This window comes from Megascapheus bottae, chromosome 9 (genome assembly GCF_031878675.1).
Source record: "Megascapheus bottae isolate mThoBot1 chromosome 9, mThoBot2.hap1, whole genome shotgun sequence".
In the NCBI taxonomy this organism is placed as follows: Eukaryota; Metazoa; Chordata; class Mammalia; order Rodentia; family Geomyidae; genus Megascapheus; species Megascapheus bottae.
The window spans coordinates 22,717,982-22,790,070 of NC_143517.1; the positions used below are offsets into that span (position 1 = coordinate 22,717,982).

General features: G+C 36.6%; 1 protein-coding gene across 2 annotated transcripts; it reads left to right on the top strand.

The window, feature by feature from the left end:
- Positions 1-10,195: 10,195 nt before the first annotated feature.
- Crispld1 (cysteine rich secretory protein LCCL domain containing 1) lies at positions 10,196-50,127 on the top strand. Of its 2 annotated transcripts, XM_090338675.1 has the most exons (14): positions 10,196-10,515; positions 29,910-30,028; positions 30,303-30,435; positions 31,602-31,717; positions 32,792-32,892; positions 34,943-35,083; positions 35,462-35,522; positions 35,632-35,698; positions 35,885-36,015; positions 37,274-37,317; positions 37,408-37,480; positions 40,003-40,078; positions 45,301-45,431; positions 49,050-50,127. In XM_090338675.1, exons 1-14 carry the CDS (start codon positions 10,258-10,260, stop codon positions 49,099-49,101), a joined length of 1,503 nt encoding a protein of 500 aa, XP_090194801.1. In that variant the 5' UTR covers positions 10,196-10,257; the 3' UTR covers positions 49,102-50,127. The 2 variants fall into 2 exon arrangements, with proteins under 2 accessions (XP_090194801.1, XP_090194802.1); XM_090338676.1 differs by lacking the exons at positions 10,196-10,515; positions 29,910-30,028; positions 31,602-31,717 and having other exon boundaries at positions 30,368-30,435.
- Positions 50,128-72,089: the final 21,962 nt, after the last annotated feature.

Sequence of the window (72,089 nt, forward strand, 5' to 3'; positions counted from 1 at the left end):
CCCAAAATATGCTAGGCAGAGCATGAGACTCTATTTCAATAATAACCATTCAAAAATGACTAGAGGTATGGATCGGTAGCAGACACCTGCCTTCTAAGAATAAGGCCCTGATTTCAAACACCAGTACCACCTTGTCTTTTTACTTATATCTTTAAAAAACAAAAATAATGGAGTCAGTGAGAACTCCGATACATACATTAGTTTTGAGAAAAATGTGTATAATTAACTTATGTTTAGTTAACACCTTTGCTGTTAGTACTTATTCCACAGGGCTGGTATATTAAATATAATATTTATCAGAATTTAGAATTAGATGAAAGGAAAGAAGAGGGCACAGGACCATATGTCCAACTGGGAGAGATGTTACAATCTGAGCAAGAATTGGGACAAATGGTCCAATGAGAGGAATACTAAAAGTCCTGTTGAAATGCAAGAATGGGTACCAGAATTAAGGTGATAGCACAAACCATGGCAGCTGCAGATAAGACAGCATCTAGAACCAGAGTAAGTATATAATGTTTCACGTTCATTCAGGAATAGCAGTCATGTACACACATTTTCTCTTGTGTTTTTGTTGATAAAGTTGTAAGTGACCAAATCTTCCATTTTCTATTAGTTACATTTTAAAACTGTATTTTATTGCAGGGGTAACGTATAGAGGAGTTACAGTTACATTCATCAGGTAGTTTAGTGGGTATATTACTTCTTAAGCACTAACCCCCTGTCTCAAGTTTTTTTCCCACTTTCCCTCCTCCATCCCCTTCCAATCATCTTGGTTTTTCCCCTTCCCTTCCTTATTTCAAATAAACAAATAACTGTATATACAATATACTGGTTAACAATGTCAGATACAGTAACAACATGAGATAAACAATAAAGGGGGAAGAGAAAAGAAATAACTCCACATAGTACATTAAAAACAGAAATCACAAAGATAAACCACTTGTTTATTATGAACTCCACTTATCCTGGAGTTCATTTTGGTTAGCCTTATCCTAGAAGGACATATGTACATAGCTTTTGAGCTATCATGTTCCTCTGCTAGGAGAATCCTAGATGTGTACTAATTATTACAAATGAGGAACATTTTTTAATCAAAAGCATTTCTAAAATCTGTGTTAATTCGTGGGCTTCATCTTAGGAGGATAGTTAAAAGTAATATCATAAATAAAAACTTCCCTGTTTACTTCCATACTGCTTTTTACCCATGTTTGCCCCTCAACTTGCCTGATTAAATTTTTAAGTCTCTCTTCTTCATATCTAGTGTAATATTTTGCTTCATTTTCAAACTCTACATGTACATGTATAATTTCAATTTCTTAATTGAAATTTACCAAAGCTAGGAATTTTATTTCATTTTTGTTGCATATGATTCTTTAGAATTATACATTTGACTTCAACTTTTTTTGTGTGTGTAGCCTTGTGTTCATGGACTAGGCAATGACAGGAAAGCTTTCATCTCCCTTCTGTTGGAATGAAAGCCTGTCTCTGATTCATTCTGCAGATGAAAGGGTTGATACTTTCCCTATGACAATGCAACTCTTTCAATATCCCTTCCAGTCAAATCTGCTAGACAACCTCTCTAACCTAAGTGCCTTATGAAGCACTTCTGCAGATCTCGAAAGAAAAGTGATCAGCAAAGCATAAAGCATAGCTAGGCTTCTCATGCCACCCTAAATATATTTGGGGATTATTTCCCTAATATTAAGAGTTTCTAGCATTATCTGCTTCCCTGGATGATGCCCAGATGGGCAGGATTATATCAGTGAAAAACTCTTTAATCCTAACTGATTCCTGCTGTCATTTAAATCTGTAAAGGTAAACAGTAAGTATATGACAGACCTTACTATAGGCTGTAAAGAGATGTAAGAAATATAAGTTATAGATGAATAAAAACTACATAGTATGCATAGTAAAACATTATTACAACTTTTACTCTTCTCTCATTAGGAAATATTTTCCTATATATGTTTAGACAGGATATATTTTAAAGGATGAATAGTTAGAAATACATTGCATTCTGGGATTTTTTGTATGTGCATTTTTTTTTCCTTTCTGGTGTCAGTCTTCCTGCTTGAACTTAAGATGGCATTATCTTTGTTTGGCTTTTTCACTCAAGACAAGCACTATCCCTTGAGCTTCAGCTAAACTTCCAGGCATTTTGCTGGTTAGCTAGGGATAAGAATGTCATGGACTTTCCTAGGCAGTTGAGCCAGGACCCTCAGATCTCAGAGTGCTGACTAGTTACTAGGAATATACACAAGCTGGAAGCTCCTGATTGTCTTGCACACATTTTAAAAGAAAAGTTTAAATACACCAATTTTAAACTCAGTGAGTGGTTTGGGACCATACTCCTTAAGCTAGCAAACATTTAAAACCTGCTACAGGCAATGGGTGCAGAGTTATTATGGCGCTAGTTAATACAATGCCCCATATTTACTTTTAAAGTATTTTGAATTACCTATTTACTCTAGATCACATTTATGTCATAAATGTTTACTTCAATATAAGGTGTTTTCTTCAAAGGAAGTATCTCTGGGTACTGATCCTCCCTAGAATGTCATGTTTTGTTTCTTTCATATATTGGTGTGTGTATATATATATATATATATATATATCCTTTTCTGAAAAATATACAATAGTCTCCAACTCAAACTCATTCGTTCATTTAACATGCATTGTAAGTAATACAGAGGTCACATCAACATGATTTCTTCCCTTAAGGAGCATGTAGCATTGCTGGAGAAATATGACAAATACGTGAACAGCTTAATTTGTAAAAGATTTAGAGCAATTTGAAATATCAGTGAAAGGCTATTTCAAGCAGCAAGTGTTTGTGGAGAGGGATAATTTGGATCAAGACATCCAGGAAGGAAGGAATGTAAGAGATCTCAAAGCCGTGGAAATAATACCAAAAAGACAGAAAAGCACATTTAGAAATTACTAACCTCCCCCCCACCCCAGCATATGCCATAGGAGTTACAATACGATGGTACAAGGTGGTACAAAAAGAGCACGAAATGAATGCTTGCATTTATGATGAATTTAGTAAGGAAAGAACAAAGTTTTAGAGTATGATGAAGTGGATCTGCTGCAAATCTAAACATGAGCTTCGAAGTATTTGGCTTACTTTCCATCAAGAAGTAGCTTAACAAGTTCTGGGATTATAATATTAACATTATATTTTTAAAAATAATCAAAATAATTGCAATCATCTTAAATTCAAACAATGGTAATAGTTTTTCTCTTAATTCTGAAATTTGAAATTTACACAGAAAAGTTCGTGAAGAATTCCATAGTGATGCCTATTAGAAGTGTTCACTTTTTAAATAATCATTAAAATGTTATTTTTTTCTTTTATATGCATTTACACCAAATTAGTTTCAGATAGACAAAAATCTACGAGATAGCACGGCAGACTTTTCCTTCATGATCTTGGGATAGACAAACACTTCTCTGAGAGATTCCATACATCACTAATCAAAATAGATGACACAATGTACTTCATTTTTTATTTTATTTTTTTAAATATTTTTTGTAATTAATAAAAGGGTTACATGATATTTGCCAGATAGGAGGTGCATTAATTCACATACATTGATACCCTTTCACATGTCTTGGTCCCCATTTTCCTCCCCCAATTTCAAATAACCAAATACAAATACATCCAATATATCAGATAACAAAGTGAGATACTGTAACAATATGATATAACCAAGGGACAGCAAAAGAGATGAGAGATAACATAGTACATTAAGGACAACAGTCATTCATTATATGGCTTTTGTTTCAGTATCCTGGAGGTCCTTTCAATTAGCTTCATAATATATGGCCTTAGGTATCAAGGTTTTGCTCTATTGCAAATCTCTGCTAGGAGAGCCCAAGGTTTCTACTGATTATGACAAATGAGGGAAACTATTTAGCTTAAGTTCTTTGAGTCTGGCTAGACTCTACTCCCAAGCTCCTTGAGCTGATTCGAAACTTTGGAAAGGTAGCAGGCTATAAAATTAACCCTCAAAAATCAACTGCCTTCCTCTATGCCAACAGTGAGAGGAACGAGGCAACAATCAGGAAAGCAACTCCTTTCGCAATAGCCTGTACTTCATTTTTTAATGAAGACAAATGAATCTTGGGCATGCAAAACTTAGCCAGATGAATCTTGGATGTATGCAATAAAATAATTCCAATGCCAAGGGCAGACAATGAAATCATCTGCTCTAGTCTACCATTTGTGTAAAGATAAAAGTTGATATTAGAAATTAACTATCTTTGGAAAGAAAGGAGTCAGATTTTAGAGGGATGGTTATGTTCTATACATTTATCTATTTAATTATACAATACCATCTATACATTATCTAACTAACGTTGGATCACATAACATAGATCTAATAAACATTATTGATAGCATAGTATTTAAATATACTGTGTCTTATACATATTCATATATTTAAGAATATGTTTTAGATAAAAATGAAAACTGTATGCTATGGTAAGTGGAGCTGAATAATATTTCAGTTGTGAGGAGAAATTCCTGTCACATTATCAGAAATAGTAGACTATTTTTTTGTTTTAATTTTGTGTTAGTCATAGGACTTGAACTCAGGATCTAGGCTCTGTTCCTGAGCTTCTTTTGTTCAAGGGTAGGATTTGGTCACTTGAGCCACAGCTCCACTTCTGACTTTTTTATTTTTGGTAGATGATTGCAAATAAGAGCCACATGGACTTTCCTGCTCAGGCTGGCTTAGAACCACAATCCTCAGATCTTAGCCTCCTCAATATCTAGAATCACAGGCATGAATTATCAAGTACCAGATTAAAAATTATTTTTTATCATGTCTATAGCCAGGCACTTTTATTTAGAAGTTTAACAATGAAACTATATAATACTTTGATTAAAGCCCATCAGTTTATAAAAAACAAATACAGAGCCTCTAGGTAGTTATTGAACTCAACCATTAGTGAGTACTTTTATTTACATTATTTTAAATGCTTTCATATATTAACTTACCCTAATATACAAAATGATCAAATGAGAAGACTAGCTATAGTTCGTTCTTTTTTTGTGCCAGTCCTGGGGCTTGAGCTTAGGGCCTAAATACTGTCCTTGGATTTTCTCAAGGCTAGAATTCTTCCACTTGAGCCACAGCACGACTTCTGGCTTTTTCTATGTATGTGGTACCGAGGAATCAAACCTGGGTCTTCATGCATGCCAGGCAAGCACTCTCACCACTAGGCCAAACTCCTGGCCCTCATTCTTTATTTTTTTTTAAAGATATTTTGTGTGTGTGTTTTTATTAGCATTTAATCAATGTTTCTGCACATTGGAATAATCACATTCCTGTTACATGGGAATATTTGAAAAGCATATTATCTTGCTGTTATGTTTTTCCAGCTTTTTTTTAATTCTTTGCCATCTTGGGCTTGAGCTCAGGGCCCGAGCACTGTCCTTGCACTTTTTCAAGGCTAGAGTTCTACCACTTGAGCCTCAGCACCACTTCCGGCTTTATTTTCTATGAATGTGGTACGGAGGAATAGAACCGAGGTCTTTGTGCATGCTAGGCAAGCACTCTACCACTAGGCCAAACTCCTGGCCCCCTCATTCTTTATTTTTAATTTAAATTTTATTGTAAAAGTGATGGACAAAGTGATTACAGTTACATATGTAAGTGATGAGTGCATTTCCTTTGAACAGTGTTAGTCCCTCCTATTTCCTTCTTAAAAGCAAAGGTCTTAGGCTCCCAGATACCAAGTTATAGTACAATATCTAATCACATTTTAAAAATCTGAGTTACATATCTAAAAGTTCTATATTTTAAAAATCTGCACTACCTCTTCTAAAACATCAACCACTGAAATTTTGTTCTCATATGTTCTCTAGTGAAGGATAGACTTACCAACAATGTGGCCATAGATAAGGCATGAGATTAGAAAGCTAACATATTGAATGGGTGAATTTGTAGCCATGCATATATACTTCCTTCTGAAAGTTCAGGGATAGAGAAACACAAGCAAGTACATTTAAAATTAATTCATAACTAGGCATGCAAATAGAAAATATAACATAAACAGAAAAAAATGTATCTTTGTAGAAATATGTGTTGGAGTGCTGTGCTCCACAAGCAACTAAATAATGAAGTCAATGTAACTTACACAAGCATTGCTTAGTTTCTCCAATGACTGGTCCATAGCAAGAAGACTAGGACACTGTGCCTTTTATTCTGCCAAGGAGCTTGTTCAAACGTGTTCAGATTGTCTTTTCCTTGCCCCCATGACACATGCATCTGTAAACTTCACAAATAATCTTTTTTGTCGGTTGTGGGGCTTGAACCCTGAACATTTCAGCTCAAGGATAGCATAATACCATGTTGAGCCACTACATCACTTCTGGTTTTCTGGTGGTTAATTGGAGATAAGAGTCTCAAGGATTTTCATGCTGGCTTGCCAGAGTAGCTAGGATTACAGGCATGCGCCACCACACCCAGATACAAATGATCATTTTAGGAAACATTTTCTTTTCTCCCTCCCTCACTTCTTTTCTTTCTTTCTTTTCTTTGCTTTTTCTTTCCTCTCTCCCTTCCTTCTTCTCTTTCTCCTTCCTTCCTTCTTTCCTTCCTTCCTTCCTTCCTTCCTTCCTTCCTTCATTCCTTCCTTCCTTCCTCCCTTCCTCCCTTCCTCCCTTCCTTCCTCCCTTCTTTCTTTCCTTCATTTCTTTTCACATAAGAGAAAACTCTGGAAACCCCTGCCTTCTTCCCCAAGTAGATATCTTCCTTTCAGTAGCAAGCCTTGCCTCGCACGTTTATACCCAGTCACTCACTGGTAAGGTTAGTTTGTAAAGCCTGGATTGCACTAATCAGCATCTACCTCAGATGAGGCCACCTCCTCAGGATTAAATTGGAGGCTACAGGCTTGGAAGGAATAGGGGTGGAAGGCTGGTTTTTGGTCAGGGCAACCAACAGTATTTGCCACAAGAAAGTAGTAATGCTAAAAACAACCATGGCTTTACAAGTAACAGCCTCCACCACAAACCAGAGGGCCACTTTGACACAAAGTTTGTGTGAAGAAATTGCATTCTGTCTGAACACAGATTTCTCGAAAACAAATTAAAATTCTGAACAGTATCTTCTTTGAGTATTCAAAGAACATCGCTTTTGATTTTACCTTTCAAATATCAATCTGGATATATATCCAGATACATGTATCAAAAAAGATACATGTATTATTAAAATATTGACCAACATGGTGAGTCTTTATGTCATTCTTTGATAAATTAAAATATGAACAGCAGCACTACAATGATTGGAAGTGAATAAAAATATCAAGTCAAAAGAGGTGTATGTTTTTCTTTCTTGCTGGGAGAAAGGTTTAGGATCAAAATGTTAAGTTTTTGTTTCTTCAGTGTTAGATTTTATATGTTAGGTTTGTATATTGTGTAGAAAATTTGGAATTAAGATAGCAATAAAGTTAGCTTAATTTCCTTATTATCTCACTTCTTTGCAATTTAAATTGTCCTTGAAAATGTTTGATTCTTTTGACATTTTTTAATTCAATACTTATTATAGTTTTGATGCCACATAATAGTCAACAGTATATAAACATGTATTTCATTTATAGTAACATATGGATTATGAATTTTGATTATGAAGTTTGGTGGGGCCATCTTCTATCAATTTCAAAACGTGTACATATTTAACTGGAAAGTACATATTTAACTGTCTTGTCCTAAAGGTAAAATGAGATTGTGAAATTACACCTAAGAAAGTTTCATATGCACCAGAACTCTACAGCTTCTGATACACGTGGTCCTATGTATTGGCAAAAGTACGTGGACATCTCTGGTAAAAGGAATGGTATCAGCTGGGATGATTTGGGAATACTGTTAGAATTCCTCATAAACTACATTATGCCAGCATCCAGACATAAAAAAAAAATCTTCCATTAGATTTAGTACAGAAGTGAAGCAAAGGTAAATACTTGTTTTCTTTTCTGAAAAAAAAAAAGTACATAACACTGTGCCTGTGATACTACACTCTGTAGATTGACTCTTGACGAGTTTCAAATTAACCGGTTCCCTAGAGTCGATTACAGCACAGGCAACAGAACAAAATACCTTCTCTCTGCAAGATTTATGTCTATGGTAGCTGAGGTTTGGATGCCAATCACTCTGGCCCTACCAGGTTGAGGATAGCTTTTATATTAATTCCGTACGTATGTACAGCAAGGAATAAGAGTCCTTTTGCTGCACTCTTGTCGCTCTAGAAAACCCCCTTTTTTAGGTGGTTGTCATTAAGGTTTAATGGGGCAAAGGAACAACATCTAGATACCCGCACCCTGGAAGCCCATGGGGGCTTCACTCTGCATCTAGGCCCAAGTCCTCCTGAGTGTTTCCCAGACTGAGGTCGGGACCTTGCGCGCGTGGGCTTCCCCCAGCCCCAGCTCTCCGGCCACAGCTCCTTTTCTGCAAGACTGTCTAAGCGTTTTACCCGTCCGATGCGGTCAGAAAGAAGTTGGAAAGGCCGAGGCTGCCCAGGGGAAAGGGCAGTGGAGGGCTCCCTCTCCACACACCTCTCCCAGGTCAGCCCCAAAGCCCGCCCACAGAGCCCAGCGCCCAGCCGGGAGTAGCGGGGCTGGCGGCTCCAGGGCTCGGGGGAGAGCTGGCTTTGGGCCAGCGCGGGGTGGAGGGGGAGATGGGGTGGGCGAGGAGGGGCGCTGGTGTCACGTGCGCCCACGGACCGCAATAAATGGCAGCGAGCGCCCGGGAGCTGGGGAAGCGCTTGGCGCCGGGCTGTGCGCGCGGAGACAGCGCCCAGCGGGAGCCCGAGGTCGCCGCCGAGCCCAGTACGCGTCCCCGCCCCTCGCTCCGGCTAAGGCTCGGAGACGTCCCGGCGGCGCCCACCCGGCCGACTAGCGAGGAAGCTCCCTTTCCGCGCCAACTCCACCATCAGAGGGAGGAGCGCGGCCGGCCGCTCCGCGCAGGTTTGAAAGGAGTGGAGGAGGCGGCGGATCGCGATCCGCGGCGACCTGCGCCCTCCCAGCTCAGCGTGTGCAAATCCTCCCCGACCCCGGCTCCGAGCGGCGGGTGGAGGCTGCCCAGAGAGGCGGGCAGTCGGGCTGCGCACCGCTCTTCTCCCGGAGCCCCACGGTGGAGGAGGAGGTGAGAGCATTCCTGCAACGCGGCGCCCCGTCCGGCGGCCAGCCTGGGGCGAGCTCTCTCGCTGGGTTTACAATTCTACGCAAGGGGGAAGGGGAAATGCAGAGAATTGCTGGGATCTGGAGGAGTGGGGTGGGCTCCGGAAAGCTGCCAACCCCGGGCCGGAACCGGGGCTAGGGGTTTCCATCTGCGCCTAGCTCTGGTTTGGGGTAACCGAGGCAGTGCACTGTTGGCGACTGTGCGCGCGCACAGGATCTGGGGGTGTGGGGTGGGCCTCCGATGTTACCAGGGGCCGAGGGCCGGGGCTGGGGGTGCTCCGCTGACCTTCTCGCGTGCTGGCCACTGGTCACACACAAACTTTGAGGACAATGTTAAGAGTTCTCCACCCGATCGTGGAGGAGAGGAGCTTCCCCTAGGGGCCCGAACCCTCCTCGTGCCCAGGAGGACCTGTACCAATAGAGTTTTGTGCTGGGCAACATTCGTCCCCCCATTGCAGAATGTCGTGGACATTTTGAATGGCTGTCAACCAGAAATGAGACTCGAGGATGAAATAAATGCCTTCAACCCACAGCACAACCACCACAAAATACAAAACGTGTAGAGAACCACGGACCTCTAGGTGGAAACAGAGCATCCCGAGAGAGATATCTGTAATACATAGGTAGTCACTGAAAAGTTTCCTAATTCGAAAGTGATGCTCACACTTGAACTCTCTGGGCTACTTTAGCCATTTATTTCTTTGGCCTCAGGGGTATCTTGGAAAATATAGTTGTCTATTTTGTAGGAAATATATTATGAGCGTCCTCTGAATTTTTTTTTACAAAATATCCTATATTTTTTTAGTTTTTTTATTAACGAATTTATTAACATTGATTTTTAAAATTTTTAAAATTTTTTAAAGCACGTGGGTGGAAAGGTGGAGTTTTTTTCATTTATTGGGATTATGTGGAATAATGCTGGCAAGCCTCTTTTGTAGCTTGTTATTAGAGAATTCCGTCTGCTGATCATTTCGTCCTAATTAAGCACGTGACATGTCGTTGTAGCCCCAAAGAGTGGAAGAGCCTGAGCTGGAGAAGGTGCCAGGGAAACCCTAAGGTCATTCATTCACCATGAAGTGTACAGCGCGAGAGTGGCTCAGAGTAACCACAGTGCTATTCATGGCTCGAGCAATTGCAGCCATGGTCCTTCCCAATGCCACTTCGTTGGAGCAACTTTTGGAAAAGTACATGAATGAGGAGGGTGAGTGGTGGACGGCCAAGCAGAGAGGGAAAAGGGCCATCACAGACAATGACATGCAGAGCATCTTGGATCTTCATAATAAGTTACGGAGTCAGGTGTACCCAACAGCTTCTAATATGGAGTATATGGTAAGGATGGTTATCGAGTGGTATATACCAAAAACAATGTGCATTTATGCTTTCAGCCGCCCTAGTGACATGCCCGCATGCTCTCCTTCGATCCTTTACCATTTATTCTGCATGACATTTAAAACAAGACAAAACACAGGTTTTCTTACAGGGTGTCTCTTCTCTACACATATCTTTTGTGTTCCTTTTAAGAGCTCTTTTGAGTTTTTGAGTAGAATTAAATACCTTGAAATATGAGGTTCCTCGAAAATATTCTAAACCCTAACTTTATTGCGCTGATTATGTTGGTTTTGATTGGTTTAAAAATATCACTTAGAACATTTATGACCTAATGCTTAAGTGACAACCGTTGGCTCTGGAAAATTCAGTGACTAAGAATTTGGAGAAGTTTTTGGGACTTCTCTACTGAGCCTTTGTTTCTTACAAATTCATAAATGGTGTTGTGAAGCATGTATTACTTTAGGATATGTTTTGATAATGGATCCCCCTTCTCCATATTTATTACTTGTGAGTTTTAAAGTATAATGCTGATCCTGGGCAAAATATTACCTTTTAAAAACATTTGACTTATTCTTATTAATCTCCCACTTACTGAACATAAATTAGTAAGTCCAAGAAGGAAAATTACTTCTTTATGTTATTAGTTATACCTTACATATATAGAAAAATTTTAAAAATTCTGTTATATTACTTCCAATAATTAGGAATGAACTGCCTAGCCCTGCTAACAAATAGTAGTTGATGAAAGCAAAAGTTACTTAGTGAACATTAGAAATAATAACTCTCCCCTAGATACAATCAGTGAACATTAGAAATAATAACTCTCCCTTAGATACAATCAGTGTACAATCACTTTTACTGCATTTTGGTTTCTTTTTCTTTCTTGGCATTTACATTTATAAATGTATATTAGTAAATGCAAAAGTGTAATTAAGCATTTAAGTAACTTATGGAACATGGAATCATTCTAATTTTCTATCACTATGATAAAATACTGCATTCTGTGAATTTTACCTCTAAGAGAGAAGATAATAACCGAGAGAATTAGGCCCTGGATTGTCTGAATTAAGATCTGGCACTTACTCCTTCTAGCTGTGTGAGGCTGGGCTCTGATCAATACCTGTGTACTTTGCATCCTTGTATTCAGAACTGTTGTGAAGATTAGATGAAGGTGAAATAAACTGGATGAAGTTCACCTCCTCAGGAGACAAATTTCAAGGCCTCAATAAATGATATATATCAGCATAACAATTTTATGCCTTTTCATCCTGTCTAATATTTTTTAAAAAATCACTGTTCTTTTCAAACTCTTATGCACAGTAAATCTCTCATATGTTATATTTCTGCTTATTTATTTTAAATCCATGTCTAAAGTGAAAACTTCAATAACTTCTTCATCTGTGAACCTTCACACAGCTAATTTTGTCACTTTTACAAGCTAGTCTCACCCTAGGCTTAATCCATGTGGATAAGGCATTCAGTTGCTTTTCATTTAAAACAGGAAGAACTTGAGAGGTCAAACCCACGAAAGGAAATCTGAGGATATTTGTGTGTGGGATAAGCAATATGGAAATCATGAAAGAATGGTTCTCTTTGCACATCTGACTTCCAAAAAATAATGTAAAATAATAACTGCCTATTGTATGATGTCTGGACCAGGATGTTTATATGGGTTTCTTTTTAGTTTTATTGGCTTCATTCTCTCCTTGAAATGTAGATTCAGGAACTAGCCAGAGTTTGTGTTGTGTTACCCTTAGATACTGTTAGCACTGGAACTTAGCCTTGGCCCTTAACCAGACTGCAGAGCAGCTTTAGAGTCTCCTGTAATACAGGAAGACATTTTTTTTAGAACACATATTTGAGAAGGAAGTTTCATTTTTTATGCTACTTATTGGAAATACTGTTGAGCTGTGTAATTTACAGATATCTACATCTTTTAAGATGCAACTGATTCAAAGTTATTAAACACACACATGTGCCCTCACGCATGCGCGTGTGCACACATTCTGAGAAAACAAAAATACCCTGGCTCAATAGCTATTTTGTTTTTATTTTATTTTAAATTTGCAATACTCTTTGAAAAATGACCACTTGTGACCACTTATAGCCTATCTGTCATTTCATGTTACAGGTTTTAATAACTAATAGCCTTACTAGCAATTGGTGCTTATTACAGAGACAGCCAAACCCACCTCCATTCCTGCTTGTTTAACTTGACTCTAGGTAGCTGTGTGTTTTCTTGAAGAGCTGTGTCTTTTCTTACTGAGAAGAAAGAATAGCTAGCCTGGGAGATTTTCTAGTGAGCAAGTATACAGAATTTTTTTTGCTTTTGTCTATACCGAATGCCAAGGGAGCAGAGCTGAGTGGAATTTTTCCTGTAGTGAGCATTCATCATGGAGGACCAGAAGGTTTGTGCTGTTTCTTAAAGGTGCTCAGGGCCACACACTGTAGGTAGGAGGGCAGCACACACCCAGTGGAGGAAGAAGAGCAGGTGTATCATGTAGGCATGATAAGAATGGTTACAGAGAACTAGAGATGCACGAAGGTGATGAAAACCTACAATTGTGGCAGAATCAGAGAAAGAAAGAAATGAGTTGTTGGTGAGAGGACCCAGTCATCTTAAGAAGAGAGACTACCCAGGTAAATTGAAAAACTAGAACTTTTGGGCCACCTGGGCCACTCAGGAAGCTGTTGCTGTAAAAAGCAGTGGAGTGACTTCACAGCTAGGAAACAGCAGCTTCCTCTCTTATCTCTGCTGCTTACTGACATGTGAACTCTTTTTTTTTTTTTTGTCAGTCATGGGACTTGAACTCTGAGCCTGGCCACTGTCTCTGAGCCTGGCCACAATATCATGTTGAGCCACAGTACCACTTCCAGTTTTCTGGTGGTTAATTGGAGATCAGAGTCTCATGGGCTTTCGTGTTTGGGCTGGCCTTGAACCTCGATCCTCAGATCTCAGTCTCCTGAGTAGCTAAGATTGCAGGTATTGTGCATTGAATTGAGGTACTCATTTTTGCTTAGCATTTTCTCTTAAGGCTAGCACTCTATCACTTGAACCATAGCTCTACTTCCCATTTGTTTGCTAGTTACTTGGAGGTAAGTCTCTTGGATTTGTCTGCTCAGGCCACTTCTCACATTGATTCTCAGATCTGAGCCTCCTGAGTAGCTAGGATTACAGGAATGAGTCAGGGGTGTCCTGTTTGGACTGTGAACTCTTGGCCATTTTCTGTTATTCTGACCATTGTTTCTCTCATATGTAAAATTGGTGGAAAAATATAAGTGCAGAGGTTATGATGAAATCAAACATTAAATATTGTTGAATGGGTCTGCTTTCTTTGAGACCCATTGGCTTTCTTCCTCCCTCCAGGGCTTTACCAATTTTTTAAAATTTTAAATAGCATAGATTCATGACACTGGCCTGTATATCCATTGAGCAACCCTTTCTGTATTCTTTCTCTTATTTCCTCCTCTCCATGGAATCATCTCCATGTGATTTCATTGTATAATAACATCAAGCAGAAGATGTCATAAAGAAAACTGTAAATGCCTGATTCTATTCCTCTACCTTCACCTGCCTGCCTATCTGCTTTACAAAAATTTAAATATAGGATATCACCAAAACCAGAGATATTGTTGGAATTGAAAACACTTGAGAAACAGGCATAAGTGCATCAAATAATTATGAAGTTTTTCTGTATTAATTTTCATAGGATGTTAAAATGTGCCATATACTATAGATATACATAATGGATATTTACTTCTTGTTATAACTAATTATTGGGAGGGGAGAGGTATGATGTTTGAAATCAGAGACTTGTGCTTGCGATGTAGGTGTTGTACTGGTAAACCATACCTCTCATTTTGTACATTTTTAAAGATAGGTATCACTTTTTGTCTGGACTCTATGTGAACTGCAATCTCTATTTGACACTTCTCGCTATATCTGTGAAGACAGGCTCCTACCATTACATTCAGTTTCTTCCATCAAGATGGGGTGTACAACCTTTTTTTTGTCCTGGCTGGCTTAGAGCCACAATCTTCCATATCTCAGACTAGGTCACGTTAGTGGAAAGTACACCCAATTGTACCCAGCTTCTACTATAAAATTTTAATGTAGAATTCCTTAAAACATGATAAAATGACCTAAATTCAAATGATTTGCTTCCATGCACAATGTACCTATGTCTAGAATGCACTTTAGCAACCAAGGCACTTGACTTAAAAACAGCACCAAGTCCAATTATATAAACCACTTCCTACTATGACCACAATTTCTATGTCTCTGTTGGCACAAAGCTGGAGGATTGAACACTGTGCAATCTTATACTAAATCCACATATGAGAGATGATGTAGGAAAGATTTGGTCCAACATCTTTTCACATGTAAAACAAAATGCATTTGAATACCAGGCAGGAGTCGTGTGTCAACCAAAGACCCAGAGATTGGTGACACTTTCGGTCTGCAGTACACATTTGAAGCAGTTGATGGCTCGGCTCCAGTCTGTCACATCTTTCTGTGGCTGTGCTTAATATTGGAAACAGGTGGTTTTGGTTTATTTCTTCTGTTTCAGTATAACACATGATTCCAGAAACTAGACATTAGAAATCAAGATTGTTTAACAGAGAGATGCCGGTTAAGATTTGCAAAAATGATCTTTAGCTAGTGAGTTGTTCCATTTCCTAGCACTAAGTCCATACATAGTATCTATAATTTTTTGTCATCAGCAGCATATATTCAGAATGCAGATGAAGAGATGTTGGCTTCAGAGCTTATTTGTGTATACCTTAGTGTTTGCATATTACTTAACCAAAGTGTCTCAGAAATTTATTGCAGTTAAGTTTTTTTGTACCTCTTGACCTCTTGAGTCCTGTGGCAGTCGTTTTCTCTGAATATTGCTACTTGTGTAGTAATTTTCAAAAGCTAAGTATTTTTAACTTGTAAATACAGTATGTATATGCACTTAAAGATATATGAAATTCCTTGATTATTTTGTGAAATACCATTTAAACTTGTTACAGCCTCTCTCTCTCTCTCTCTCTCTCTCTCTCTCTCTCTCTCTCTCTCTCTCTCTCTCTCTCTCTCTCTCTCTCTCTCTCTCTCTCTCTCTCTTCTTTTTTGTTTGTTGTTGATTGTGGGGCTTGCCCCTAAGATCTTCAGCTCAAGGCTAGCACTCTATCCCTTTGAGCCACAGCACCACTTCCTGTTTTCTGGTGGTTAATTGAAAATAAGAGTCTTGGGGACTTTCATGCCCGAGCTAGTTTTGAACTGCAATCCTTAGATCTCAGCTTCCTAGGATTACAGGTGTTCAGCCAAATTTGAGCACTGGCCCTTTTGAACAGTAATCCTCAGATTTTGGCCTCCTGAGTAGTTAGGATTCTGGGCATGAGCCACTGGCTCTTGGCTGAATTTTTTTTAATAGTAAAGCTAATGGCACTTACCTGTATTTTCCTTTTGGAAGTTCCACTGTGAATGGGCGTAGTGGAAGAAGAAAGTCACATTGCAATCCAGTTTTATGGAATTTAGAGTTACTCCTGGAGTAACTCTCTGAAATCCTTAAATGTGGGCAATTTATCTAGGACTTTACAAAGACCAGGAAAGAGATGTGGTGATACTTTCTGTTATTCATTCCATCATTAAAGCATCCCTTGGGAGATTATATGCCTGGCCTTGCCTGGGGCTCATCAGTGACCATTGCACACATTCTCTCTTGCACTGAAAACATGAAGACAAGAAATGAGAATCAACAAATTAACCCAGATGGGTGAAGCTGTAAAACTGAAGTCACAGATTTAACTGGAAAAGAATCTATAGGTACTTGTAAAGACTTTCATTTTTATTTGGTGATAAGAAGTTTAATTGAGCATTTGAACAGAGGAGGACCTGAGGTTCTACTTAGGATTATTGTTGCTTTGTCAGAATGGACTTTAGCTGGTGAAAGTCAGGGCAAGTGTGTGGGCAGAGAGAAAAAAATTGCGATTATCCAAGTTGTGATGGCTAGACTAGTGACAGCCATGAAGGTGATGAGAAGTGGCAAGAGTGAATGTGACCTATTTATAATCCTGAAATTAACTTGAACAATTTGAGAAAGTTTTGTGGCAAGACTAATGAAATTGACCTTGACTAGCCAGTCTACCTGCAGACTTGGATTCCCTGAATTTGGTGCCATATCTAAGTCTAGTAAGCCTTAATTATAGACAAGGTTTTGAGAACTGGTGGCAATTCCATTTTGATTAACATATCTGTGGAGAGGATTCTAAGTTTTTTTTTAATCTTCCAGAATGATTGCAGAGGTGCTAGAAATGAGCAGTGACTTGATATTTAGCATAATCCCAGGAGATCAAATTTCAAACTCAAACTTCAAATATGAGGGTGGATATACCTGCTGTTTCCTGCCTGAATCTTCCCTCTACTTCCAAACTTATGTCATGTTCTTTAATAGAAGATGAGAGAGAATTTTAGCATAAGCCATAAAGCACATTTAGTTTTTGTTAAGATGCTCATTGTATTATCATGCAATGTATTATTTATTTCATTTTGAATTAGTACAGTTTTGGATGCAAGATATATCTGTATAATCTCCCCCCGCCACCCAGGATCCATGTTTTTTTTAAATACATAGGACACAAATCAACAAGTTTTGGAAAGGGAAAAGATAGAGCTCAATTTGGTTCATATTAAACTTACATACATATCCAAGTAATTTTGTCAATTATATAGTCATGTACCAATTTGATTTCTGTTGTTAACTTGGAATACAAATTTAGGGTTCATCTACATGTGGATGGTGAAAACTAGAGGGGATATGATATCTTCACAAGAAAGAGTATAAATAGAGATTGTTAAGGTGTGAGCCCTGGCTATTATTTTAAGTGAGAAATGGTATGGAGAATTAGGGAGAAATTCAGGAGAGAATGGAGATCAGAAAGCCAATCAATAAAAGAGTATTAACTCCATTTACAAAACTGCTTATAAAACCTGAGTGAAATAAGATTATGACAGTTACAATGCATTTAAAAATAAGGAAGTCAGTGGAGATTGGATAAAAAACAGTTGGGATAGAATTAAAATGGTCTAAAACAGATTGAAGGAAAAAAAAAACACCTGGAGATCTCTTCACTCATTTATTCATTAAACATGCAACAGCTTCTCCAGTAGTACCCATGTTAGCTACAGGTTAGAAGTTAGCTTTTAAACATAGCTTTAAAAGTTTAAAGTTAGCTTTAGAAGAAATAAATTAGTTAATAAATAATTCAAGAAATAATTCAACATATCTAAAAATTAACTTTCAATGAGAAAACACAATTTTATCATGTTTTTTTTTCAGTGGCCTTATATTGAATGCCTTTATAAGAAATTAGGAGTACTTTTTTGGTGTGGGGGAGAGGTCATGGGGCTTGAACTCTGGCCTGGGTACTGTCCCTGAGCTCTTCAGCTCAAGGCTACCACCCTACCCTGGAGCCACAGCCCCACTTCCCATTTTCTAGTGATTAATTGGAGAGAAGAGTCTCTTGGCTTTGTATTGCTTTGTATTTCCCCAGGCTGGCTTTGAACAATGATCCTCAGGCCTCAGCCTCTTGTGTAGCCAGGATTACAGACATGAGCCACACTCCTGGCAGGAGTATTTTTTATAATCAAGTATAATCACAGCTAAGGCTAATCGTTCAAGGACATTCTCTCTTTGCTATTGCTCAGGTTGTGTTCTTGCACTTTTTTTTTTAATTTGTGCAATTCAATAACTGCCAATAACTGTCTGGAGTTGTTATTACAAGGGTGCCTAAGTAGTAATTATTTCCACATTTTCTTGAATGTAAGTTGACTTTATGAGTTTTAGAAGTCCTGGTAAGTCTTTTAGAATTTGTTAAAGTATTTGCATTGGTAAATTACAAAGTCTTAATGTGAGGATAAGTTTGGACTTTTATGAAGGCCAGGGTTTCTCAATGGTAAATGAAGTAAAAATATGGCCGACTTATAAGCATGGGCCAGATTTGTCTCATTGCAACCTTACAGAAAAAAAGAACATTTGATTCTATTGAGCCAAATGAAAAGCCACTGGACAACTTTGGGCATGCACTGATATAAAATTGTTTCTGGTGCCATTGAATTAGTCTGACTGAGGGGTATGGCCGAAAGAAGTGAGCTGAGTTAGAAAGCTATCACAGTATTTTCCTGAGTGAGAAATGATGGTAGCTTAGGACTAATGTGATACTGGTAAAAATGGAGAGAAGTGGGAGTTTGGGTGAATATTTTGATAATTCTGAATCATCTTGTTGACAACTTTAAAGGATAGGGTGAATGCTCAGGGGGAATCTGAAATGTCCTTAGGTGTGTGTAATCCTGTTGGTGAGGTGTGAAGCATATGCTAAGGCAGGAAGAAGGGCAGGAGAGAGGAAGTGGGAAATCAGTGGTGTCTTTTTAGGCAGTCTTAGTTTGAGGTGGCTTCCAATCCTCAGTTACACTTGCTGGTCATTACGAGGTTGAATTTAAAAGTGTAGATACTATATAGCTACTAGTAGGAACTCTGCTAAGTAAACTAGTGAGCATCTCTCAAGGAGAAGATTTTTATGGGCCAGAACTTAAATAGATTGAGTGCAGCTCTAGCAGCTAGACAGAAAGGAGTAGTCAGAGCAAGAGGTTGGAAGAGAAGATAGGAGTCTGATGTCCCAAAACCCAGAGAAGAGAGATCAATAATTAGCTCTTACATTTACAGTATTGCATGAAGCAGAGACAAGAAAGGCAAAAACAACAATGGTAGCCCTCATATAAAAACTAAGAGAGAGGAGAGGATGAATCTTTTCCTTCCATGTCTTTGTGAAGAGATCACAGAAATGAGAGAATGTTTTTTAGATTATGTTTATAGGTTCATGGGAATAAGTTGGTTGAGAAAACACATAGGAGGGAGGAAGTCATCTCATTTATCCCAGAAGGAAATTTGAGATGATTGGTATGGAAGCAAGTAGAATAGTGTAGTTGTGTATTTAATAAAGAAAAGAAAACTTTTATGTGCATGTTTCTACTCTTTTGAGTGAACTGTGTTGCAAAAACCTCAGCTGAGGATTGGATGAGCAAGAAGGAAGAGGATATGAGGGTAGAACATTATCAGACTGTTTACACTCAGATGTATGGGATTTTTTTTTTAGGATACTTCAAATTCACTTGTTTCATGATGCTCAACATATGGAAAACCTTTACCGTACTATGTCAAATAATTGTCAGAACCTTTGATTAAAAGTATCACTGCCTCCTCTAATTTGCCATTAGTCACCATTCTATCCAAATATTTTGCATGGCATCACTAATTTGATAGTTGAACACTTTGATCTAGGCAACTTCTGGAGATAAGAATGAGATAAGTGTTGAGATGGTAGCTAATAGAGATCAGGTTGCAAACGAATTAGACTATTTGAGGCTTACCTTGTGAACTGAATGCTACATCTAGGTTGTATAAGAACTTCAAGTGCTACATAAAATTTCATAGGAGCACAAAAAATTAAATTATGAAAGTATTGATCCAAATATGTAACTAGTAATAGTGGATTCCTAAACTGATCAAAGAACCTAATTTTTCAAAACATATTCTTATTTCAACTAGTTACCAGAACTAATAAAGTAAAGTGAATTATAGATATCTTACTGAGGGGATGACAATAGATATGCCTAATTGTTTCAAATTGTATGGAAGTCATAAAGAGTAAAGCAGAGGAGAGGAGAGTCTGCTTAGATCAAGTGTATTTGACATAGCATTGGAAGACTCTATAGTCACGGTGTGTGGTGAGGTATGGGGCTGAGCATTTGATGATGAAGACAATCAGAACATTGTTAAGTCTTCCCCCCATGATCGGTATGAGCTCATCCAAGCTGTTACTGTGAACATATTTTTTCAAATCACAAAAAGAGCTTTGTCAAGTGTTAATCATGGGAGACTTAAGCCTCTTAGCCTACTCATTGTTCTTTTCTGCATAACTATAAAGAAATTTTTCATGTGATAATAGTAGTACACTTTAATCTTTTAAGTGAGACTGTTAATACAAATTATAAACTTGGGTTTGTTAATGCTTAAAAGGATTCCTATATTTAAACTATATATTATGTACTATATAAATTTATATGTATGTGTGTGATATCAAAACCTGAAGTTTGTTAAAAGCCTTACTGGAAATATCAGCTTGGAAATTTAATGCTAACAAAACTTCCCCATTAGTTTATCAAGAGATGCAAGTTTATGTTAGTAACAAATTACTGCATTTGTTTTTATAATGAATATTGTCATACATTCATATTCTAAGAGCAATTACTTTTCATTAAAAATTTTTGTGACTGATTATCTTGATTTTTCAATGCTTAAAAATTTTGGATTTGAGTTTCTGCCTTATCCTGTGAATACCATCAGTGTTATAAATTAAAATGAAGAGTTAATGTGAGATGGTTAGCCAATAAAACTTTTAAGATATTTTATTCACAGATACTTCTTATAGGAAATAAACAAGGGTGCACCTGAAACAAAAAGAGGAAATTTCTGTATGTAAAGCAGGATAAGAATAAGGTGACTTATAAGAGATGGTGGGTAGCAGGGCTTTAACATGGATGCCACTATTTGGTGACAACTAAAACCAAGAAATATGATGTATAAGAAGACAGAGTCACCACAAAGAGGCAGGGAGGTAGGGAATCAGAGGGAATAATATATAAATTACCCCCTGACTTCCCATATCTTCCTCTGGCCAAATCCAACTTAAAGCCAGGGGCCTGAGAACCTGAGAACATTCAATGGGAGGAGCTGAATCTTTGGTAGCACTAAGCATGGCAGTAGGGGATGGGATAGCTATATGACAATAAATAAACTAAAACACTTAAATGTTCTTTTTCAGGTATTCAAACACAAGTATTTGAAAGGCACACACATATCTGCATACACTCATACACTAAAATATCAGGGTTCTCATTCTGCATGATAACCATAGTTTATGTTCAGGAAGATAATGCTAACAGTGTATCCTCATGTAATGCTGAAAAATCTGATTAAAAGGCTGCAATCACCAATCTGGCTTTGAGCTTTCTAGCTGTCAAAGAAAACTGAATACCATAGAGTAGCATGGTTCTCATTGATTGCAAATGCCATTTTCTCATTCTGGAACTTTAACATAATATTCTCAACGTAGTAAGAAGGAACTGATTTGTTTCAAAAGTACGTAAACATATAAAATGTACTTGTTCTTATATCTACCTTTTGTTTAAGGGAAAGGTTTAATGTTAAATTGTAGATGGTCAGCTTCTCCATGTTGGATAAAGTATATTAATCAGTTTGAGAAGTATTTTTTTGAATTCGTTTATCCATCATATTTTTAGTTGTGAAGCTAGAAATAACCAACATGAGTACATTTCAGAAACTTGTACCAGGGAGAAGCCAAATGTTTCTCATGAATACAATGGATCAGAAATACAAACGGACAGGTGCTAGAATTTGCTAATGAGCTTGCGTTCAACTTAGGAAGATCCTCCTGCCTGGTGTTAGTTATGCCATTAAAGTGTATTTCTCTCCTGAGCAAGTGAATAAAAATCTAAATTTTAACAGGATTCTGTCAGTTGGAAGGAAAATAGTTTACTAGTGGCCCATGTTGAAGGGTGAGATATAGATGCCCTGACAATGAGGATGTAATATTAGTCAGACATCTTGTAGAAAATGTAAGAGTTGTTCCAAATTAATGGCTACTACTTCATAATGACAATCTCTCTATAGCATGCATCTGTTATCATTTTTCATAATAAGACCCATGTAATATTGAAACAACCAGTTTAGTTGAAATCATCTTCTGAGTACATTTGCATATTATATTTCCTTTTTAGAAATTAATTTTAGTCTAATGAAACAGCATTTCTCCACATAGTTAGATTACTACCAGGTTGTATGAGTGGGTTTGAAAGCAGATGGTAAGTGAGGCTTGTCTTGTAGGCCCCACTTCTATAATTTCTAGAAGATCTTAATATGTGCATTGTCTTGAGGTACTGCTGCTTTCTCAGAAGCTGGCAGGGCCTGTGTGTCTGGTAGCATGAAGTATTTCCTTTGAAATTTGAGCTCCTGCCTTTTCCCTCTAACTACAAAGTCTTTTTAGCACAGGTGAAGCACACCAAAGTAATCTCCAAATCTTCAGGAATGCATTGCAAGTCTTTTCCACAGAGCTTTTCATACCTGCTGACTTAGTCACCAGAAGAGCAGACACCCTTTCACAGTTTGTTTATTTAGTTCTTTGGTGTCTGGGTGACAAGAAAATGGCTTAAACGATTGGATAAAAAGGAATTATATTTGGAATCGGGATAGGACACCTTCTAAACTGTCTAAGAGTGTTAGTTCCAGAGAATGATATATAATTGGAATGTTGTAGAGAGAAAATCATTTGAACGAATCATTTCATCAGATTTGTCATTATAATTTTTGATTTAAAAATGGGAGACCACAAGGGATTGGGAGGGATTTAAATTTGAAATAAAATGCACAACTAATAGACCTGTCTTTTCTAAAGTGATGACCACCCAAGAACACTCTTATAAAGATTTCTCAGAAAAAAAAGGTAACTATGCAAATGTTTGACTTTTATTAACCCCTGCTATGTTCATGAGCCAGCTGAACAATGCTGGCATTTCTTTCAGCTGTTCAGAAGACATACATGTGGAAATCTGTGCCTTTTTTCAGATTCCATTATATTTTCACGACTAAGCTGAAGAGAGGCCTGGTGCTATTTAACATTTTTAAGCTCTTCTTTCTTTTCATTTACCTGGGAAGCTTTATTGCTTTGTATTGTATTTATTAATATTGTAGGACATTAAAACTAATGACTGGGAAATAACTGTTCTTTAATCTAATAATTAGACTTAGAACCAGAACATCTGAAATCTATTTGGATATGTGATCTTGCACATCACAATTTTGTATTTGTGCCAGCCCTGGGGCTTGAACTCAGGGCCTGGGCACTGTCCTTGGACTTTCTCTACCACTTCAGCCACAGCACCATTTCTGGCTTTTTCTTTGTCTGTGGTACTGAGCAATCAAACCCAGGGCATGCCTGGCAAGCACTCTACCATTAGGCCACGCTCCTGCCCCCACAAAATGATTTTTGATTCCTACTTATCGTGTGTGTGTGTGTGTGTGTGTGTGTGTGTGTTTACACATGTGTACATATGTTGGTACTGGAGCCAGAGCTTGACTCTATCCCTTATTTTTTGCTCAGAGCTGATGCTTTGCCATTTGAGCCACAGCTCCATTTGCTGCTTTCTTGTTGTTAAATAGAGATAAGAGTTTCTGAGTTTTTCCTGCCTAGACTGGTGATAAACCATGGTCCTCAGATCTCTGCCTCCCGAATAGCTAGGAAATGTTCATTTCTATATTCTTTGTGACTAACATTGGACTTCTACTCTTTTTTACTGTGTTGCAGTAATGATCTTGAATCCATAAAGAGTAACAACTTTCAAACATGAATTTTGTAATTATGAAGATAAGAAAAGGGTAGAAATTTAGTAAAGTGAAAAAGACAGACCTGAAAATATTTAATCCTCTTTAAGATAGAAAATGATTTTCAGCTCCAAAATATAGAGAAAATTCCATTATTAAAGACTACATTTTTTCTCCTGACAAATAGTGATAGAAAGTATTATCTCTTCTAAGTCATTTTGGAATGACTTCCAGATGTTTATTTTACTGGACTAGGAAAACACATATTCAGATAGGGTATAAATTGTATATTAGTGTATTCACATATCACTGTCAGTTATATTTTCATGGATATCTAGATAACTGCATAATTTTGAACTACAGAAATACAGTGTTTTAGTATTGAATTCTTAATGGATTTATAGATCTATTTTTGCCCTTTCTCAACATTTAAATCTATTCATACACCCACACACAGGAAATGAGAAAGGCTTTATGTTGGATGGCTTAAGACAAGATATTCTTTGGAAACAAATATTGTTGGTAGTTTTCTTAATGACTTTTTTAATCATCTAACTTCACTGAGGACACTGCTATGCTGTAACGAAAACCAACTTACACATGTAGTTGGAAAGTAGAGATGCTTTCATTTCTGCATACTCCAAGTATTCATGTCTATGAAGAAATGGTAATTTTAGTGTAGGTTGTCTTTAAATTAGTGCTGGGTGAATAGTTTGTAGGGGGGCAGGAAGGGAGGGGGAGCCTTTGAGACCATCTTGATTTAATTACAAACCTGAATTTAAGAAGAAATGTATAGAAACCAACCAGCATTTAAGTAGGAAGGGTTTAGATTCTTGATGGTTGTAAAACCTGAAATATCATGGTTTAGAATAAAAATATACCCATGCTATGCTGTTTTCAGATTTTGATATTTCTTCCTTCAATTCCTTTTATTTTATTGTATATGTGATATATGTGTTTGTGTTTATGTGTGGTGTGTGAAAGACAGAGAGAGAGAGAGAGAGAGAGAGAGAGAGAGAGAGAGAGAGAGAGAGAGGGAGGGAGGGAGGGAGGGAGGGAGGGAGGGAGGGAGGGAGGGAGGGAGAGAGAGAGAGAGAGAGAGAGAGAGAGAGAGAGAGAGAGAGAGTTGGTACCATGATTTGAATGAATTCTTGAGTTCTTTCTTGTTCATCATTTGAACTATGCCTTTGACCCTGCCTTTATTTTTATTATTTGGTCCTGGAATATGAGCTTGAACTCAGGGCCTGGATGCTGTTTCTTATGTTTTTTGCTCAAGACTGGCATTCTATCACTTGAGCCACACTTTCACTTCTGGTGTTTTGCTGATTAACTGGAGATGAGAGTCTCATGAACTTTCTTGCTTGGGCTGGCTTTGAACTGAGATTTTCAGATTCAGCCTCTTAGTAGCTAAGACTACAGGTGTGAACCATTGTTGCTTTATTTTCTAGCCTGCTTCTTGCTAATTGAAGATGTAGTCTCAGGGACCTTTCTGCCCTGATTGGCTTTTAACTAAGATCATCCATGTCTTTGCCTCTTGAGCAGCTATAAGTGTGCACTACAATTGCCTGGTTGTATGTTGTAAAGACCTTTTTAATGTATAGTGTTGATTTTCACGTAAACACTGATGTTTGATTAGATTCTTTAAATAGCTACTTTAAATTGTCACTGATTAATATTAAATATTGATGGAGTTGTGGATTTAGTTTCATAACACTCCATTACCTTTGTCCTTAAAATAATATATGCTCTTAAAGTATCAGTTTTATAATTTAACCGTGCTTTCTTTTCTGTTTAAAATGGCTTACATGAAACTACTCGTCATATCTTAGAAGCAGTTTAGTATGCACTAAATAAATACATTCTAGTTCTCAAAGTGATCCTTCCGAGTTACCTTGGATCAACTCATAAATGCCAAGGCGTTTGAATATATTTTATGTTTAATTTCAATTTCTGAATGGATGATATGTAAACAGACTTTTGAAACATACAAATTTGTGAGTCTGGAGCTGGGTACATAACCTCTTCTTTTTTTTAAAGTCCTAACTTCAATTTGTGTGGAACACTGACATCTAAAAGTATAGACTCATATACAAACAAGAATGAATTGGCCTTTATCAGGGTCTTTAGGACTTTTCTTGGAGTTCCTTTGAGTGGTCTCAACTCAAGGTATCCTACACCTTGTGGGGCCTGGTCTATTACTTCTTGAGGATTTATACATAGCCAGGTCTTCTCCTTGGCTTGGGCATTCTCATCCATCTGCAACAGTTCCTGATCTCTGTGTGATTTCTCCACATAGCCCGTTCCTCTAGCTCTTCCCTGTGACTGGGTAGTTAGTTCAGGTTAGTTAAGATGTGTCTAGGAGAACCAGAGAGCCTAACCTAGCCTGAGAGGTCTCAGTCTCCTTCTGGGTATTAGAGCTGAGAAGCTATCTGCTTCAGAGTGAAATGGGAATTTTCTACCTCCTTTATAAGTATTTGAAAGCAATTTAATGCTTTCTAGGCATTCTTTTCCAGCCATCTAGGATCAGTATGCAATTTTCCTCTGGTTCCAGGTTTCCCTTTGAACCTGAGCTTATAGATTGGAAGCCTGCGGATAAGGATAGTTTTTCTGTATGACTTAAGACACCACATACACACATGCATACATGTGTGTGTGAGTGCATGTGGGCACACAGACCCACATCTGCCCTCCCAACCCCCCCCCCATATAACCTGACTTCCAGGAATGAAGGCAGAATTTTGTTTGTTTCTTAAGAACACCTACTTTCCAGGCAATATGCCTGAAAATTTGTTTACTTTGGAGGAGAGATTATTTATTTTGCTTCCTGGAAACAAAAGAAAAATCAGCATTTTGTCCATTTTCTGGGACAATGGCCAAGTCATTATTACCTAACTAAATTTTGTTGGAACGATGGCAACAATTTAAAGTACATATTTGTATAATAAATAAAATGCACTATTATAAAATTGAGTAAAAACTAGTGGAAATAATTAACAGCAGGCCGATGTTGATGAATAAAATGCTTGCCTGATAATTATTTATGTTAGCAGTATGTCTTGAAAAACTGATCACTCTGAATACTGCACATGACTGCAAAACAAAATAAAAATGTGATTTTTTTTCTAGATAAGAAAGATGCATTATCATAAGTATATGCCTTTTCACATTCTTGTATAAATTTTACTCTGTAAGTTTGAAAATCTTTAGTACCCTGCAAGGGAGAAGAGTGCTCATTTATGAGTAATTGTGTAGGGAAAGGAATTCCCCCGCTTATGTACATGTCGATGTGTGCATGCTTCCATTTCATTTCTTCCTTGTGTCTTTCCTTTCAGTCTATGGTCATGATTAAGTTCTAAGATCTAAATTCAAAGGAAACAAATATTTCATAAACCCTGTCTCAGCCTTTCTTAACTTCTGTCCTATCTCTCATCTCTAAACTGAGTGAAGTGGCCCATCCTTGTATCCTCTGCTTTTATAACTTGTGCCTGGTTTTGCCTCTCTATTGCTGACCTGAAGTTACATATAATAATTAGTCATTATTAGCAAGCCTCCTATTTCTTGACCTCTCACTTGCATTTGAGCTTATTGCCCATTTCTATTCCTGAATCTCTAGTCTCATCATTTATGTGTAATTAAATATCTTTTCTTTTAAGTGTTTTATCTTTCTGATCACATTCTTTTGTCTTCTTTTACTATCTTCATCCACAGTTGATAATTTTAGCATTCGAGCTTATTGCCCATTTCTATTCCTGAATCTCTAGTCTCATCATTTATGTGTAATTAAATATCTTTTCTTTTAAGTGTTTTATCTTTCTGATCACATTCTTTTGTCTTCTTTTACTATCTTCATCCACAGTTGATAATTTTAGCATTCGAGCTTATTGCCCATTTCTATTCCTGAATCTCTAGTCTCATCATTTATGTGTAATTAAATATCTTTTCTTTTAAGTGTTTTATCTTTCTGATCACATTCTTTTGTCTTCTTTTACTATCTTCATCCACAGTTGATAATTTTAGAACTCTTTTCCCCATTGCTCTTCTCATTCTGTATTACTTTCTATAGCTATTAATCTTGGGCAAATAATTGCAGAATTCATGACTTCAGAGTACATATTTTTCTTCTAAACTGCAATTATATATTCTCACTCATTCGTATGTTATATATGCTCTCTGAAGTTCTGCTAGGGAAACACAGAGGCACCCTTCCCTATGTTCTTTCTCTCCATTTGATCATCAAAGCAGTCTTTACCTTTACTTTCCCCCTACCATCTGCCTTTAGTCACCCATCAACCTGGAGTAACTGAAATGTATAAATATCATTTATCTATCCACTATCACTATCTCATAACTTTATTTGCTAACCCTTGTCTTCAAACTGTTTCTTGTTGTCTGAACATGGCCAGAATGCTGTAACAGATGTGCCAAGACTGAACCCAATTCTACCTGAATCTGTAATTTCACTACCACACTTAATATACTGCCTATTATTTCAAATTAATAAGTTACTAGACACAGAACTTCTGAAATTATTTTGATAACCATTGAAAATCTTTCCTTTATTTAAAAATAATCACTCACTGAATTTTTATAACAATACATTTTATGGAAATCAGATGTATTGTTAGTTCATGTGATCAACAAGTATTTATTCATCCCCTTATGTATATGATGAACACAGAACATTAGTCAAAGATACTAGCATGAGTTAAGTGACTGCTCCAGGCAACCCACAGTCTAATGAAAGAGACATGAGAATGAATATTGACCCATCTGTGAGATCAATGGGAGTTAAGCTAAGGAGCATAACAAACTTTTGAGAAGATAAACTAAGGAGTATAACAAACTTTTGAGAAGATAATAAAGAGACTGGCCTATGTAAAACTGGATTTTTTTTTTACTCAGTCCTTGGCTTGAGCTAAGGGCCTGAGCACTGTCCTTGGACTTTCTCAAGACTAGAGCTCTACCACTTGAGTCTCAGCACCACTTCCAGCTTTTTTGTATATATGTAGTACTAAGGAATCGAACCCAGGTCTTTGTGCATGCTAGGCAAGCACTCTACCACTAGGCAAGCACTGTACTGCTAGGCCAAACTCCACCCCTAAAACTGGATTTTGAAGAGAGTTGGAGTCTGCATGACAAAGTAGCTGGACAGGGATATTCATGCAGAAGAAATAAGCTCAGCGAGGAACAGCATGTTTAATGACAAGCAACAAACATTTTAGAGTTCTCGTGTATAGGGATTTACTGAATTCCTTAGAGGAGTCACAAAAAATATATTAGTGATCAGTTTTGTAATTCCTTTTTTTGGTTTTTACCTACCTCCCCCCTCTCTCTCTTTCTCCCTCCCTCCTTCCCCCTCTCTTTCAATCTCTCTGTCTTTCTCCTTTCCTTATTTTCCTTCCCTTTCCTTCCCTCCCTCCCTTCCTCCTTCCCTTTCTGTGTTCCTCCCTTCCTCCCTTGCTTTCCATCTTTGTTTTGTGTGTGTACTGGTCTTGTGACTTGAACTCATGGCTTGAGCACTGTCCCTGAGCTTTTGTTTTTTTACTCAAGGCTTGTGTCTTACCACTTGAATCATAACAATACTTTCAGATTTTTTGGTGACTTATTGGAGACAAGAGTCTCACAGTCTTTCCTGACCTGGCCAGTTTCAAGCCACAACCCTTAGATCTCAGTCACTTGAATAGTTAGGATTATAGGCTTGAGCCACTGGCACCCAGCTAATTTCAGTAACTCTAAACACTTGTACACATACAGTTGAGAAAAAGATGTCAAGGAGGTGACTCAGGAGGATTAAAATTTAAAAATCGAGATGACAGGTAATAAGAACCCAGATCATCTTGTTGACTATGCAAAGAAGGGAGAAACTCCAGTAATGCCCCCACGTTGTAGACAGATCCCGATTCTTCATTTGCATATTGGATGGTTATGCTCCGCCTTTGTTTTGCCCTGTAGACATGGGACGTGGAGTTGGAAAGGTCTGCAGAATCCTGGGCAGAAACTTGTTTGTGGGAACATGGACCCTCCAGCCTGCTGCCATCCATTGGACAGAATTTAGGAGCACACTGGGGAAGGTAGTTAAAAACACATTCTTCTTTTCTTGCTCAAAACAAAAAGTTTGCAGCCAAGTGCTTATCAGTTCATCACTGCCAAGTTTTCAAAGATTTGGTTCCTACATGTGATCCACAGTCACTGCACTTATTTTTAAGTTGGTGTTGTATTTATAATGACAGTGGATATAGATTCAAATTCCATCAATATGTTTCTTTCAAATGCCATCATTTAGTTTCCTTTGTTTGGTTTTAGATTTTCTCCAAGTTGTTCTTTGTATCTATTTTTCTCTTATAGATATAGGCCCCCAACATTTCATGTGCAAGCATGGTATGATGAAGTTAGAGATTTCAGTTACCCCTATGAACATGAATGCAATCCATACTGTCCGTTCAGATGCTCTGGTCCTGTGTGTACTCACTATACACAGGTATGTGTATTACATGTTACTCCTTTGGCCTGAGTTAGTGTAACTACAGAAGATTGTAGTTCCTGATTGTAGGTCATTCTTATGTGTCAAAGTGCTTATTAGAAGAACTTGTAAAAGTATTGATTGCTTGGAATGGGTTTGCCCATTCTTATAAATAAACACAATTATCACAAATGTGTGCAAAAATAATATTGCAATTATTTCATGAAATATGTCTTAATATGACCACTGTGCTTGTATGTAGAAAGTAGTTCATCTCCCGGGTTTTATTCTAATACTGTAAGTATACCTGATTTACCAATGATATGCAATACTTAACATGTTATCAGCATTTTTATATTTCGTATTCACATTTGTATGTGTTATATATGTTCTGAACTTTTGAGTAAACAGTGGAAGGTGAATTTGAGTAGACAAAGCTCTCCAAGGATGAGTTTTTGGAGCTTTTTCTGTCGATTATAGTGAGCACAGATGATGGTGCTGTACGCGTTTGTCTATGATAAGATTACAGTTAGCCTTAAATGACAATGTGAAAGAAATTTACACACTTAAAAACTTATTCCAGTGCCTTCTTTTACGATGCAAAATTATCTGTCTTAGTTGATTCTTCATAGAAATATTAATAAAACAGGACTTTTGAGCATTTTGATTGTGTGTGTGTGTGTGTGTGTGTGTGTGTGTGTGTGTGTGTGTGTGTGTTAGTCCTAAGGCTAGAACTTGGGGCCTACACACTATCCCTGATTTTTTTTTTTTTTTGCTCAAGGCTAGTACTCTATCACTTGAGCTACAGCTCCAATCCAGCTTTTTGGTGCTTTATTGGAGATGAGTCTCAAAGGCTTTCCTGCTTCTGCTGGCTTCTAACCATGATCCTCAGGTGTCAGCCTTCTGAGCAGTTTGGATTACAGGTGTGAGCCACTGGGACCCAGCTGAAAACGTTGATATTTTTATTTCACGTTAAGCTATTCACCTGTAGAATTTTTTAAATTGAATTAATTACAACTCAAAATCTTAGGAAAAATGCCTCTTTAAATATTGTCTTTTTTCATTTTAAACGGTTAAGTATTGGTCTATCAATTTCAGTGTTTTGTTTGTTTTCTTCCCTGATATGTTGTTCTCTTATTTTGTCTCAGTCTGTTTTCTCTGATTCTTTCTTTTCTATAATGTAGGTGGTGTGGGCAACAAGTAGCAGAATAGGATGTGCCATTAATTTGTGCCACAACATGAATATCTGGGGACAGATATGGCCCAAAGCTGTCTACCTGGTGTGCAATTATTCCCCAAAGTGAGTGGACTTTGAGATGTAAATGTATCCTCATAACATGTATATTCATCATTTTCAGTGTATGCTTAATATTTTTACGTAATGTATCTAACATAGCAGTGCCTAATTGCCTTGTGCACAAAATCAGTGCTTAGAAGAAATATGAAGACTGATACAATCTTTGTGAAGAATCTGTTTTCAGTTTAACTAATTGAGATATTTTATCTCATAAATTGTAATTCTGATGGGAGATGATCCACTGTAAATGAATCAAGAAATGTACTTTCATCTATACAAAGACCATTAGAGTAAAAAACATTCTATGTTTATCTGGATTCCAGTGGCTTATCCCTACAACAGTCCTTGCTACTCAGGAGAATGAGGTCTGGAGGATCCCAGTTCAAAGCCAGGCTGAGCAGGAAAGTCCACTAGGCTTCACTACAAAATAACTATCAAAAAGCAGAGCTGATGGCATGGTTCATATGGTAGCACTCCAGCTGAGTAAGCAAGCCAAGCAAGCAGGAGGACCTGTGTTCAAACACTGGTACCTCCAAAAAATTAGTTTTAGCTTCAAATTTAAATTTATGGTCTGCTTTTATTAACTCATGGAATAGAGGTGAATTTCCCATCCTAGAATTTAGTTTTCTATAGAAGTTTGATTTTAAAATTTTCAGCTGTGTATGTAGCAAATGTTTGGAATATTTTCTTTTCTTTCTTTCTTTTCTTTTTAAGCCAGTCTTAGGGCTTGAACTCAGGGCCTGGGCATTGTCTTTAAGTTTTTCTCAAGGCTAGAAGTCTATCACTTGAGCCACAGCACCACTTCTGGCTTTTTTCTGTGTATGTGATACAGAGGAGTCAAACCCAGGGCTTTGTGCATGCTGGGCAAGCACTCTACCACTAGGCCATGCTCCAGGCCCCAGGAATATTTCCGAAATCTGTTTTTGAATGTAATAATGCAAAATGCTCTGTACTATAAGACATAAATGTCTTAAACAGAACACACTAAGATCTTCCTGGGAAAAATCTCACTGTGGTGATACTTTGTAACCTCTGGTAATTCATGCCCTTTCTAATAGAATATACCATTTCTTTTAGGGGAAATTGGTGGGGCCATGCCCCTTACAAGCATGGAAGGCCCTGTTCTGCTTGCCCACCTAGTTTTGGAGGAGGCTGTAGAGAAAACCTGTGCTACAAGGGTGAGTACTCTTTTGTTAGAACATCCAGTTTGTTCTGCATTTTTAATGGAGCTGTGTACTAACTTCTTGAAGAAAATATAAAAACAGGCTTTGGGTCTATCACTTAGACATAGACTGCTTCTCAGGATCGAGATCTTCATTCAGTTTCACTACAGAAGAAATGAAGAGATGAAAAACCCAGTGCATACATAGTCATTGAATGGTTTCCAACACTGTATTTCATGTATTTTGAAGATGTCATTAAAATATATATGTATAATATATACAATATATAATATAAAATATATATATTAGCCAGGTACCTGTGGCTCACACCTGTAATCCTAGCTACTTAGGAGGCTGAGATTCAAGGATCCCACTTCAAAGCCAGCCCCAGCACTAAAGTCCGTGAAACTTATCTCCAATTAACCTCCTGAAAATGGGATATAATGCTGTGGCTCAAGTGGTAGAGCACTAGCCTTGAGATAAAGAGCTCAGGGCCAGAGCCCAGGTCCAGATTTCAACCCCCACAACCAGCAACAACAACAACAACAATATATATATATATATATATATATATATATATATATCCCTTAAAGTTTAAGTGATGATGAGTATGACAAAGCTTATTACACTAATGTATACTGGAAGGAATGTTTTGTGGTTACTTCAGAGAACCATTTCTATCCATTTCCTTTTTTGAATTTCCTCCAGGGTGACAATATATAGTCTTACTAGCCCTTTCGATATACTGTTGATTAGTTAGTTTCTAAGTATGACAAATTCAATACACACTGTTTTAAAAGTTAAAAAAAACCTTTCCATATGTCTTATGACCCATGTTCATTGAATTATATAATCAATTATATATCATTGCAAATGATAGAATTTTTCATGCTATTGTATAACAAACATTATATAATAGTATCATTAGATCATTATGAAATTAGTGCTCTCTACTGCTTTACATTGGTTAAAAAAAGTATATATCGTTTCTGTCTATAGTGAATAAAGATAAAATGCACACAACAAAGCTTTGAGAGAAGTCACACATGGTCATTCAAGTGACACTTCTGCCGCTTTGTACTTTTCTGCTGAATGATGACTAAATGAGGATTCACATTGACTGTGTTACAAAGCATTGGTTCTATGTTATCTATAAAGAGCAGGCAAGAAGCACTCACTTATGTCAGCCTGCGCTGTTTCATTCGCTCACTTTTGCAAGTATTTGCTGCATCTTTTCAGTGATAGTATTTTTCTCTATATGTGTGAATCAGCCACTTTCCTGCTCTTCACCAGTGATTACCATGTGTTACTTAAAGTTGGCTTTTCTCTGAATTCACACTTCCTTTTTCTCTAGGTTTTGAGCTCTTGGACAGGAAAATAAACCCTTTGCAAAAATGTGCCTCTGATGAGTCCTTGGTATGGACCAGACTGGAAAAGACAAATCTCAACCTTGAAATTATTCTGTATTTTATATTGTATAGAAGAGAGAGGGGCAGAGAGAGAGAGAGAAAGAGACAGACAGACAGACAGACAGACAGACAGACAGAGACAGACAGACAGCAAGACAGAGAGTGAAACATTTTCATGGAAATAAATATTGTAGGTATGCCAATCCTTCTTGAAGCTACATTTCTATTGTGCAGAGCTCTAACTGTGAATTTCCTGAAGATGCTAGAAATAGGAATCCATTGGAAAAGTCAAGTTCAAATTTCCTAAGCTCTGACTTTATTAGATCATGGTGTCAATTTCAGAGTGTTATCATGGAAATGAAACATGGAACTATCAGCATGTTATACTAGCAGAGTTTAGAAATGACTACATTTAATATCAGTGAGATCTCAGCATCAGTGAATGAAGTGTTCAAAGGCTTATGAATATATTTCATTTATCCGGGTGAAGTGCAGGAGACCAGCCAGAACTGGTGCCCCTACCCAACCCCCAGAAGTACTGATTTCCTTGTTTTCAATATTAAGCAGGTATAGAAAAGTAATTTTCTATACTTATTTAATCAGTTGTGCTCATATAAAATAAAATTCATATGTCTTAAATCCTTTGTCTCTAACAGAAGGATCAGATGGGTATTATCCAGCCAGAGAAGAGGAAACCAATGAAATTGAACGACAGCAGACACAAGTACATGACTCCCACGTCCGGACAAGATCAGACGATAGTAACAGAAATGAAGTCATAAGCACCCAGCAAATGTGTAAGACTGTTGCATATTTATATAGAGGACATATCCACCTTTATTATATCTAAAATGGAAAGAAGGGGGCCGGGAGTTTGACCTAGTGGTAGAGTGCTTGCCTATAGTGCACGAAGACCGGGTACAATTCCTCAATAGCACATACATAGACAAAAAGCTGGAGGTGGTGCTGGGGCTCGTGTGATAGAGCTCTAGCCTTGAGAGAGCCCAAGGACAGTGCTCAGGCCCTGAGTTCAAGCCCCAGGACTAGCAAAAAATGTTTTTAGAATAGAAAACTGTATGCCAGTATAATGGACATGATAAATCACAGGTGAATGTATGATAGGTGAGAATTTTACCTTATCAGAATTGTTTTTGGATTCTTTTTTGTCCCATTAGCCCAAATAGTGTCTTGTGAAGTAAGACTACGAGACCAGTGCAAAGGGACCACATGCAACAGGTAATGGTTCCTATTATTCATCAAGTTGGCTGGGGAAGTAGAAGACACATTTGAATTAAATATTGACATTTAGTGGACCTAAACTTTGTTCTCAATTTCTTTCACTTAGATATGAATGTCCTGCTGGATGTTTGGACAGCAAAGCCAAAGTAATTGGCAGTGTACATTATGAAATGGTAAGCGGCATAAGGGTACTTATCTGAGAGCAGAAACCCTGCCAGTTAATACCTGCATATAATTATACACACATTATTTTTCCCAGCAATCTTTATTTTAAAGTCATGTAAATAGTTATTATCTTACATAGAACTTGAGTGTTACATTATCTTTGTATCTCTTTCTTCTCACCCCCCGCCCCCCAGCAATCCAGCATCTGCAGAGCTGCAATTCACTATGGTATTATAGATAATGAAGGTGGCTGGGTAGATATCACTAGGCAAGGAAGGAAACATTATTTCATCAAATCCAATAGAAATGGTGTCCAAACAATTGGGTAAGTATTCAAATAGTCATTTTGGTCCGTTTTAAATGGTAAAAATGAGCTAACATAATTTTAGAAGACAATCTAGAATAATTTATATATGAAGAACAGAAGTAACAATCTTTTAGCCACATATATCCCATGGATTAAAAGGAAGAAAAAGAATATAAATTGAAAGTTGAATCCTTTTGCTTATAAAATGCATGGTAAAACTCTGAGTTTTCAAATGTGATGAAGAATGTATGGATTTATAGTTAGCTCAATGTAAAATGACGTATTTTTCATATATGTTAGAAGACACCCCAGATAAAATAAAATATGCATTCCCTGTTCTGATGAAAGAAATTGCTTATTTTGTATCACAGCAATTTTGTTAGCAAATGAAAGATAAACAGAGTAAAAGAGCATTTTGGAAAGGTCTCTAATCTATAGTGTTATATACCATTACTGAATAATAATTATTAGCTCTATACAACTGAACATTGAGTGCTATATTAAAAATTTGTTCTATTATTTACTATTTTCCCTCATAAACTTAATTTTGGGTTGTTTATTGTAGAAATGCTATTAAAATGTGGCATGTGCTACATTTTGTAGATTATATATTTTGCCCTTCAAACTATTATTTGGAGGAGGTCACATTACAGATAATGAATAGTAAGTACTGAATTTGAAGATGATATAAGTAAAAGACTCTTGCAATCTTAGACTTTGAATCAAGGGAAAATGAATTCAGAGAACATACCAGGTTAAAAACATCTTTGTCACCTTACCTCTGCCTTAAAATTTGGGTATAAATAAGCTAATTATAATTTTGATATTTGATAGTGTACTGAATTTTGCATTCCTGTTTTTTAAATAATGCATATATTGAGATGCTCTTTCATTTTCAGTAGACCTGTGACTTAGATACTAGAGTGAGCAAAAAATGCTCTCAAGATACTTTTTGTTTCATAGTAGGATTAAATAGCTTTGTTTTATGGAGACAGTTTTAATTTTGGTATAACACAAATACGTATTTATTATATGTCGAGCTTGTTAGTGATGATAAATTGTCTTTCAGTGTGAAAATGATATTGATGTGGTTCATAAACAAAGGGAAAGTGCATTTAGGATTAAATAGATTATATTTTCTTGCATCATTGCTATGTAACTGTTTAAATATAAATGATTAATAATGAAAGTATACACAGACATAGAAGTTTCAAGAATAGTCCTGATGATGATACTGATAAGAAAGGGATTGACACTTCTGTCTTTCTGTCCTCAGCAAATATCAGTCTGCTAATTCCTTCACAGTCTCTAAAGTAACAGGTTAGCATTTTTTTTCATCATTCTCTTATTGCTATATAATATGTTTTGGGTTGTTCACTTTCACATACTATTATATGTTTAATTCTTTAGTTCAGGCTATAACCTGTGAAACTACTGTGGAACAGCTTTGCCCATTTCATAAGCCCACTTCACACTGCCCGAGGTAGGTATGAATATGTGGTGTGTGTGTGTGTGTGTGTGTGTGTGTGTGTGTGTGTGTGTGTTTATGTGTGATCCTTTATCTGGTGATCTACATTTTTACCTGAACTCCTGGTATTTGTAGGGTTCAAAGCTCTGAATATTCTTAAACTGTAAAGCAAGGGGGGGAAAATTGTACAACCTATATTTCTGTGGGTCTGGCTTATTTCATTTAGTATATTTATTTTTCCAAGGCTTTCCCTTTAGTGGATAAATGGACCAAAAATATGGTATATATACACTATGAAATTCTATGCTTCCATTAGAAAGAATGACATTATGTCTCTTCTTATAAGGATGGGCACTATCTTATTGGATAAGGGCCTCACTCTTCAGGTCACCTTTAACTCTGATTACCCCCCTCAAGGCCCTACTTCCAAATCCATTCATATTCAACCAATGTACTTTGGAGTGACAAAAACATGGAAACTATAATGAGTTCTTCCAGCCAAAATTGAAATGGTAAAACTCTTATTTTCTAACATTATTATCCAGTTTCCAATTAGATTAATCAAATTAATCCAACTGTAGTTGGAAAGTTAAAATACTCATATCTCCATTTTAAAGAATTATAATGACGTTTACCAGCTATAACATAATGAAAAAAGGGGCTACATTGGTTTTGGCCAAGCTGAAGTGAAACTATTATGTGATAGTCCTGCACCTTAATTTGTACACAGGAAGGTATCATGTTCCTACATATTCAGTCTTATTCTCCACCACTTCTTTTATAAATGCAAGCATTCACATGACTTCTAGAAACCATCCACAGTATTTACAGGTATAATTGTAGCCTAATTTATTATGGCAGTTTATTTACTTTGGCAAGCCTTCATTACTTTCCCTTTTAAAATAAAATCAGAGGCTGGCATGAGTGGCTCACAGTGATAATCCTAGCTACTTAGTAGGCTGAAATCTGAGAAAAGCAGTTCAAAGATAGCCCATGAAGTGAAGACTATGAAACTCTTATCTCCAAATAACCACAAGAAAGTCAGAAGTGGAGCTATGGCTCAAGTAGAGAGTTAGCCTTGAGAGAAAAATAAAGGTCAGGAGTAGTGTCCAGACCCTGAGCTCAAGCTCCAGGATCAGCATAAAAACAAACACATTTCAAAAAATATTTTTATTGTACTTACTAGAAGGGTTACATTATGTTTTCCAGATTAAAAAAACAAATTTTAAAAATCAGTACTTCATTTAGAAAAATGAGAAAACAGAAGATATTAATATAAAAGTGCTTATTTTCTAACAGTAGGGAGTTTCTCCATTAAAATCATGAGATAAATGATTAGTTCCTTCACATGGGAATAGTGACCTGCTTCCTATTAAAAAAAAAAACAGTTTTTTTCTGACTATATGACAAATGATGATGTTACTTACATGACAGTTGATAACTAAGGAGCTAATCTGTCTTAGCATTTCATCTCTCTTCCAAAATTTAGGCAAAGTCTATTCTAGAGAGATGATTGGAGCAAATAAATGTTAAATTTTAACTATAGGAAAACATGAAGTGACCAGATTTACCTACACAGTAACATCCTTGAGGTGGTCAATTGTTGTCTGGACAACCCTAAACAAACTGCCTCAGTAATTTAACCTTGTAGAAAATATGTGTAGTGTATGTATGCTCAGTATGATATCATTTTGTGTGCCCGTGTGTTTTTGTCTCTTGTGTGTATTAATGGAAATCATATATGTATATGTATAGGCAAGTCTATTGAAAGTTCAGTGTGAAAAGGGTATCATTCATATGTTTAAGTATTTTTAGTCAAAGTGAGCAGGCCAAGTATAGATAAAAGAGTGTTTCATAGATCATTACCTATCTTTTCAATATTATGTGACAGGTGTTAAAAACAGAGATTAAATATGGACAAAAAATTCCTCAGAGCTTTCTTTTAAATAAACACAGCTTAGAATTGCTAATCTTTGACCATCTGTAAGCCAAGTGCCAAGAATGAATGAGGCATTGCAAAGCTCGATCCCAAGGCAGAACAGGTGGTTTTCTACCATAGGATGGGTGATGAGAATGGTTCTCACTAGCAAGTCATTTTCCAAACAAAGGTTACCTACCTCCTACAGATACTTTAAACAGTGTTTTTTTCTTATATAGCATCAACATTTGAACTCAGTTATTTTATGCATATTTGAGTGACTCTGACTAAGGTATACACACTGGAATATACAGAGGTATATGAATTTGTAGCGATAAGAGCAAAACTTTGAGGCAAGACAGATTTTAGAAGTTGTTTACTGACCTACACATATCAAGTGGTGAGTTCTCCTTTGAGCCCCAATTTAGAAAGCTTCCTGGCTAAATGAGCATGAGAAGAAAATGAAGCAATTGCGCCAAGGGCCAACCTTGTGTAATTGGCCTTGTTCAGAAAAGAAAATGTGAAAAAAGGAGTAGCAATGTTGATTTTGCTTTTCTTTATGACCATTTTGGAGAACGGTTGATATTATAAGATAACTTTGTACACAATTTTTTTTCAGAGTATACTGTCCTCGTAACTGTATGCAAGCAAATCCACATTATGCTCGTGTGATAGGATCCCGAATTTATTCTGATGTAAGTATCTTAACCTAAACAGTTCTTCACATTAATGTACATAAAAATATGTGTATGGTGGTGGCTCGTGTCTATAATCCTAGCTACTTAGGGGACTGAGATCTGAGGATAGCAGTTCAATGCCAGTCCAGACCAAAGAAACATCGCTGAGACTTTTATCTTTATCCCCAATTCAACAGTAAAATGCAAGAAGTTGAGGTATGCCAATCAGTAATGTGCCAACCTTGAGTAAAAAGCCAAGTGACAGTGTGAGGTCCTGGTTTCAAACCTAGTACCCCTCCCCCTACATATACATATGAATATCTATATAGGTGCCTTTATTTACATTCCTATGTGTTCTCAGAAGAGCTACTCATCCATTTATGAGAATATTTATATACGGATAGATGAGCATGAGTGTCCAATCATTTAGTATGAGTAGACTCTTCTGCTTACCTTCCCTATATCTCAGATGTTTGAAACAAATAGCCTGGGAACATTGCTTTCTTGGAAAGGAAAATGTAGTTTGCTTTCATTTTTTTTCTTTGTTTCTTCAGTATCTGAAGTATGAATGAGACAATTAAGAATTTGTCAAATGTGTAAACAATACCTTCACTTCCAAGGGAACATATGACAGATAGCATAGACTCAAAACCAGATAAATATCCTAAAATATATACAAAGGAAATAGCTTGATGGTATGTTGGCATTGATGACTTTAGTGGGCTTAGATGAGGAATATGAGTGGGAATGGCTTCAGAATGGATGAATGTACTTTGAGTTGGGTTTGAAGTGTCGATTGGCAAAGAGCATGAGAGAACATATTCTAGGTGGGCCAATTTCATTTGCAAGGAAATGGATGTGAGAGTTGTTCAGATTGCTTATTTAGCTGGTGCTATAACAGTTGAACCAAGCTTTTAGAACTGCTTTTTGCTGGTTATTTTGAAGGTGAAGTTTCTGGGTCTTTTCTTTCTGGTCTAGCTTAGAGTCACAGTCCTACCAGTCTTAGCTTTGTGAGTAACGAGGATTGCAGAAATGCGCCACCAGCACCAAGTTAGGTGGGAATGAAACATGAGAGTATTCTCTGTGTGCAAACTGAGGTTTTAACATTTCATGCCACAGACATGTAGAAACATTTACGACTCTATAGGCTAGAATGTTAAAAAAAAAGCAAGCAGAAATATTCTCTTGAAGATTATGGGAAATAAATGGAGTAAAGAAGTCTGAAATACTAATATCCCCACATTATTTCTCTTGCCACGTTCATTTAGGTATGGTTTGTTTTTGGTTTTTGTTTTGTTTTTCCAATTCAGCTTCATCTTTAAAAAATCTTTCTCCTCAAAAGACTAAACATAGAGCTCCCCTATGACCCAGCAATTCCACTACTTGGCATTTACCCAACCATCCAGAAACAAGGGCATACTAAATCCACTAGCACAACAATGTTCATTGAAGCACTATTTACCATAGCAAAGATATGGAACCAACCCAGATGTCCCTCAGTTGATGAGTGGATCAACAAGATGTGGTATTTATACACAATGAAATTCTATGTTGCTGTCAGAAAGAATGACATCCCCCCATTTGTAAGGAAATGGAAAGACTTAGAAAAAAATCATATTAAGTGAAGTAAGCCAGACTCAAAGGAACATAGGCTCAATGGTTTCCCTCATTTGCCATAATCTGTAGAAACCTTGGACTGTTCTAGCAGAGATTTGCAATAGAGCAAAACCTAGATACATAAGGCCATACAGTATGACGCTAAATGAAAGGACCTCTAGGATATAGAAACAAAAGCCATATAATGAGTGATTGTTGTCCTTAATGTACTATGCTGTCTCTCATCTCTTTTGCTGTCCCTTGGTTATCTCATATTGTTACAGTATTTCACTTTGTTATCTGATATATTAGATATATGTGTATTTGGTTATTTGAAATTGTTTAGGAAAGGGGGGAAAACAAGATGAAGGTGGGGGTAGGGGGGAGGGAAATGGGGACCAAGAGATGAGAAAGGGTATCAATGTATGTGAAGTAATGCACCTTCCATCTGGTGAATGTAATGTAACCCTTCTATTAATTACAATAAAAACATATGGAAAAAAATTCATCTGTAAAGAAAGCCAAAAAAAAATATTTCTCCAGTTACAAGGCTCTCCTGCTGAAGGTTTGTTTTTTTCTCATCTGCAGCTTTTATGTCTTGCTGGTAATGAATTTGCTAGACCTGACATTTGTGCAGATAGCCTTGTTTCAAATATATCTTTTTAAAAAATTGCTCTATCATAGTTATAGTCTTTATTTCTTAATTATGGCTGCTTCTCTGGGAGGCATATTGATGGTTCTCTTAATGCCAAGGTGAAATCTTTCTTCAGACCTTATTACTTGCTATTTTCCTCTTTACACTCAGGGTGTTATTAATTTTTAGTTATTAGACTTGAGCTCAGGCTTGAGCACTGCCCTTGGGCTTTCCTCAAGGCTAGAGCGCTACCACTTTAGTAACAACACCATTTCAGGCCTTTTCTATGTGTGCAGTACAGAAGAATCAAACCCCAGTTTTTGTGTATACTAGGCAAGCACTCTACCAAGTAAGCCAAACTCCTGACCCCTTATTAGGTGTTTTGATTGTTCCCCCGTTTCTATTATTGATTTGCAAGGTTCTTGCAGATAGCAGAAGGGTAATTCATTCATCACCTTTTCATCACTTACTTTGTCTCCCAACTGGTGAAGAAGACTGGCTTATTCCTGCCTAAACAGAACTCAGAACTCACAGTGGTATCAGTGCGAAGCCATTGTCATCCACACCAATATGTGTTGAAATAAAGAAAGAAATGGAAATGTGCATATCTGGACTCATCCAAGATTTCTAAGAAGTCCTTTCAACCACTGGAACTTTTCATTTTAGTCATTTCTGGCATAAGCCTTTCAAAATATCCTGTATATGTCTTTATTTTTCAGTAATCTCTTTCTAGAGTTAGGGCTTTGCTGGAACTTAGTTCCGAAGATTACTCACTGTATCTTTGCATTTAAATGAAGTGGGCAGGTGATAAGAAGTATTTGGGGGGGTCTTTGAGAGTTCAATGGGAAATATGAAAATTACTGAAACCATTAACAGCTCACTTTTTGACTTTTTCCAAAACAGAAGAGCTCTTCAATGACAGTTTTTTCCTCAGAGTGTGTCTTTCATTCTACATACAGAGTTAGACTTTGTGTATCTTGCTGCTTGAAATTTTCATTTATTCATAATTTCTCACCAATTGTGTCCAAAAAATTCCACTGTAGTCCCAGATCCATTCTACTTCATTTGCAATAAAGTATGGGCATAGAAAAACAAAATTCTGACCTTTGAACTTGATAGGAATGCAGGCTGATTACATAGCTGTAAGCAAATTCCCAGTGTTCTCTAAACAGAGTTTAAGTGCTGGGTCTTAGTGAATGTTATATCTAAGCACTTTTGTTGCCCAGGGGGAAAATAATGATAACAGAACAGGATAAATATTAAAATGTGTACAAATTTTTTTTAATTTCCAGCTGCTAGGAATCAAATTGAATATAATTATGATCTGTTTGGAACTTTCATACTGAATTCAACACCTCTTTCCAAGTAAGGACATAAGGCTTTGTAGCATAGAAAAGAGAATGAAAAGGATTAAACAGCTTGGCCTTCAGGCTCTGTGAGCTAATAAATACTGACTGATGGCACAGAGTTCAGAGCACAGTGAGAAAGCAAGGTCATGTGAGACACACTTATGTGGACTTTCAAGGACAGTAAATCCTCACATGTTCATAGAGATAAGAAGATAACTGTGCAGGGCAGTAGTGAAAGACCAGACTACGGCATGTAGATAGGGGGTGAATAGCTCTTCAGTCACAGAGTTCAAGTATTTCCTGTATAGGATTTCCTTAGACCATTGTCAAACTTTGGTAGACTAGTTAGATCAAAGCCAAACTTAAAATCTAGGTCTTGACAGCCAAAATAAGTTATTTGATATTTGGAAGTTGGTAGTTAAAAAAAATTGTAAGTATTGGTCCTAATCATCAAATTTTATCCTCAATAAAAAAACTCCTTTTTGACTCTAATGTAGGATTTGTACAAGGTAAACATAGAACATTTCTAGTATTTCTGACAGAAGTTTTTTTTTTTTTTTGCCAGTCCTGGCCTTCGATTCAGGGTCTGAGCACTGTCCTTGGACTTTCTCAAGTCTAGAGCTCTACCACTTGAGACTCAGCACCACTTCCAGCTTTTTTTCTGTGTATGTGGTACCAAGGAATTGAACCTGGGTCTTGGTGCATGCTAGATAAGCACTCTACCACTAGGCCAAATTCCCGACCCTTCTGTCAGAACTTTTAAATATGGGTGATAAGCTTTAAATCTAGGTAGGTAGAAAATTATCATTATTCTTTAGAATTTCTTCTTAAGGTTTTTCCCTCCCCCTGGAAAGTTCTCAATCATTTGGGACATTTTTTGTTCTGTTTATTTTTGAGATAGAGTCTTATATTTACATCCAGTCAAGTCTGGACCATAATCATCTTCCTTTGCTTCCCACATAGCTGGCATAGCTGTTAAAACAGGCACTCTCCACCACACCCTGCTGTGTTTTGTTGTTTTATTGGGTGAGATGGAATCTCTCTAACATTTTGATTTGTCTAGTTTTAAACTTTATTTCTGTCTCCCAAGAGGTTATAGGCATATATGCTACTATAGCCAAATTACAGTTTCAATCAAATCTCTCTACATAGATTATATTATTTAAAAGAAAAAAAAACTCCCCACTTAAACTATTTTGCAGTGGAGGCCTAGAGATGTATAAAAGTATGGTTGAGTTATCCATAAACCAAAACTGAATATACATGAGGTACTTAGCGTCAATCTGTGAACATACATTGTACAGTAAATGAAACATTATACTGTAAACGTTAGACTACGCTCAAATTTGAGAATGACGAATAAGCACTTGAAGAGTTCAAAGGAACTCTTTGCTTTGACTATAAAAGCCTGCTATGTGGGTAAAATCTCAGATTTTCTAGGTTGTTTGGTAGAAGAGCCTAACCATGGAAATCATTCAGATTTGCCTTTAGACTGGTTCAGAAGTGACTTTGACTGTGGGAACATTGAACATCTTTTGACAGCTGCTTGCTGGCCATATAGACAGATGTCAGCAACCTCTGTCCAGCAGAAGAGCAGCTGGGCTAATGCAGCAGGTATTTTCTAATGATGGCATGTATTTTTTTTTCCCTTGCCTCCTCAGCTGTCCAGTATCTGCAGAGCAGCAGTCCATGCCGGAGTGGTTCGAAATCATGGTGGTTATGTGGATGTCATGCCTGTGGACAAAAGAAAGATGTACACAGCTTCTTTTCAGAATGGAATCTTCTCCGAAAGGTACAATGAAAGCAAACATGTTGTCTTCAGTACACCATCTGCCTTGTTACTCATGATCCCTCTGCAGTGACCCTTCATAGGATAGATTGTAAATGAAGTGGTTCAGCCAGTTTGTTACCTGTGCATACTCATCTAACAATTAGCCAGTCTTTCAGGGATAAGAGAAGCTGCAGTACCAGAGGGACCTGTCTCCTGCAAGCTTATGAAAATCAATGTGAACAATTGGATTAGGAGTCAGAACCACTCTTTTGTTAATGGATCTTATAATTGGGAAATTTCCTTATCCTCTGTTGGATTTTCTAAATTAGTTTTGATAGTTAATGCTTTCTAGATACCCTAGGCTCTGAATGTTTTTAATCCATTGATCTCACAAAGAATTCAGCAGAAATAATGGGTTTGATCTTGTCTACGACCAGATTTTGTGTGCGATTGGAAGCTGGACTTATGTCAGTGAACTCTTTTTGAGCCATCTTATGCTGATTTGTTCCCTAGTGCTAATTACTGTGGTGATTTGAGAATATTCATATGATTCAATTTATCAACTATTGATAAACACAGATAACTGAATCCTGAGTGGGTTTTTTTTGTCACTGGCATTTTTTTAAAGTAATACTAAGTTTCATTTTCTTGTGTATATTCAAAGAAATAAATGCTTAACTTTTAGGTATGTCCGGAATCCTTCAAAATTGCCACTGGAGGATTCATAAACCTAATAGTGTCCCTAATGAACTGTAATGGATGTGTCATGCTAGGTGTTTGGATTGCTCCCCATATAACTATCTGGATGCCATTATTATTATTATTATTATTATTATTATTATTATTATTATTATTTTGCCATTCCTGGGGCTTGAACTCAGGGCTTGAGCACTGTTCCTGAGCTTCTTTTTGCTCAAAGCTAGCCCTATATCACTATAGTCATAGTGTCACTTCTGGCTTTTTCTGTTTATGTGTTACTGAGGAACCGAACCAGGGCTTCTTCCATGCAAGGCAAGCGCTCTACAACTAAGCCACATTCCCAGCCCTGGATGCCATTTTTGTACAATGATCTGCGTTTAGTGACTGCTCATTGCCTCATGGCATGGACAAGGGACAAACAGTTACAGAATCCTAGGAATCCTTTCATAATCTAATTGCTGTGGTTTCACTTACCTGTCATACTTTGAATTTTATTTTAAAACCATAAAGTAATAGCCCACCAGAAAATAACAGTAATATTTTTGTTGTTTTTTATTAGTTGTACAAAAGGATTATAACTTCACATGCTGATTTAAGCGCAAAATGCTTCTTGATGACAGTCATCCTTTTCCTCATTTCCTCTCCACATTTATCCCATCCACCAATTCTTTCAAGTGTCCAAGTTCTAGTTTCACAAATGTACGTTGAGTATTATGCTCGTATTGGCTCACCATTCCAATTTCATTCTGCCACCCCCACTTCTTTTAGTCTCTTAATCTCCCCCCAAGTCAACCCCTGTTTCAGCTTTCTGGTATTTCATTTGTTGAACTGCTTGCTAAATTGTTCATAGAGTTTCAACCAAGCTCTCATTTTTATATATTCTTGAATATTCACTAGAAATATTTCAGACAAGGGCACTACTGAACTCTTTTTAACTATATTAACTCAATCTGTATAAAAGCTTTATAATGCTATTTCTCTAACTAATTTATATATGTGTTAAATGAGACCAAAACAGATTAAATCATTGGTGTCTTCAAAGTCATGGAACCTAATGAATCTGAGGCTATTTTTAGCAGCAGATCAGAGAGTTCAGAGATACATCTTTCCAGTATGTCATTTTGTGGGAAGAAGATATACACCAGACAGGGCTTCTTCCGACTAACTTCCTGCTTGTATGAAAAAGTTCACTGTGTGTGTGCTATGTTTGTGTCATGTATCACATTTGTGGTTTATTCATCCTCTCCTCTGTCTAAAATTTTCTTCCTTCTTTTATTGTGCAATAAGATAAAATTTTTTAAAAGTAATTATGCTTTGTCTTAGGTTCATTGAGTTAATCTTTAAATGTCATTTTTAATTAAAATAAAATTATGCAAAAGTAATTGATTAAAAGAAGTAATGATAAATGGCATAATCTGTCTGCTTTAAACAAAATGTTGGTCAATAGCCAAATAAAAAATGAGCAGTTTAGTAAATAATAAAGTGCATAGCTCTGCATTATTTTTAAAGATATGTTAAGAATTTTTATGTGTGTAACTATAAAATCTTTTAAAGTTTCAAAAAATTAAATAAATACAAAGATCTATATTCTGGATAAAAAGACAAATTCTTAGATATAAATTTTCCCAAAATTTATAAGTTTAATATGTTCCCAGTGAATGTATCATCAGATTTATTCTCTTAAAGCTAGAGCAGATTACAAACGTAATTTGTACAAATAGCTAAGAAAACATTGCAAGTAAACAATAATCAATATGATCAGCCCTGTTATTTTTTATTATTATCTTTAAGTGGTTACATGAAGGAGTTGCCATTTAACAAATCAGTTTATGAATACAATGTATCTTGATCAGCCTCACCCCTTTCAACATTCTTACACACCGCTCCCCTACCTACTCCTTCACTCTTCTGAATGGTGTAGGGTATACCTTGGGTTCTTGTCTGCAATTCCCCTTCTTCTCCTTGTTCATCCATCACCTGTTCCCTGTCCCCCATCCTACCCTTTTCAACTATTTGCTTTATAGTATTTTATTTTGGTAAACTTTCATTGTGGCTTTCTAAGTAATTACAATAATTGAGCTCTCCTTTGAATCTACAGTTTTCAGTTAAAACATTGCTTATTATACAACTCCATTATATGTGGCTGTGTATTATATTTAACTTGTTTTAGAAGTAACTCCAAATAGCATTGAGTTATGTTCCTCTCCTTCTCCTTTTCTACTTGCCCTATTCTTCAGTGTTAGTATATAAATGCTTAGGTCCTTCTAGAGTTGACAGTTAAATTTCCTAGATAACATTTTTGATTTTATCATTTTTATTGTTGGGATAATGTATAAAGGGGTTACAGTTATACTCATCAAGTAATGGGTACATTAATTCTTGAACCTTTTTGTCTCCCTCTTCACTAACAATTCAATTTTCTTGAAAGAAACAGTGGCTATTAATAATTGGTTTGTATGATGACAATATAATTCAGATTTTGTCAGACCTAGAAAAGAAACATAAGGTAGTACACTACAGTTTTCAGTAAATATTAGCCATTTTATTAGTTGCAGTTAACCTTTAAATATGTAAATCCACTGTCAACCAGAGTCTCAGGATCCTCTTAGAAAATAACAGCTACCTCTCCTGAAGTATATTTCATCTGAAGCAAAGAAGAACATCATGAAAACATGATCTAGAATCTGTGTAAATCCTAGACAGACTTTTCCTTTCATACATCTTAAATTTCTTTAGTAAACTTATAGTCCAGCTTACACCAACATATTAAGAATGATGTCATCCATGCTAGAGCTTTCCAACAACTATAAATTAGAATAGTTTAGGAAAGTTGACCATCTAGATTCACAGAACTGCTTTTTTGACTTTCATAAAAGAGCATGATTTATTTAAAGGATTATATGTACAGATGACATCGATGTTTTTTTTATTTTTTTGCAGTTTACAGAATCCTCCAGGAGGAAAGGCATTCAGAGTATTCGCTGTTGTGTGAAATGGAGAGCTTGCAAGGGGATTATAAAGACTGTTCCAAATGCCATATTTCTGAAGTTTGTATAAAACTGTAACATTACTGTACAAACGATACCAAGTGTTTTCAGCCCCTTAAAGGTATCAAATGCATATAAATCTTAATAGACAAAGTCTATAAACTACAACATGGGACATTAGCTTTGGGAAAAAAATGAATATGTAATGGTTTTAGAAATCCTGTGTTAAAATATTGCTATATTTTCTTAGCAGTTATTTCTATAGTTAATTACATAGTCACAATTGTTCTACATTTCAAATATTACATCATATGGTGCTTTGTATATGCCACTAATAAAAATGGATCTGAAAAGTGAATGTGAATGGCCCTTAGAAAATTATCTGGTGCACTAAAAGCAATCAGTTTTAAAGCTGAAAGAAACCTTTTCCCCAGTCCAATGCCATGGGGTTATCTACTCTAAATCTCAAATTGTTTTCTACTTAGTACCTGTACAGTGTTCCTCTTTTTTTTCAGTTTAGATATATACAATACTAAGTCCTGATATTGCACTTAATATTTTTATAAAATAATACTTTAATATTCAAGTAAAATTGTTAAAACTCTTTGGCTTCCTTGGAATGGCTTTAAATGTAAGTGGAATACAGTCAAAGTTGTGGTATGTAATATGACTAGTGGTTATGTAATAAACCTAGGGCTAAGCAATGGCAGCATACGTATTGTTAACATTGGAGTCACACTTTTTATCTTCTATCCTGGCACATACTCCTGCAGGCCAGGCAGTATAATAGCAAGAACAAAGACAGACCAATGTCTTGTCTCATCATTGCCACCAATTTTACTAATGGCAAATGGCCTTGTGTATAAATGTTACTCTATTATGGCACTCAGCGTGGTGATATATTTGTTTCTATGGAAAATGTATTATGCTTTGAGACTACCATTATGTAACTTGTTACTTTGGGTACTTTTTTTCCTGTTGGTGAATTTATTCATTCCCTGTAAACCTATTAAAATTAATCATGTTTCAAAGGAATATTTTCAGTTCCCTTTGCGTTGCTTGGAATCCATTTTAAGATTAATGAGCACTATTGATATAAATAAGTCTTCTAAATTTGGATTCTTGACTTCAGTGTAAACAACATATTTCACAAGTCATAAGTCTAGAGTCAGCTTAGGTATTTAAGTACTCTTTCATGGAAGGACAAGAGTCAAACATTTGAATATTTTTCATTAAGAGAAATAAAATAGGAAGAGATTTCATAAAGAAGAGAAATCTGCTTGTAATTGTTTTTTGCCAGTCTGGGGCTTGAACTCGGGGCCTGAGCACTGTCCTTGGGCTTTCTCAAGGCTAGAGCTCTACCACTTGAGGCACAGCACCACTTCCAGCTTTTTCTGTGTATGTGGTACTGAAGCTGGGTATTCATATATGCTAGGCAAGCACTCTACCACTAGGCCAAACTCTGGGTCTCACTACTTGCAATTTTTAAAGCTCAGCAAGATCATAGATACTTACAAAATAAATGAGCAGCTGTTTAGGAACAGAAGAAAGAGTTAAAGTACATCTTGGAATTGGGAAAGGCAAGAGAGCTGGCTTGTTTAAACTGAGAAGAAAAAACGTATATAGCTGAAAGAAAGCAACTTATGAATAAGAAAAAATGTCTTGATTTTTGGAAAGAATTGGCAAGCAATTTAAAACTGATACATTAAAAATTACGTAACTGAGGGCTAGTGACTCGTGTCTATAACCCTAGCTACTCAGGAAGATGAGATCTGAGGATTGTGGTTCAAAGCCTGTCTGGGCAGAAAAGTGCATGCAGTTCATGTCTCCAAACAATCACAAAAAAATGAAAAGAAAAATAAAGATGGAAATGTAACTGTGGCTCAAGTGGTGGAGCTCTGACCTTAGGCACAAAAGCTCAAGGACAGCACCCAGGCCCTAAGTTCAAGCTCAAGTCTGGCACAATAAAAAGAAAAAATGCAAACATTGAAACAGATTTTTCCAAAATTCACAGAGTGAGTGACTTTGTTTTTTTATTCCCCCTACCATGAACTCTGACAATTGTAAGATTTCTCAAATGGGGTCCTACGCTGGATCCTCACTATTAACCTCCTGCAGTATCATAGCATTTCTATCTGGAGCATCCCCATCCTCTGTCAGAGCAGCTTCAGTTTTGTCTTTGGAATTACTGTCTTCTTTGACTTTCTATTGCTTAAGAAAACCAGGTTCGACCATGAAAACAGTTAAGAATCTCGCTAGTCTTGATTATTTTGTTTCTTTATTTATGTTTTACACATGGGTTATTTCACTTTCTACCCTCACCTGTAAACATGAAACATGGGATTGCATGGAGATTTCTCTAAGAGCTAATTGGAACTTTATGTGCAATAAGGAGAACATGATATGTGTCATATGTAGTCAGTAGATTATAATTATTATTTTGGTCATTATTTAGCTGAGGAAAGCTATATTTCTATCATTATACTACAGATCATTTTAAAAAGCATTGTTATTAGCATGTATTAATAGTGAAGGGAGATTTGATTGTGACATTTCCATACATTTTTATAAGGTACCTTAATTATTCTCAGTCCCTCAACCTCCTTAACTTTCCTCTTCTTAAAACAAGTTGAGCTAGACACTGGTGGCTCACAAGAGGTAGCTTCTTGAGTGGGTGACTTCTCAGGATTGTAATTTGAAGCCATCCCACTCAGAAAAGTCTGTAAGAATATCTCCAATTAACCAGAAAAAAAAAATACCAACAAACAAAGCAAAACCAATACCACCAACAGCAAATACCTAGACTGGAAGGGTAACTCATGTTGTAGAGAGCCAGTCATGAGCTGTAAAATAGCTGGTCAAGAACTGGAGGTCCTGTTCAAGCCTTAGTACCCCCCCCCCCCACACACACACTTGTGTGCACGTGCGCACAAGTGTTATTCTACTTTCATACCCTGTGCTGATCCCTGTGATTATTCACTAAACATGAAGTTCTCCAGGAATTTCACTATAATCCTCATAAGAATTAAATGTCTACTCTTCGCTCATTAATTTTTGAATGATTTTTTTCTTGTTATATTTAGTTCCTTCAATTTAAGACTAAGTTCTTTGGGAATTATGACACTTTTACCTATTTATTTACCCATTTATTTATTTATAAGCATACTTATCTGAGTGACTATATTTTCCTTAATGGGTGGGCTAATATTATTGAATGAACATTCTAGCAAATTCTATTCTTGAGGATATAGATGAGTAATTCTGCACTTATCATAGTGAAAGGTGAACACTGAGATATGATTACAAGTAATAAAATGGCAGGCATCCTGGGTATGAACTTAAAGCTTAAAACAAAAAGAATAGTATTAAATAATGAGCTTCATAAGGGAGAAAAATATAAAAATAAATTTCTTTTGTAGTCTTTTGAGCAATTTGTATATTATCCTATCCACAGTTTTATTTAATATTGTATTTTAAAATCTCTCCTGCTCTTTATCATTTCTAACATGTTTTCAAAAGAAACCTTAGTTCTTCTAAATAATGTGTTGAACTAAGCCACAAAGTAAAGCAAACTGTCATTTTTTGCAAGCATACCAAACTTTAGATTTGAAGTTTAAGTGAATTTACTCCACAAAGAATTGCATTGTTTACACTGATTTTAAAATGTATCTGAGGTGATATTTCTACTGTGGTACCATAATATTCATGAGCTACAGCAATAATTAAGTGAAATAATCTGATCCTCTTTTGCTAATTTATTGGAATTAAGGTTAAATTATATCATTTTTGAGATTTTTAAAAAGGCACACTCCAGAACTCTGCTATTAAAGCTAAATATCTATTCTTTATCCCACTCTCCTCTACCCCCAATTCTTAGGTCACATTGCACAAAACAATCTGTGTAAAATAAATATGATAACTAAGCATCCTTAATGCCAGACAATTAAATTTTTGAAACTAAAAATTTCAATGATACCTAAAAATACTTCCTAAATAAATCCACAATAGTTGTTGATTCCATCTACATGAGGATAGAAAGCAGAGACCTATATAAGACCAATGGAGAAGTTCTGTGTTAAAAGGAGGTCTATATGGAAGAAAAAAGTAAGAATATGTTTAATGACTGAATTAATTTTAAAATACCTTAATAAATGCTAAAACTTAACCTGATTTAGTCCTGAAGATAAAACAATAAATTTTAAAAAAATCTATATGAGGGGCCAGGAGTTTGGCCTAGTGGTAGAGTGCTTGCCTAGCAAGCACAAAGATAAAGGTTCAATTCCTTGGTACCACAAGCATAGAAAAAGCCAGAAGTGGTACTTGTGGCTCAAGTGGTAGAGCTCTAGCCTTGGGAAAGAGCAAGTACAGCGCTCAGGCCTTGAGTTCAACCCCAGCACTGACAAAAAAAAAATCAGTATGAGAACATTATGGCTAGGAGAACTATATTAAAAATATCTAAACGAACACTGGCCTCTCCTGTAACTCTCAGTTTTAATTCATTCAGAAAATGCTGAGTTTCTTTAATCCACTGTGGACTGTGCTAATCACTGTAGAAATAAACAAAACTCCCAATAATTTAGAGAATAGTGATAAAGATTCAGACAAATATATAATCATCAAGCCATGGTGACTATAGAACTATATAATTGCAAAGAGAATATAGTATCATTAGAATAAAGAAAAGTGGGGCTTTTCTTGGTTTGGGAGGAGGTTATAATGAAGGTAGCTTTCCTGAGAAATTAAACAAATCATAAGCATGCATAGGAATAATAAAAGAAGGAAAAATCTATGCAGTAAAAATAAAAACTAAGAGTGTAAAAATATGTTATTGGAGTAATATTCTAGGAACAGCAACACAAAACTAAACAAAAAAAATGTCCTGATGTGTCTTGTGGGCAGAGAACAGAACAGAGGTACTTCATAATGATTCTGGACCTATTGGAGCCAAGAAAGCTCCCCCCAAATCTCTCAGATACAATGCACTACACTGGAGCTCCCAGATGTGCTCATTTGTCATCAGTGTGAGGTGACAATCTCACATCTGGCCAAAACTCAAACATCAGAGTTGAGACAGAGAAGCAGGAGTATTAAGTAAATTCTGTATTAATTATGTTCATATTCTATAGAATTGAAAGCCAAGAATTCTAAAACTCAAGATCTATAGAGTTCGACTCTTAAGTGATTGTTGTGAAAACAAGAACTGGATGGAGTTGGGCTGGGAGTTTGGCCTAGTGGTTAAAGTGCTTGCCTAGCATGCATAAACACCCGGGTTTGATTCCTTGGTACGACATACATAGAAAAAAGCCAGAAGTGGTGCTGAGGCTCAAGTGGTAGAGCTCTAGCCTTGAGAAAGTCCAAGGACATTGCTCAGGCCCTGAGCTCAAGCCCAGGACTGGCAAAAAAAAAAAAAAGAACTGGATGGAGGGTGATTGTATGTGAGGGAGGAGAGATGGCATGGTTTTAGAAACATGCTTGAAGCACCCCTACACATTTCATATATCATTTGATTTTCATAGCAAACCCCCAAGCCAGGATTACTTTCTCATTCTTATATACTAGAATACAGATTCTAAAATATTTAGAAACATTCAGGATGAATTTAAAAACTAAAATTTTACATCTCCATTTTACTGAATCCAAAAGCCCTTGCTCCTCCTATTAGATCTACTACTTTCATAGTAGACTCTGAATGACTGCATTATTTCCTCCCCAAACATGTTTTGAAATACTCATACAAAATTTTATAAACCTGACATATACTCTTAATTGCAAAATGCAGGAAAAATGTAGAAAAGGCATAGAGGGTTTGCCTTATTTGATTAAAGACAACTTTTTTTTAATTCAGAGAATATAGAGGATGAAGTTTGTGTGCTGTAGATGTTATTGAACTGCTCTTCCAGAAAAATAGATTGGACTGTTTTTCCTTTCCCACCTCTAGAATAAAAATAAAGAGAAGGACAAACTTGCTTCTAAATGAATGGATAGCTGGAATCATACTGAGGACTAACTAACTGCACTAGATGCCCTGTTCAGGCCTCACAAGAGAAAAGGCAGCAGTAAGGGAGAGGGCTTTCTTCTTTGTAAAAGAAAGTGATTGGAACTCTGTTTTTTGTTACTTTCAGTCAAGTGGATTCTCCATCTTCATTCTTTACATACCACCTTCCTCAGTCCTCCTGAGAGCCCCCTTGATCAACATTTCACCTCACCCAACAAAGCCTTTAAGACTTTAAGTTCCTCTAGATAATTGATAAGAGATTCCTGAGTTTTAAAACATCCGGTTCTTCAAATACATATGTGAAAGCATGAAGGGTCTTCCAACAAAAAGCACAAGTAAGGGACATACCATCAGCTTGCCAAAGAAGCTGCAGGTGTTTCAGAAAAGAGCACCTGTGAAAATATTTTCATTCATGCCCTGTAGAGGGGCTTTAGTAGATTTTTCTATGATGAAGAAATAATAGAACAGAAGTACCAGATATTGAAATAGATTAAGTGAGTTAAATCTCAGCCATTCCAGTTTAGGAAGGAAAAACCTGTGATGTGAAATAAAATAAATTCTTTGAGAGATATGGAGACATAACATAAAATTCTTGTTGAAGACAAAAATATAAAAAGTGTATAGCCATAGGAATAACATACTGTAAAATTAAGGCTCAGCTGACAAAATATTAAATTGCTGGTGAGACATTCTGTATTTCACATCAAGTTTGCCTTTTTCTATGTGGATAATCCATATATGAGTCATCGAAATTCTCTTAGACATAGCTTGCGTTCCTAAAATTCCATATAATAATTTCTTTTATCATTGAAAGAAAAATTTAAAAACATAGCTGAAATTACCTAGTACATTGAAAGAAAAATTTAAAAACATAGCTGAAATTACCTAGTACTTGTAAATACTAATTAAGTGGTGGTTGTATGTGTCTTACATATCTATAGCAAGAAAAACAGCCTTCATTTCAGACATTTTTATGAACTACATTTTATGTCGATTTTGTTGAAGCAAAATTTAGATACAAAAAAGTGTGCTTTCAGTTGCTTTATGCATCTCCTTATTTTCTTAGCATTTCTATAATAAAGTACCACTGGCTGAGTACCTTAAACAATCGAAAATCATTGTGTCTCATCTAGACACTGAATATTTATTCTGTGGATCCAAAAATATGGGAGTTCTTTCCATCTTCTACTATGTTCCACAGTTTCTTTTTTTTTTAGTTCTTTATAGCTTTCACCTTGGAAGTCTTTAATATCTCACCTAGAGTTTTTCAAACAAACTAGAGACTGTTATGAATGAAGTTGTTTTCCTTGATTTCTTTTTCAACAAATTCATTGTTGGTATATAGAAAATTACTGAATTGTGCGTTACACTGTGTATCTTACTATTTTAATGAAAATGTTTTTGGTGTCACATAAGACTCTCTGATATCAAAATAGGAATAGGTAGCAACTACATGAAAAGTACATAGCACAAGAAATACTGCTGTAGACTATTCACCATAGCAAAGATATGGAACCAACCTAGATGTCCCTCAGTTGATGAGTGGATCAACAAGTTGTGGTATTTGTACACAATGGAATTCTATGCTGCTGTCAGAAAGAATGACATCGCCCTATTTGTTAGGAAATGGAAAGACTTAGAAAAAATCATATTAAGTGAAGTAAGCCAGACTCAAAGGAACTTAGGCTCAATGGTTTCCCTCATTCGTCATAATCAGTAGAAACCTTGGGCTCTACTAGCAGAGATTTGCAATAAAGCAAAATCTTGATACATAAGGCCATATAGTATGAAGCTAATTGAAAGGACCTCCAGGATATTGAAACAAAAGCCATATAATGAATGATTGTTGTCCTTAATGTACTATGTTGTCTCTCATCTCCTTTGCTGTCCCTTGGTTATCTCATATTGGTATAGTATCTCACTTTGTTATCTGATATATTGAATTTATTTGTATTTGGATATTTGAAATTTGATAGGGAAGGGGGGAAAACCAAGACGGGTGGGGAGTGGGGGGGAGGGAAATGGGTACCAAGACCTGTGAAAGGGTATCAATGTATGTGAATTAATGCACCTTCTATCTGGCAAATATCATGTACATGTAACCCTTTTACTAATTACAATAAAAAAAGAAAAAAAAAGAAATACTGCTGTAGTAACAAAGCGGAAACGGGATAATCAATTTAAAATTCCTGCCTTTTGCATATGCGAAACTTAACAAGAGGGACAGGTACTAACACATGCATCCATTGGGAATTTCCTCAAGGGAGAATGCCATAAAGTGCTCTTATACAATCCTAGATAGCCCATGTCAGTCAGCATGGCTACTGAAGCAATCATGAGATCTGGTATGATGTATCATACTCTTTTATGGTAATAAAATTGGTTTTAAATAAATAGAAGTGTACAATAGAAAACTGATGAAAGCATAGTCTAGTCAAGTGACTACATAAGGTAGTAGCATAACATTTTCTCACGACTAGCAGGTAACAAGATCTGAATGCAAAATATACACCAAAGACTCCTGTGTTGAGCACTTGTTCCCAAGGTGGTAGGTATACTAATTTTGCTTATGGTGGAAACATAAGGAGATGTGATCTGCCTGGTAGAATTAGGTTACTATGGTTTATCCTTGCAAGGTATACCTTCCACTACAATTTCTGATATTGTCATCATTAGAAACCTCATCAGTATACCCTTCACCACACACATTCCTGCCTACATTCTGATCTTCAGAGCCCTTAGCCAGAATTTCTTCTTAAGCTCCACTTATAATATCGTAGTTTTTCTGTAGGCCATGACTCCAAACTTCTCCAACTTCCTCCTGCAAACCATTTACAAAGCTATGGCCAAGTCATTTCAGGTATACTATCAATCACTCCATTTCTTGGTATAGATTTTTCTTTTCTTTCTTTTCTGTTCATTCTTTCTCCTTCCTTCTTTTCTTTTTTTCTTCCTTCTATCTTAACTTTCTTGCTTTTCTTTCCTTTTTTCTTCTTTTCAGTTCTATCCTTTACTTTCTGTGCCTAGATAATAAACATGTGAGAAGAAATGGTTCATTTGGTCTCATAGTTTTGGAGGCTTTAGTCAATGTGAACAGGCACATCCATTGCTTTTAGGCCTCCGGTGGGAGTGTCTGAAGGCAATAGCAGTGAATGTGGGACAGAAAAAAAAAAGCTACTGACCTCTTGGCTCAGAACCAAAAAAGAGGAAGAGGAAGAGAAAGAGGCCAAGGTCTTACAATCCTCTGTGAGTCTTTTTCCTGCTTTAATAGCCTGAAAACAGCTCACTTGGCCCCACCTCTTCACAGATTAACCACCTTCCAATGATGCCATTCTGGGGATTAGCCTTTAACACGTGGGCCATTAGGAAACATTGAAAACATCACAGATAACAGAGTTTTAAGATAGGATTTGAAGATAGGACCCAGCAATTCCACTACTTGGCATTTACCCAACCATCCAGAATCTAGGGCATACTAAATCCATTAGCACAACAATGTTCATTGCAGCATTATTCACCATAGCAAAGATATGGAACCAACCCAGATGTCCCTCAGTTGATGAGTGGATCAACAAGTTGTGGTATTTGTACACAATGGAATTCTATGCTGCTGTCAGAAAAAACGACATCGACCCATTTGTTAGGAAATGGAAAGACTTAGAAAAAATCATATTAAGTGAAGTAAGCCAGACTCAAAGGAACTTAGGCTCAATGGTTTCCCTCATTTGTCATAATCAGTAGAAACCTTGGGCTCTACTAGCAGAGATCTGCAATAGAGCAAAACCTTGATACATAAGGCCATATAGTATGAAGCTAATTGAAAGGACCTCCAGGATATTGAAACAAAAGCCATATAACGAATGATTGTCCTTAATGTACTATGTTATCTCTCATCTCCTTTGCTGTCCCTTGGGTATCTCATATTGTTATAGTATCTCACTTTGTTATCTGATATATTGAATTTATTTGTATTTGGTTATTTGAAATTTGATAGGGAAGAGGGGAAAACAAAGTGGGGGGATAGGGGGGAGGGTAATGGGTACCAAGACCTGTGAAAGGGTATCAATGTATGTGAATTAATGCACCTTCTATCTGGCAAATATCATGTAACCCTTTTATTAATTACAATTTAAAAAAGAAAAAAATATATGGGAAAAAAGAAAAAAAAGAAATGTAATAATAAGATGTTAATAAATATTTAAATATGTAAATTAAGAAATCCTTTATGTGCTCATTTTATATAAGTAAACATGTTATCAGTAAACATGTTTTATTACATATTGCATTCTCTTTCCTTTTTTATATACAATTTGTTTTGTTTAAACATTTGTCTTATGTCAATGGGAGAAATAGAACAATCTTGAGAGGAAAGGAGTATTTTTTTTGTGGTGAAAAAAAAAGTCCAACCCACAGATAATTTCCACTGGTTCTAATGGCTCTTCCCCAGCTCTTTTGGTCAATATGGTGTTCTGCTCAACAGAAGCTTTCAGTGTAGCACTGCCAGAGAAAGTCAGGCTGGGCATGCAGAGCCAAAGGCTCCTTCACGTCCTCACACACTGAGTAAATCTTTGCTTACTGGCAGACGTGCCCACAGGTTGGAACACTTAGACTGGAAAGGAGAAACAGATATAAATGTAAAAACCTGAGTTTGGGTGAAAGAGAAATGGAAAAGTCCAGGAAAAAGAAATAAGGGCAAAGGAATTGAGTGTTCATTTCCTTAGAAATACTTTTAAAAGACTTTTAGAATGATGAATTGAAGTGAGAAATGCCCCTATATGATTTATCATCACCCAATTATTCTAAGATTTTTAGAACAAAGAAATACAAAGCTGTATAGATAAAAGTATTCACAGCATTGACTTAAAATATTAGTGTAAAGGTAGGTACAGGGGGGTTAGAGTTTACATACATAGAGTAACCCTTCCACAACTCCCCCTCTCCCCACCCAAGTTGCAAAGTTCATTTCCAACATAGTATACAGTGAGCATCATTGTTCAATTGGTTAACCCTTTGTTAAAAGTGACAAAGCAGACATCATAATTCAAGCCATGTTGAAGTTACTTCTCCTATTTCTAAAACTTAGTTCAGAAAAAGTAAATAAAAACACATAAATTGAAAAAATAAGAATTTAAATTTGTTTATTGAGAATAGTAATGGAATACAAAGTATATAAATATACTTTATAAAATAAAAAGTATAACTGAATTCCTAAGATCAATACTTTACCTAACATACTGAAATACTTTAATAAAAATAAAGTTTATGGAACATACAGTTTATTCCACATATATATAGCTAATTCTAGACCATTTTTTTCTTTTTTTTAATTTTATTTTATTTTCAGGGTGATGTGTAGAGGGGTTACAGATACATTCATAAAGTAGTGAGTACATTACTTCTTGAACATTGTAACCTCTTCTCATATTTTTCTCATACTCTCCCTCCCTAACCCCCTCTCAAGTCATAAAGTTCATTTCCAACATATTGTCTTGTGAATATTGCTGTTACTTGATTCATCCTTTGTCTTTTGTTTCATCGTCTTATTTTTCCCCTTCCCTGATTCAAATAAACAAACAAATGTATACGCAGTACACCAGGTACCAAAGTCAGCTACAGCAACAACAGGGGATAAACCATAAGGGAGAAAAATCAGAAGAGAAAAGAAATAACTTTACATAGTATGTTAAAAATGACTACAAGGATAAACCTCTTGTTTCCATATCTTGGAGTTGATTTTGCTTAGCCTCATCCTACTAGATCTTTTATTTAATATATATATATATATAGTATTATAGAATGTAAGCTGAGAAGAGAAATACTTAGATTCAAAACGAGTATGTCTTTGCAAGTAAATGTTTCCAGGAACAACATAGAAAATGACTATATTTCACATAATGCATATATCCTTACCTATAGTCATTTTAGGGAAACCTCTTCTATAGATAAAAAAATGTATAGATAATTGAAGTCATTTAAATGTAGAGCAACCATTCACAATGTCTTAAAATATCTAAAGATAACAGATAACTATTTATAACTGGAGAAATTCTCATCTAGTTTTCAATAATGATGCTAATAAGGAATAAAAAAGAAAATCTTCATAAACATGAATTGCTAAAAAGAAAGAGTTCAATAATTGGAAGAGTTGTATTTTTTCCCATGGGAAGGAGCAAACCAAGGACAATATGAGAATAATAACTTCAGAACATTAAGGCATAAAATAAAAGATAGTCATGATTTAGGTGACACAGAAGGTAAATAAGAATAATAGACCAATTATTAGGGAGCTAAATACCATAGTTTGAGACAAAGAGAAATAAATGCATTGCTACATTCTAATTGTAGGAAAAAATGGAATTGAAAAATAAATGAAGGAACCCAACTGAGGAAATTCCCCAGAAACCAGATATATAAGTACTGAAAATGTGGGGAGAAAATATTGAGAGATTGTAGTACTAAAACACGAATTACTTAAAGGGTATCAATGTATGGAAATTAATGCACCATCTATCTGGCAAATATCATGTAACCCTTCTATTAATTACAATAAAAATATATGGAAAAAAAGAATCTGAAGAAACTGAAAAAGTAAAAGACAACTACATAAAAAATAATAAAATTTCTCTCAATTGAAGAAGAGATGACAGGCAGTTGTAAGTATATAGGGAAGAAATAGGAAATAAGAGAAGTAAATTCATACTTAACTACAGTGAGATTTAAGAATATTAATGTATTTCTAGCGGCCAAGAGAAGACTTAAGAAAGAATGGGTTTCTGATGGGCATCTCGGCATTTCAGTAGTGCAACTGGCTGCAAATACTAAAGGAACAGAAATATCAAAGGGAAAGCATTTCTTAGGTGTTGAAAATAAAGAACTTAGACTTTTAGTATTTTTCAATCATGCAAGTTAAAACTAAATGTGGGAATATAGTAAAAATATCTTCAAATACTGATGTCAACATTTTGAACTTAGTGAGACAGATATGGAAAACATCCTTAGTTGTAGTACTTAAATGGGAGGAAAAACATTGGAGACAATTCTGAAAGAAATGAAGTCAGGTAAACTCACTTGACTCCAATTGCTGGGATTAGATAATATGTTTGCAAGTTCTAGAAACTAGAGATTGGAAGATGTATACCTTTATGGCACGGGCAATTATTCAGTATTAAAGGAGAGGGAGTGTTGGAATGTTTCGTGAAAGTTTGTCCTTAAGGGGAAGAGAATTCTAGTTCTGGTAAGGTAAAATAGACTCGTCGTTGGCTGTAATGTGACTATGAATTATAGATAGTATCTGACAAGTATACGAAACAAAGCAGGCTGTATAGGATCTCAACACTCAAGAGCTTGGGATTCCTTATCACCTCATACAGTTTAGACTGGTAGTGCAAAAGCCACTAACCAGAGATCACTCAGGAGTAAGGATTCTCAAACAGTTCCAAGAAAACCCTTTTTTCCTAACTAAAGTGGAGTTTAGCAAAGAGAAAAGTGGAGTTTAGCAAGAGAAAATGTTTTGGAGATTAGCTCCCCTATTCCAGCCAAATACTAACCTTTCAACATCTCCCACCCCTTCACTTAATGAGCTAAAGTTGGGATTCCACTCATCTGTCTCAGGATCTTGTCAGGACAATGGAGAAAACCTGACATCAGTAGGACAGAACAAGATGTCTTCCCTTACCCTCAGAGGAACCTATGGTTTTTATCTAGATGGCCACATAGTGGACTGAATCTCTCTAATACCACATGTGGGAGATACTGGCTAGCTGGTCTGCATTTCTCAACACTTATTAATTCACTAGGAAAGAGGAGAAAGCATTATGGACTGAGATGCTTTACGTGTGCTATCTCTTGCTGAGATGAAAAAGCAAATTGTGTCTTCTAGAAACCCCCTTTACTATAACAAGTCGGGAATGTCAAAGGTCAAAAAATGGAAAACATGTCAAACAAACACATTAAACATTAACATGAAATATTAAAATGAAGCCATAATGATTACCTTAGTAAACAACCTCTTGAACAATAATACTAGTATTCATTACAGCAAGAGAGAATGCATGAGAACTATTTTACACCAATAAAAGGGTCATTTTATGAAGAAAATATATTAGTTGTGATGTGTGTTCACCTAATATAAAGTTTCCAAATACACAAAGCAAAACCTGATTGAATCATGAAGAAAAACACAAGGGGTATCAATGTGTGAGAAGTAATGTACCTACTACCTGGCGAGTGTAACTGTAACCCCTCTATGCATTACCCCAACCCCCAAAAAATAAAAAGAAAAGAAAAAAAAAGAAAACCACAAAAATCTAAAATGGTGTTTGGCAAAGGATTGCATTCTTTCTCCATGATTAGAAACTAAGCAATTACATCAGTTCTCATGCTGCCCATTCTTCTAGAATAAGGAATGAAGAAATATAGACTACATCAGATGTGGGAAGGAATATGTGAACTAAGACTTTGTATATTTACAAGAATATATATCTCCCATCCAAGTACTAACCAGGCCCAACCCTGCTTCTGAGATCAGACGAGATCGGGCGCATTCAGGGTGGTATGGCCATAGACACTCATCCCATCAAAAGATGGGCCAAAGACTTAAAGAGAGTTTTCTCTGAAGAAGAAATAAGAATGGCCTATAGACACATGAAGAAATGCTTCACTGTTGGAGACCATTGTTTTCAGCCTCCTGAGGAAGTAAGATTATATGTTGGCACCTGGCAGCTCGCTAATGAGTCAGTACTTGCTGACCAGGAAGTTTCTTTGCATTCGTTGATTTATTTTTTCCATGCTTGTGAATAGAGTGGATTGCTAGATTTCTTCCAGGTTTGTTTACTGCTTTGCAGATGACCTTTACTGTGATTGGCTACTTAAGGGTATAAATAATGTGGGGTTTGCGCGGAGGAAAGAGAGAGGACAGAGAGAAGACGGAGAAGAGAGGGAAGACGAAGAAGGAAGAAAAGACGGAGAAGGGAGAGGAGACAGGAGAGAGGCAGAGGAGAAAGAAAAGAGAAATAAACGACCTTTGCTTGCAGCGATTTGAGTCTGTGATCATTCCCAGTACTACTCCAAAGTGATGTGTCGTTGCCGCAGGCAGCGACACTCAACATCTCTGGTCATAAAAGAAATGCAAATCAAAACAACTCAAGGATTCCACCCCATTCCAGTTAGAATGGCCAGGATCAAGAAAACTAGTAACAACAGATGCTGGAGGGGATGTGGCCAGGAGGGATCACTACTACACTGCTGGTGGGAGTGCAAACTCGTTCAACCACTATGAAAAGCATATGGCAGTTCCTCAAAAGGCTAAACATAGAGCTCTCCTATGACCCAGCAATTCCACTACTTGGCATCTACCCAACTGTCCAGAAACAAGGGCATACTAAACCCACTAGCACAACAATGTTCATTGAAGCACTATTTACTATAGCAAAGATATGAAACCATCCCAAATGTCCGTCAGTTGATGAGTGGATCAACAAGATGTGGAATTTATACACAATGAAATTCTATGCTGCTGTCAGAAAGAATGACATCATCCCACTTGTTAGGAAATGGAAAGACAGAAAAAATCATATTAAGTGAAGTAAGCCAGACTCAAAGGAACATAGGCTCAATGGTTTCCCTCATTTGTCATAATCAGTAGAAACCTTGGACTCTTCTAGCAGAGATTTGCAATAGAGCAAAACCTTGATACACAAGGCCATACAGTATGATGCTAAATGAAAGGACCTCCAAGATATAGTAACAAAAGTCATATAATGAGTGATTGTTGTCCTTAATGTAATATGTTATCTCTCATCTCTTTTGCTGTCCCTTGGTTATCTCATATTGTTACAGTATTTCACTTTGTTATCTGATATATTGGATATATGCATATTTGGTTATTTGAAATTGGATAGGAAAGGGGGGAAAACAAGATGAGTGTGGGGGTGCGGGGGAGGGAAATGGGGACCAAGAGATGAGAAAGGGTATCAATGTATGTGAAGTAATGCACCTTCCATCTGGCAAATGTAATGTAACCCTTCTATTACTTACAATAAAAAATATATGGAAAAAAGAATATATATCTCCTATGTAAAAATGCTATAAAATGAGTGCCTATTTTAGAGAGACTCTTAAAGGCTGAAGTAAACTTAGAGACACAGTCAGTGCCCCACATCACAGGGTCCTTCTTCAGGCAGAGTCCCATGTAGAACATGGGAGGAAAGAATGCAGTTACAGACTTTGATTCTTCACATTTTACCAGACAAATGACTCATTCTATTTCTTTCCCCATTTCATTAGCCAATTCTGCTAGCCAAGCTTATTTATAAGAATGTAAGGAAATTGAGTCCTTTGTAAAGGAAGAGTATTAGGTATTGATCAATATTAGCATACTCTACTTCACCATAGAAGTTATTGATAAAAATTACCCTTTTGCATAAAGAAAGGAAATTGCTCTGGGATTTGAGTTGAGAGTTTGGGCACAGAAAGCTAGTAAACTGGATTTATTTATTTACTTACTTACTTATTTAGTTAGGGCAGCGGAGGACATCTTTTAAATGCAGGATGCTCAAGCAAAGCCCTTCTAATTAAATACGGAGAACATTTCACTGATTACATCTAGTAGTCATTTTTGGCTGGTCCAATTATATAAACATCACTGATGGTGATGCTGTGATCTTCTAGAAATATTCCATCCATTTCATGAAATCTAATATTTCTGAGCCCAGACACTGGGGTTCATTTTAAATGGCTAAGTCTTTTAACATTGTTTACTTATCTTAGGCTGCAGTGAAGAAGGAAATTAGAACTTGATCAAATCTGGCTTCTTTCTGATTTTCAACTAGTGTATACTTCCCTTTCTCATTTCTCTTATGTCTTAAAATGTAATTGAAAAAAAATGTTTTTGTATAGAACATTTTAATAATTAGTCAAGTGATTTTCTGTTCTACTGGATAAAAGATGCTAATTTCATCATTTCTTTGTTTCAGTTTTACCAGTGCTTGCAAAGATTCTTTTTCCTATCTTTTGAATATCTTTAAATCACATTCATTTCCCAGTTTTCTGACTTTATTAACCTACATCTTTTTTATGAAGAAAATTCACAAACCCACTTTTAGAAGACTTACAGCTAGCAATTGTTTAACTACTGACTGTGCACAGTTTTGGGGATCCCCAAAAACTCTCTTTTAAGAAGTGTAGGTGGGGAGAAAACTTTGGCCAGAAACCTCTATGCAAAGCAATTTTTGCTTCCTGAAAAACTGTGGGTATTTGCAATTTCTGGTGTTTTCACTAGTTAAAAGAAAATACCAAAGTCATCCTCCTGTGGTTTTGTCTTTTTAACTTGAGTCCGAGTTTCCATTTTTCTAGGCAGCAGTTTCTTGTTCATTGGTACTTGACACTGGCAGGGAGGCTGGCTCCACAGAAAGTTTTGAATGAAACTGCTAGAGTATTAGATAACAAGAGGTTACTAATCTGATTCATGAGTGGACTGCTTAACCATTTACCTGATTCTCCTCATACCTAAGCCATCCACAATATCAGAAGTTTTCACAAGTCATAAATCTGTTCTACACTTCTTTGCTTTAAAAAAAAGTCTGTGGCTCCTCTTCCAACTAGAGAAGATGAGAAACATCTTACTGAAATGGGTTCTCCTCTCCATTGCATTCTATTCAAGCCATTAGTTATTGCTCAATTCTGCCCAGGTATATCTGCTTGAAGTCTCTTCCTTAAAAAAGTAAAAATATATCAACAGCTAAAAAAATTGAATCACTCCCAAACTAATCTCCAAAGAAACAACCATCCCACTAAAAGGTGGGCCAAAGACTTAGAGTCTTCTCTGAAGAAGAAATACCCCATCGTCCAGGAACAAGGACATACTAAATCCACTAGCACAACAATGTTCATTGCAGCACTGTTTACCACAGCAAAGATATGGAACCAACCCAGATGCCCCTCAATTGATGAGTGGATTAACAAGATGTGGTATTTGTACACAATGAAATTCTATGCTGCTGTCAGAAAGAACATCACCCCTTTTGTAAGGAAATGGAAAGACAGAAAAAATCATATTAATTGAAGTAAGCCAGACTCAAAGGAACATAGGCTCAATGGTTTCCCTCATTTGTCATAATCAGTAGAAACCTTGGGCTCTCCTAGAAGAGATTTACAATAGAACAAAACCTAGATACATAAGGCCATATTGTATGACGCTAAATGAAAAGACCTCCAAGATATAGTAACAAAAGTCATATGAGTGATTGTTGTCCTTAATGTACTATGTTATCTCTCATCTCTCTTGCTGTCCCTTAGTTATCTAATATTGTTACAGTTTTACCCTGTTATCTGATATATTGTGGGAGGGGGGAGAACAAGATGAGAGGTGGGAGTATGGGGAGGGAAATAGGGACCAAGACCTGAGAAAGGGTATCAATGTTTGTGAAGGAATGTACCCTCGATCTGGTGAATACAATATAACTTTTCTATTAATTACAATAAAAATATATGGGAAAATATATGAAATATATTAATCAACATCATTCTTTTACAATTATATGTAATTGGAATAAACTTGATTCAGACTTAAAATTCCAAATTTTGTTTCTTCATGTGTGAAGTGGGAAGAATGTGTTTTAGAATTTGGGGCTAAATAAATGTACATTCCAATTTTTTTTTGCCAGTCCTGGACCTTGAGCTCAGGGCCTGAGCCCTGTCCTTGGACTTTCTCAAGGCTAGAACTCTACCACTTGAGCCACAGCACCACTTCTGGCTTTTTTCTATGCATGTGGTACCAAAGAATTGAATTCGGGTTTTCGGTGCATGCTAGGCAAGCACTCTACCATTAGGCCAAACTCCCGGCCCCATAGGATCTCATTTTTTTATGATAACCTTGATATCAGTTTGGAGTTCTACTGAATGTTCCATCTCAGTTGTTAAGGCTGTGTTCTTGGTACACCATACTAGGAAAAATATTCAGTAAAATCACTTTCCTTGAGTTTCTGACAGGCAATATTTTAACATGTAGATATGCTAAGTAAGGGCCAGGAGCACGGCCTAGTGGTAGAGTGCTTGCCTAGCATGCACAAAACCCTAGGTTTGATTCCTCAGTACCACATAAAAAGCCAGAATTGATGCTGTGGCTCAAGGGGGGAGTGCTAGCCTTGAGAAAACCCAAGGACAGTGCTCAGACCCTGAGTTTAGGACCCAGGACTGGGGTCTTAAAAATATGCTAGGAAGTCTCCCAAGGTTTGGCTTAGTAGTAGAGTGCTTGCCTTGCATGCACGAAGACCCGGGTTTGATTACTCGGCACCACATCCATAGAAAAATGCTGGAAGTGGTGCTGAGGCTCAAGTGGTAGAGCTCTTGCCTGGAGAAAGTTCAAGGACAGTGCTCAGGCCCTGAGCTCAAGCCCAGGACTGGCAAAAATATATGCTAGGTAATATATTAACATGAGGATTTGTTTTATTGAGATGTCTGGTTTTTGTTTTAAATTGCTCTGGTCAATGAAGAAATGATCATCAATGCTGTTTTATAAAACCTGACATAAAGAAGGGCTCTTTCCAGTAAATACTGCAAAACAAATTCTTTCTAAAATGGTTTTAAAATGTTAGGTGAAAGTCATCTATCTAATTAGAAAATAACCATTTTAAAATGAACAAGTCAGTGAGCACCTGTCAAGCGGGTGCATCCTTGTATGTGTCATTCTTCTTATAACAGTGTAGATTGTGCTGCTGACATGCATTAGCTGTGTTGGAATCCCAGTAAATACATTAGAGTTCCTACCCTCTTTGTTCTCTTATTCTAATGATAGAAGACAAATAATGAATAAATTAACAAGGCACCTAAACTAAGTAAGAAGAAAAAAGTACTTAGGGAAAGTGTGTTATGTAAGTGTTCACAAACTTCATCTATCTATCTATCTATCTATCTATCTATCTATCTATCTATCTATCTATCTGCTTATCTATTCATCCATCTATCTACTTATCTAACCATCTGTCTGTCCATATCCATTCATCTGTTTGTCTATGTATCCATTGGTACAGGGGTCTGAATTCAGGGACTGAATGCTTACTAGACAGGGGCTGTACCAGTTAAGGCTCCCTCACCACCCTTTTTGTTTTATTTTACTTTTCAGAGAGGCTCCCCCACCCCTAGCCTGCCTAGACAGGAAGCCTCTACTTAAATGTCCTCTAATTGTTGTAATGGCAGGTGTATACCACCATATCCAACTTTTTGTAGTTTTGGAGAGGTTTCACTAACTATTTGCCAGGGCTTGCCTTGAACCATGATGTTCTTGATCTCCATGCTCAAAGAAACAGATTACAGGTGTGAGCCATCACCTTTGGCTGAAAAACCATTTTAAAATTGTATTTTATTGTCAGGATAATGCATAGAGGGGTTACAGTTACATTTTTCAGGTAATGGGTGCATTACTTCTTGAACAGTGATAGCCCTTCTCATGTTTTTATAAATGCAAATTCAACTGATTGCATTTTGATCCAAAGCTTGAGTTCCAGCAATTCAAGCCAAAGTTTAGATAACTTAATCGCTAATGATATTTCAACACAACATGGTTTGGGCCTAAATAGCCTAATATTGAATTTATACTAAGTGGCCCATTGGGCTTATCAAGAACCTGAAGGGAGCAGCCTTGATTTTGTGTTTCATGGCAGTGCTTAGAAGTTGAAGACAAGGAAGCAGCACGGACTGTCCCCTGTGTAGATCTGAATCCTCTTTTGTCAGGCTGGGGAGGGAAGCCCAGATGCCTCCAGGAGTTCCTCAGGGCACACGTCATCTGGGTTCTCTAATTTAATAGGGTGCAAATAGATCCTAAAATTAAAAACCCAGTCCTCTGTTTATTTCTTCTGTTTGGGAGGGAGTCAATAAGCTCCACAAAACATGAGGTCTGTGCTATGTTTCCAATGTCAGCTGCCTCTGTGGCCAACTTTTGCTGGCTATGAAAGGATTCTATTGACTTTTACCAACCAAAAACACAGGAGGCTGACTATCCAGGAACCCCACTTTATTTTCAGTTATGGCTTCTTCTGTTTCCATATTTAAAAACAAAAAGTCTTTCTTACTTCTGGTTTTCCCGTTGAAGGAGCTGTTCAGGTTTGCTAACAATTGTAGGCCTATACAGTGTTTCAACCCAAAAGGAAGCTCCAGTTTCTCCTATGAATGTAGACAGATGTCCTTTTTCTCTTCTTTCCTTTCCTGCCCCCAGGTCTATGCACAGAAATCACGTCATTCCTGAAATATGACCTCGCAAAGGTTCACTTAAGTCTGAAATAGCATATAGCATCAGGGAATATGACAGACTTCTTATGGGTTGTTCTAAAACCAGCAGGTAAAGGGGAAATATATGAAGAGTGAGAGCGAGAGAGAAAAAGAGAGAGAGAGAGAGAGAGAGAGAGAGAGAGAGAGAGAGAGAGAGAGAGAGAGAGAGAGAGAGAGAGAGAGGGAGGAGTGAGCAAGGAAGAGAGAGAACGAGTGCTATTGGAATGAGAAAAATCTATGTTTTCTAAACTAGGATTTGAAGAGAGAAATACCAATGATTTCAAAAAAATAGGCAAAGAAGAAACAGTCTCATTAATTGGCTGGATAAAGAGCATAAAATATTTACTTTTAAATTATGACAGGGAACATTAACTATATATAAATTAACCATATATATTTTTATACCTGTATTACATATAAAATACATAATACATATATATGTATCTGATTATATATGTATATAAATATATATAGTTAAGGTTTAATTTTTAAAAATCTTAGAATATGCTTTGATAATTTATATCTTGTTACAACAGTAGTTAAATTGAATTGTAACTTTTTTGAAAAAATTAAATATGAAGAAATCGGGTGCTCATGCCTACGATACTACCCAGGAGACTTGAATCTGAAAATGCAGTTCAAAAACATCCTGGGAAGATAAATTCGCAAGACTCCTATCTCTAAATTTGAATGCTGAAGTAGAATCATACTAAAATCCTTAATCATAATACTGATCTCAGAAGGCATTAAAATAAGCACAAACTGTACTCTCAGTCTTAGTAATGGAAGTCCTTAGCAATGGAAGCTCTAGTACATGCATACAATCATTTTCTTTATTTTAAACTACTGTATTTTTAAACTATTTTCTATCACAGACATTATTATTTTTTATTGTAAAATTAGAATGTTTAAAAAGTTTTTTTTTTCTAGCCAGGCATGGTGGCTCATGTCTGTAATCCTAGCTACTCAGGAGGCTAAGATCTGAGGATCAAGGTTCAAAGCCAGCACAGGCACTAAAGGACCTGAGACTCTTATCACCAATTAACCTCTAGAAAACAGGAAGTGGGGCTTGGTTCAAGGGGTAGGGCAGTATCCTGGAGCTGAAGAGCTCAGGGACAGCACCCAGGCCCAGAGTTCAAGCTCCTTACAGGCAAAGAAAAAAGTTTTTTTTCTATAATATGGGATAGAAAGCTAACAAGGAAAACCAATGAATCGTTTTAAGTATTACATTTAGTTTGGATATTGTTTTTTAATCTGTGTTGCCGTTGGCTTTGTTCACATGGGCCAACAAAGATAGGAGAAAAGTCACCTTCTGACTGAACATGGAAAGATTCCCCAGTTCTGGGGCTTGCACTCAGGGGCCTAGGCGCTGTTTCTGAGCCTCTTGGTGCTCAAGGCTAAAGTTCTACCACTTGAGCCACAGCGCTACTTCTGGCTTTTGGAGTGGTTAACTGGAGATCAGAATTTCACAGGAACTTTTCTTTGTCAGGGCTGGCTCAGATATCAATGTCTTAATTCATTGATTACAGGTGTGAGTCCACGGCGCAGGGCTAAGGCAGGAACTTTTTGTTGTGTAAGTTGAATCCATCAAAGTGGTCAGGTCTCTATCCTAATTTGTACAGGACAGTGTCAAATTCCCATTTTAACACAGGTGCTTGTTCCTGATTTTGTTTAGGGTAGCAGGGATTCTGAGCTGTGATGAACATGTCCTCGTTTTCAAGGCCGTATCCCTCTGGA

What these genes read in the sequence shown, in the direction of transcription:
- Crispld1 (XM_090338675.1), top strand. Translation starts at nt 10,258, where the DNA reads ATGAAGTGTACAGCGCGAGAGTGGCTCAGAGTAACCACAGTGCTATTC. An exon ending in TTAGGAGCACACTGGGGAAG is followed by an intron (nt 30,029 to 30,302) that starts GTAGTTAAAAAC and finishes TTTCTCTTATAG; the next exon opens with ATATAGGCCCCCAACATTTC. An exon ending in AGAAAACCTGTGCTACAAGG is followed by an intron (nt 32,893 to 34,942) that starts GTGAGTACTCTT and finishes TGTCTCTAACAG; the next exon opens with AAGGATCAGATGGGTATTAT.